We start from the raw sequence: 52,113 nt of genomic DNA on the forward strand, positions 1-52,113 counted from the left end.
TGGACAACGACATAAAGCCCGCCTTTGGAGCCGCCCAGGAAATGCTGGAGAACCTTCTGGCGCGTGGAATCATCAACTGGGGTCCACCGGTAAGTGGGATCCTGGAGGATGGCATGCTGTCCGTGCAGCAGGCGAAGGCCACCGAGAGCTCCGGCCTGGTGTCTGTTCTCATCGAGGGGGCTCCCAACTCCGGCAAATCAGCACTGGCCGCCAATCTGGCCAAGATGAGCGACTTCCCGTTTGTCAAGGTTTGTTCTCCGGAGGATATGGTGGGTTTCACCGAGTCCGCCAAGTGCCTGCACATCCGCAAGATCTTCGACGACGCCTACCGCTCCACGCTGAGCTGCATTGTGGTGGACAATGTGGAGAGGTTGCTGGACTACGGTCCGATCGGACCCAGATACTCGAATCTCACGCTGCAGGCGCTACTGGTGCTGCTGAAAAAGCAGCCGCCGAAGGGTCGCAAGCTGCTGATCCTGTGCACCACCAGCCGGCGAGATGTCCTCGAGGAGATGGAAATGCTGCCGGCATTTACGTCCGTACTGCATGTGTCCAATCTGTCAACGCCCGAGCATGTGCTCGCCGTGCTGGATGACTCGGATTTTTTCAGTCCCGAGGAACTGCAGAACATTGCAAGGAAAATGGCCGGCAAGCGAGTATGCATCGGCATCAAGAAGCTGTTGGCCCTCATCGACATGATCCGGCAGTCGGAGCCCCACCAGCGGGTCATCAAGTTCCTCAGCAAAATGGAGGAGGAGGGCGGCCTGGACCTGGTGGCCAGATCGCACTAGCTACCGCCCATTGCCGAGCTGCGGCTGTCTGTTGTGGAGCTAAACGACGCCTTCTAATTACTTTACATTCCATTTCCAAACACCTAGGGTGGGTCGATTTGATAGATTGGGAATTTCTGGGGCACATAAAAAGGTTCCAACACTATTTTTTAGACAAAATTATGAATGATCCCACTTCAAATCAACTTTAAATTCAGTTATTTCGTACGAAGATCTTTTAAATTGTTTAGTTTCAAACTTATTTAACTGAATCACTGATTCACTGAAATAAGGTATGAAACTAGCCCGTTTGATTTTTGTAAAAGTCGCTTATTTCTGCAAAATATTTTTTTAATTTTTCCGCCCTAAAAATTCTTTGACGCTACAAATCTACCCACCGTAGTGTAAATTTTTGAAAATCAATTTTGAGATGAAATGATGACTCCATTTTACCGCTTTATTAAGACGGAGTAACATTCATCTAAGTTTTATTAAACTATAATAAAGCGCACAACTAACCCCTAACTGAAGACCAACTTGTATGATAATATTCAGATACTTGTTTCAAACTTTAATGGAACCAACGAACTTTAAAAACTCGCATTAACCATTTTATACGAACACGATGTATTTTATAGATTTTTATAAAAAACATTAAACTTATAATGTTACTCGAAAGTTAAAAGAAATGCAAACATAAAATAATTGAAATACAGACAAAAAAACCAATCGAAAAGAGATGCCGCCAATTTTTTAAAGTTTCAAAAACGGGAAGAGAAATCTACAAACTCTGAAAAAATTAAAATCCGTCAGCCTGGTCCATATAGAGGCTTAAGAGTATAAAAACAAAAACAAAACAGTCAAATGTGTTTTGATACCGATATAAAATACGAGTTGTATGTGAACGGAAAAGGAATTATTATCTTATCCTAATAAGGGATGTGAATAATTTTGATATGAAAAAAGATAAAGTCCCAAACATTCAAATACATTTAATTTGAGTGTAATGTCGATTAATAATGAATCAATGGATTTTTTACATCCCTAAGTTGGATCAATTTAGGTTTCAGATCTAACTTAGAAGGTTTAGGTCTCGACTGAGACTTGTGAAATTCGATAGAAGCTTTTTCGAAAACCGATCCAGCGAAACCATAAAGTCATGGATTTGTTGTAAATGCCATTTTATGGATAAATGTGTTGTATTTTGAATAATAAAATAACATAAAATTATATATTTAACCCCATAGTTACAAATAAATGGAGTTTTCCCAAAAGATGTACCACGTTGCAAAACTTTTTGCTGGGTTGGAATTGCACAAAATGCCAGGCGATTTTTTTAAATTTGGATTAACCTAAGTGGATCAATTTGAAAAGTAGATACCTAGGTAAGGCATATTTTGCCTCAACACACTCATACACTCTAGTTTGGCTAAAAATAACTCTACTTTATTTTATTGTTTAATCTTTTAAGTAAATTAGCCGTTTGAAGAAATTGTTGCACTTCGGAATAGAGAATACCCAAGCTAAGGTAACAAACAAAACTAATTGCTTGCAAAAATTTTATAAGTAATACTGCTACCATACAGGAAATACTCCAAACTGGGAAGCCAATGAAAAGATGCCAATAGAAGCAGAACTTGTAGGCATTGACTGCCGACAAGAAAATCAAAAGTAACTCTCGTCCGCCTCCGAACCCAATATCTTTCCTAAAGGTCAATGATCTCACTTCATGAAAGAGATCAAAATATCTGTTTACCAACTTAATAACTTCTGGGCCATGGACTATTTGCAGGATTATCATCGATAAGTAGCTCGGTACCGTCAGTAATATGTTTATTGCAAACAGAATGTTGCCTGCCTTGTTCATCTCGTTCATCATCCACAAAGCGGACGCAAGGACAGTGACACAGAGGGGCACAAGTCGCAGGAATATGCTGAACCACTTCCACCAAGAACGATTCCAGTCGCTTTCTTGCAGGACCATGACTTTTTTCTTCGGGTTCTTAGTCCGAAGGAATACCAAGCCAATGCACCTGGCAAAGACAAACATTCCGCGCAGAATTTCTGCCGTTATTCTGGGTACACTCAATTTCGGAATATCGAACCTGACTGTCTGGCTTTGGTCTACGAATAGAATAAATTCGAAATTCAATTCAACAAACTATTGGCAACTTAACGGTTAAAAAGATCTTTAGTCTTTTTTTCACTGACAAGTAATGGCGATACTGAAGTCCCTTGGGTGAACCGCACTTAATGGCTATTATGCTATTATTCTTTTCAATTTAACTATTTTTATTAGTTTTTTGAAGGCTTCTTGTAAGGCAGACTATAGTGCTAGCTTAAATTTACCATGACTTACACTGAATTCCTTGAAAATTGCCACTAATTTGAATATTGTTTATGCTAGATGATCGCTGCCAGACAGCTGTCCGTTCGGGAGGCGACAAGTGGTTATCACTGCTATATGCGATTGCTATATATTCACCCGATCCATCGATCAGCTGTTCGCGACGCGACTTGACGCCGGAACGCAATCGGAGCAGCGCCGTGGAGCTGACCACAACCAGTCGCTCTAATATGCAATTTGAATAAATGATTTATAATGAAAACACTTTAGCCGCGCGTCGTCTGCGTATACGTAATGTGGAGTGCAGTGGAATGGAGCACTGTTCGGTAATTGATATATGGCGCTAATTGCGCTCGACGCCCATTTGTGGTCCAGTCCATTTTTATCAGCGGCGTCTGAGGAATCCTGGGTTACTGGCTACCCAGTAGCCACGGTAATAACCAAAGCCATGGCCATGTCGCGACGGTGTCAGCTGCGAGCCAGCGCCGCTTATTAACTAATTAAAACTGCATATTTCTTGAGATCTGAAAATAGATTTGCATTGCCAATTGCCCCTGGAATCGCTAAGCCGCAATAATAAACGGGCGGGGGAATTCTGGTCATCGAACAAAAGACGTTTTGAAAATATTTTTAAAACATTCAAATGTCTGTACTATTTAATAATATATTTTAAATTATACAAACCATTATACATCAAGGCATTACAATTTTTTTTTGTTTTTCTACAAACGAAACTGGTCAATTTATTATTTAAAGTGCTTATTATTCATGTGTCAAATATTTGTGGATAATCTCTAAAGTTTTGTGGTTTACAATTTTTTTAATAATTACTAATTATTAACCACTTAATTCCAATTTAAAAATAATATTTGAATTGCTTAGAGTCAAATTTTACAGCTTTCTTTTTAATTATGGTAAAGTATAACGAATAAGAATTTAAATTGAAACAAATAAACAAAATGGAAACCATACCTGAATGATGATGACCGAGTTAAGACCCTGTTCCTGTCCACAATTAGGCTCAAATGCGTCCGAATCGGAGGAAAAGCAGTCGACCCATTGTCGCCCACCCACCCGGCAATTGATGGGTAATTATAATTATCGGGTTAGGGCCCGGCCAACGCGTCACCAGCGGTCGCGCACGTATGCAAAACTTTTCATGACGAAAGTCCAGTCGGACAAAGTTCAGTGACCAGGCCGAAAATTAAGCAGCGCTGCCTGTGAGGAGCCAAAATTAAAACCGAAACGGATTTTCATTCAACGCCTGTAAAAATAAATGCGAAACTTTTACAAATTTGTATTTTTGTTATTATTAATTGAAGCCAACAGCTCATTCCCTCGGCACTCTCTGCACTTGTTCAAGAGCTGAATATCCGAAGCACAGTGTATTAAAATTAAATATTTTGTTATGTATTATCTGGGCTTCTACACAGTTTTGCAATTAAAATTAAAATTTGTAAAAAAATGTTTTCTGCTTTACAAATTAGCTGCCAAGAACATTTTAAACATAGTTTGAAACAGCAATATCTAGTATATCTGTTAAAAAATTAGACACTGAATTTATTTACTGTACTGTAATTATTCAGATTTTTTAATTTAACTCTTAGTTAAAGGGAATAAATGTTGTTAAGCAAAATGAGTTCTTATTAAAAATATCTACATAGATAACTCAAAGTTTAATGAATTGATCAATTTTTTTTCCAAAATGGTAACACATTAGTTTGTTTATTACAAAAATATATATGTTTTTACAATGTAAAAATTACTATATGTATGTAAAACTATGCATAGGCGATATATATTTTTAAGTGTTTGCAACTTATATTTTAATTATAATTTTAAAGCCAATTGTATAGCATTTGATTCACTGTGCACCGCAGTCGCGCCCCTCGTAAACTTTGAAACCGGCCCGGCTTCGATGTTTTTGTTGCTGCTTAAAAGCGCAAACGCCGGCAGAGAAGGTTCGATTTCACTTTCGCACGCTGTCCACTCCCTCTTTCGCCCACCCCGCCCCCTGCACCTTCCCCTCCGCCACCCCACCGCCACGCCCAAGGAGCGGGCGCATCTGGGGTGTCATGTATTCAGCTCTTTACGAGCGGTCGCCGCTCTCACCTGCTTTCTTTCAAGCGGACCTCGCTTGCTTTCGCTCTCCGATCTTCGATCTCGCTCCAAGAGAAATTAAGATCGATTTGGCGGTATTTTCCAGTCGATTCTTTAAAATTCCTTCAGGTGATTCACAATCGGGAGCCACAAGCAAATCTCACGGTTGATTTGCAATTATAAATTAAATTAAAATCACAGCAATAACTTTATTTTTCATCAACAATACAAAACACATATAATGTTTTGGTGTTGATAAGCTCTAAAGTTTTAACCATTTAATTTTTACTCTTTGTTGGTTGATTGGCAACTACTTTTAGAAATTCATTAAAAAAAGAAAACTTACGAAAACTTAACTTTTGGGTTTGCCAACTTGTTCCGTTTAAGTCTAGAATCTACAAAAATGTAGAAATTGTGATATTAATGTCAAATAAATACTTTCAAATTTTTTTAAAATAAGAAAATATAAATAAATATAAATATTAAATTTTAGAAACCTCTTTTTAGAAATGTACATAAGTGAGACTTGTAAACCAAACAAACAAACACGTACATCATTATATATATATATGTGCCCGCAGTCCGGGAAAAATTTAAAGCAAATACAAAAGCAAACATCATGCAAAATCTTCCTGCATTACACAAACGCGGAAGATTTTCCTCGTACTCGCACATTTCATGGGTTTTCCAGAGCTCAACCTGCATTTTCATGGCATTTCCATTGATGTTTTCCAGCTTTTCGGTCTGAGTGTGTGTGTGTTAGCATGCGAAACTAGCAGTTAAATTAGCAGTTTTTGCCGCTGCCTAAGCTACAATTTTACACTGCGACTCTTTCGGGCTTTTTTCTGAGTTTCTTTGGTCTCGGTTTCGCTTTTCGGTTTCTTTGCCTTTTCTTTTTATTTTCCTCTTTGCAATTTATAATTGAGTTGCAATTTGGCAGGTAACTATTTGTGGAATGCAGAGAGGCGCGGGGGTTGCGTTTTTCGCGGAACTTGCATGCGTATTAGTCATCAACTGGCTGGGGAAAAAACATGAAATATATGGAAAACAAAATGGAGGTTTAACCCTAAAAGTGGCACTAACGATGCTTTCTAAAGAATGTGATTTCTTTTTAAAAAGAATCATTGAAATTAAGCCAATTAATGAGTTAAGTTACAATGCGAAACTATCATGTCAAAAAATAATTCTTAAATATTTTTTAAGATTACAGTTTCATAATAGAGTAACAAAAATTCAATTAAATAATAAGGTTATTGGGAACTATTCTTAGAAGTATAGCTACTCATTAAAAAAACTTTATTTGAGCTAAAATTTTATTTATTGATAATGCTGACAAAAAAATCAATACAATGCACATTTATCCTGTCGAATTGTTTATTGGAAACAAGTTTTTAGATTTAATTAAATTAAGATAAATTAAAAAAAAATTATATATAAATTTTATAATTTTAAAAATATAAAGAAGTAACATGACTATAGCAAGATTATCCCCTACAACTTTCAAGGGTTAAACAGAAGTATGTATTAATATGCAATTTATAGCCTAAACAGAAGACACAACCCCCGATATTACACACAAACAGCCAAAAAAACGTGGCACGATCAAAAGGAGGCACAAATCAAAACGCAGAATCAGAATCCAGAGCAAAAAGCTTGAAACTCCAAATCTGAAATCTGTGAAAATGTTGCCGCACGCGATCGAGACATTCGCATTCGCATTTCATTTTATTTCATTTCGATTCATTGATACCGGGTCAGAAAAACAGGAACAAAAAAAGAACGGCCCAGTTCCAAATTAAATAATACGAGCTCTCTGTTCCCTTGCTCCTTGTTATGATTATATTGTATTCCACCCTTTTTTTGCGTGCTGGGTTTTTTGTGTGTGAGCCATTTTCTTAGGAATTTCTGGCAGCCTCATCTCATCCGCATCCCATGTCGCACGATCAATCAGAATTTCAGACTTCCACTGCTCTGATTTCGATCTAAATTTGGATCTGGATCGGTATCAAGTCATGTTGCGTTCACTTTCCTTTTAAAAGGCAGCTGAATCCTTTTTTGGGGGCGGCACGTGCCTAGAACTCCCGATTACTTCACTTTCCTTGGATATTCAGGTCACCTTTCACCCTCTTGCTCTTCACTGAACACGCCCTCAAGTCATTAAGACGCAAATTCACGAACTGTTTTCAAAACTGTTGTTATATATTTTAAACTTAACAAAATATAAAAACTAACTAAAACTAACATAAAATCTAACTAAAACAACTTTTCGTGTTCTAAATGAACTTGTAATCTGTGAACTAAGTAAGCCCAGTAAAAAAATGAATGATCAAATGATCATCCAGTTTAAGAAAAACGTTGAAAGGAATGAGGAATATTTTATTATTAAAAAAGATCTAGATTTTACTAATAAATTTAAAAGAATTCCGCATTATTCTGTATAAATGTATTATCTTATAAGCAAAGGGGCACGATATATCTTTCAGCCACTTTTTGATCTAGATCGCATTGGTTTGCGCTTCGCTTTTTTTATTAAGGAATCAGCTGCAATTTTTAGAGGGCGGCACGTGCTTTCTTCACTTTCGTCGGCTACTCGGGTTACCTCAACTCACTTTTTACCCTTTCTGCTCTTTCTCCACCTTTAGCTCCTAAATGCCACGCCCATAGTCATTAGGGAGCACACTTACGACAGGCGGATATTGATTTCGTTGGGTTGACTGGCACTATTCAGCGCTTTCCAGCAGATGATGACATCTGTGTGTGCCCATTGTGTTTCACTTTTCATCAAACTTATATTAATAAGTTGTGCGAGGGGCCATAATTAAAGCGAATACGATATTTCCGGCCGGAGGAAAGACATTTGGTTCACTGAACCCAATAAAAATCCTTGAACTCTCGTCGCCAGACGAAATAAAAATATTTGTATACATATGTATTGCCAATAATCTATTTCAAACAAAGACCAGGGCAAATATGAAAAAAAACTAAGTTAGAGCAGCGTCTGCTGCCCTTTTGGCGGCACCCTCGCAAAATTATTGACCAGAGTTTCATCCATCCCGAGCTAAAAAAAAATAAAAAGCAGAGATCCGCACAGAGAAAAAAGAATGCAAAGTTATTACACTTAGGATTTGTATATTTTCTGTATAAAATTGTTAAGTTTTTTGTTTTTTTAATATATATCGACAATTATCAACAAATAATATCCTTTAGAAATCTGCAATCATTTAAGAGAAATGGTAGTTCCATAAAATATTATACATTTTGACGGTATTTTTATGAAGCTATGAATGGGATTTGATGACACTAATAAAATGATTAATTATTTTAAGCAATACCTTACTTTGTTTTTTCTCCGTGCTGAAAAAGAACCGACTTTGAGTTGGACTTGTCCGTCTCATCGGATGTGAGATGCTACCCAAATATTTCTTCTAGAAGGGAGAGGACTTCTGTGCGGCTTGTCGACTTGGTTTTTTGCTTCTGCTGGCCGACCCGCCGCACACACATATTTCATTCTAATCAACATGCTGCAAAACATATAATTCGAATTTTTGATATTTCGGCCGACCATTTTGCGGAGAAAATTGCATTTAAACGCCTATTATGCGCTTTTTATTTGCAACCCATACTTTTCTGGCCGAATGCTCGGGCTGAGTCAGTCATGCACAAATACAAATCATTCTATAAGCATATACTTTGGTCAGGGTACACTATGTGGATATGGTTCCATAGGTGGACTGGTAGGTTGTCAACTAGGTGGCTTCCCGCTTTTTGAGAGTTAATTAACCGAAATCGTAAAATCGTTAGCAAATAAAATAAATTGCGCTCAATTACACGAGTGACATCCAAGGCGCAATCGCGACGCTGGTGATTGACCTCTTTCAATGCGACATTCTGGGCTCGATTCGGCTGGGGAACAACACGGCTCTTCAGTCAGATAATGAACTTTATATACACTTGCATATATACCCGCTCAGCCCCGATACCCGGAGTTGGTCGGCTATGCGCCATGCACTTAATCAAAAAGTACGACAAAATCAAGAGTAAACAAAACTGCAGCGCAGAACTCGACTTGAGGTCCGGCAGCGATTTCGAACTTCACCCGGGTGCAATGAACACATGATCCAGTCACAAAACAAAAATTTAAATCTCATGTACTTATTTTGTATGTTACAATGCACTGGCAAAATAGTTGACACTCGTTGTAAAATCGCTTTCATAACGCCATTTAGTTTTAAAACATCATCCAGCTGAGATTTGAACAGCATATTACCCCTTTTTTTTAGGTAACAGATTTAGTAAAATTGTACAACCGCTAGAAGGATTATGACAGATCCTCATGAAATATTAATTTAGCAGAACATATTAAATTATTTAATGAATAGTATACATCAGCCAGGTATTTTGTGTTTGATAAACAAAAAATTGTACAAAGCAACCTTAGCTTCGCCTGTCAAGCCTTTGTACCTCTATGATTTCCTTTTTGTATCATTCTCGTTCGTCTTTTCGGCCTTAACACATCTAAATCTTTTGTGTAGTCTCAAGTTATTTGCTTTTCTTCGGTTCAAAGTTAGTTAAATAATATACAATTTTATATCAAATTTATTCTCTTTTTTTTTTTTTTTAGAACTTTTTACGGATTAATCATGTGTTGCGGACCTTGTGGACCCTGCTGTGGTCCATGCGGACCGTGCTGTGGACCCTGCGGAGGAGGATGTGGACCCTGCTATGGACCCAATGTCTGCGGACCCTGCTACGCCTGTGGACCCTGTGGCGGCTGCTACTGTGGATATCCTTGTTGTTAGCAATCCTGATTGGGGAACCACTAGAAGCCTATCAAAAAGCCCCCATTTCATCTAGAATCCGTGAGCCTCGAAGAAGTAATTTGAGACAATATTAAAAATGAAGCAATGAATGCAACAAAAAATACGGGTTTCTCTATTTTTGTTTGCTTAAAAATTGCCCTTTAAAATGTAGTCATGTAATGGTTTCGGAATGTATACCAAGTGACTTGTACTTGTTTTTTTGCACTTCTGTGATTATTTATGACCCTCCAAAAGAGATGATCAGTTGTCAATTGTTGGGCAATTTGCATACTTAAAACAATCGAGTTGAGCTGAATTTAGAACCGAAATACAAATGTCTAAAGCGACCCGATTAAGAATCAATCGCAGACTTCTAATACGATGTGGTTGACCTTGACGTTTTGCCGAGAGTTTATTGTCCTTTCAATAGAACACGCTAAATAAAGCTCATTTTAGCAGTACATACAGTTTAAACCCACACACATACGTGCATTTTGTATACATTGTTTTTTTGGTTTTATTTTTTGTATATTTACTGCACTAATTCTGAGACGAACTAGTTTCGACACAGCGGATTCCGATTTGGATTCCTGAATTCCGAGCAATATTAAACAACGGCGAGGCGAAAAAAGTCAACAAAGTGCATATAAAAAATGTATTTAAATTTACCCGACTGCCGGTTCCAGTTGCCAGTCCCCCTGGAGCCTTTGTCCCCTTTTGGCCATGTTATTTCCAACCGACCAACTCCAGCCAATCCGAACCCATCATCAGCTGACTGGATCTACGCGCGCGCCTTTTTAATTGCATCTCCGTTTGTGAGACTTTATGCAAATTAAACAAGTTTGCTGCCAAAATATTGCTGGACGCGTTGATTTGCTGCTGCTGTATTTGCTTTTAATTATTTATTTGCATTTATGTGTGTTGTGTGGGACTTTGTAGTCAGTGTAAGTAGTTTGGCTAGTCGAGGCGCTTTGTTTTGGCTGCCCAAACTGAAGCAAAAAACAAACAAAACAATAAGAAACAAAAAACTAAATATAAACCCAAACTTAAACCAAACATGTTTCATGTTTTTTGGGCGTTAGCTGCTGGAGGGATTTTTCTATGTATGCTCGCTCGCTGTTATTATTGATGAGCTAAATTGTTGATAATTAGTTTGACTTTGAACTTGATTTAGAGCTTGTTTGAAGCCGAATCAGCAAATGTGTCAATAGTCGGCCGTTAGGGGGTTCATCGATAGGCGATCGGTGCAAAGAACGAAGCCCATCATCACGTGTTGGGCATAGCATGTCAGTTTGGGAACTTTACTCAGTCAATTGAACAAGATTTAGGTTCGTTAGCTTCTGTCAAGTCGTTGCGGGCTAAAATATTCTCTTTAAATCAACTTTGAAGTCACTCTGTCATCACTTTAACATTCCCATTATCCCTTATAGTTTACTTACCTTTCAAGATTTATAAGTATAGAAAGCACATCGAGTTAATACCATTTGTAAATTTTTTATATATAAATTTAGGAGGAGTCCTGCCTTCATATGAACTTTTATTAATAAATAAACTACAGCTATTATTTGAATTTAGGATAATGTATATATGAGACATGCAATCACCCTAATCTCCTGCTCTTGTTATCCAATTTCCAGCCTCTTTTATCTGTGGGTAACTGGCACTGAGTTCCCCATTCATGCCCTAATTACAGCCCAGTGGCTCAGTTCGGAGCATTTCATGATCATGACTAAGGTCAGATTCATAAAAAACCGCATAAACTAGACCCAATTTAGTTGACAAACACACACGAAAAACTGTGCGCGAAGAAATTAAAAGCGAAATGGAATTGTTTGTGCAAAAGCCGCCGATGGGAAGGTGAGGGGTAGCCAAGTGTTGGGGGTGCCGCATTTGCATAGACATTTGCACGTCGAGGTTTGCGGTTTTGGGTGTCCAGAGGCGTATCGGATGGATGATGGAGGCCCCCTACACGGTGGGAAATGAGGAACGATTTCAAATATAATCTTACACTTCGCTTAAAAAAAAGAGATCAAAATTGTTTGCTAAAATTTTCAATTAACATTAGTTTTGAACTTGTAATTGAAATTTGTAAGATATTAACTTAGAGATATATTTTCTTTTATCTTTTATTTTTAAAAACTAAGATAATTATTTTGTAGCTCTTTTAACTAGGAATAACAATACTTATAATAACAATAAATATGTTAAAAGAATGAAAAGAATAAATAGGTATTGTCTAACAAATTTGTTTGTTTGATTTTATTTTAACTTCGAACTGTTTATTCAGATTTAGTTAGCCTTGCAGATACTGATATCTATTAAATTAATTTTAGGTTAATACTATTAAAATCGTTGTAAGGTAAGATTATAGATTTTTTCACCATGTATTAGATAGCGAGTGAGGCGCTTCCATTTTCAAGGGTTCGCCTTGTCTGGCGGCTCGTATTAGCCGCTTCCACATTGAACTTGAGCTCTCTCTATAACTCCCGGGGCGGCGGTGCATAATCCAAGACAATCCAATCAGGTTCTGGCCGATTGTTGTTGCCGGATCTGGTGCAGTTGCGCATAAATCATGCGCGTCCGATGATATCACGTGTTATAATTAGACCGATGCCTTTTCACTTTCCACTGGCACCGGGCAGGCCAAAACCAAGCTCAGATGTCCGCATCCGCATCTAAGGCAACTCAGGGTGACAGCTGAAAATCGTGATATTTGATGTTTGTATCTGCGATTTGATTTGACCAGTAACGGAACCCCATTGAGCCATCAATGGAAAATGGAAATGGACTGCATTGCCCGTAAAGTGTTGTTCATTATGACCTGGTGTTGTTCTTGACTCTTGGCTATCGGCTACAATGTAATCGTCGGCGGGCTCTTTAAAATATGCAGCGGGGCGATAGTGTCGATACCGCTGGGCACTCCATCCCACAATCGGGTGGAATCCACTTGGCACTCCACCAGAGCAGCAGGTTGACCATGAGAACATGCTATTAAATTACCGTAATAGTGTATTAAGTATGTAAGAATGCTACAAATGTTAATATGTAATAATAATTGTAATGGCCAGGCGGCTATATGCCAATATGTCAGAGAGACCGATCTACTCGACTTTGGCCAACAGTCGGTCGACAATTTCTACGCACTCTGGGTCCAACGCCCATTTGACATTTCCATTTTCAATTTCATGAAAGTGCTAATAATGCATTTATGTATATGTATTGCCCGGGGTTTGATTTCGATATATCGGTGATATATATACAATTTATGGTGCCTTCATTTGCGTCAGTTGAAATGCGACTGGGCTGGGCTTGGATTTCTATTTTGGAACCACCTATAAGTTGCTTGTGCAGTGTATAAATATATATTTATAATCCAGAACTTTTGGAAAGTGTGCCGAATGACCAAACGACTTAGGCAAAAGAATTAATATCTGGGAATATTTTTAATCATTTTAAAATGCCTATTTTTAATTCTTTTTTTTTATGTTTTTCCTTTAACTTAAAGAAACAAAAGAAACGATTTCTTTGTTAGAAAATGTAAATCGCGTATAATTACTATTTTTCTTCAAATTGTATCGATAAATCTTCAAATACGTCTTATTCCAAAATGTAAATCTATGTATAATTACTATTTTTCTTCAAATTGTATCGATAAATCTTAAAATACGTCTTAGTATCAAAATTTTAAGAAACATGACGTTTCTTTTCAATTTATGGCTTCACGTACCATAGCCAAAAATAAGTTCTTTTAAATAGACTCTGTTATTATCTACGAATGTCAATGCTGTTGTGTGCATAAGTCCCTTAATTATATGCAAACGCTCGGATGGCTTTCGTCAAGACAACTTAATATAAAAATATGTTAATTAATTTTTTCCCCTTTATTATTCCTTTTTATTAAATGTTCCCGGGTGCGCATTTGTTTTCTTCTTCTTATGGCTGATGAATTCGGGGGTTATGCAATCAATACGATAATTTCAACATTTCTACAGTAATAAAAATCTGTATTGAAAAAAGTTAAGGATATGCATATCCAGTTTTAATCGCACGATTTTCTGGATTTGGGAATTCCATGGGCTTTTATTTATGTTCATTGGGCTTTGTTTTGATTTTTTATTTTTGTTTGTCGGCTGCTGCCAACAAGTTAAACTTGTAAATAAATCTAATTATTGTGTCGGCGTTTGTTCAATTAATTAATATTACCTATTTATAAATTGTCTGAAACGATGTCGAACAATTGCGTGTGTCTTGGGACCGGTGCATAAAGTGTTTTAATTTATGGCAGCTCCACTTGTGTGTTTAGTATTTTGATATCTGCATTAGCATGTTCTTTTTCGCTTTTTATATTTGTGTATTTGTACAATTGCAAATAGTAAACAATCTGCGTCTGGGCCTGATCACCAGCCGATCATTAAACATTTATAAACAAATTATGTCAATTTGTATGTAAACACGAAATCGAATCAAATCGCAGCGAGTGGCTGGCCATCGAACGCAGACGTGTTAAGAGTCGCCTTTCGGCTAGCCAGCTCACACATTTTACAAATATTGGATTTCAGCTGGCACTTTGCAGTTGATTCGGCTTACAGATCACAGAAAGAAAAAATTTAATGGTCACTATGATATGATTTATTTTTTTAAAGAGTCTCGTATAGTAACTAAGAATTAGAAAAGCATTTACAGATTATACAATGTACTAATCAAACATCAATAATAATATATATAATATTATTTTAAAGTCCATCTAACCAACCCATGACCAAAAAACTCTCTTTTTAGAAAAACCTGGTGCTGCGCTTAAAGAATGTTTAAATCATTTTCACGAGCTTTCATTGCAGAATATAGCAGGCACTTGAAATGATTTAAATTTTTTCAATTTAACTTTTATACTACTTTTTCTCTGTGCAATTTTCCGCTAAAGCTTCAGCGTCGTGTCGCGTCACCGTCAACATTTAGTTTGGCTTTGCATTTTGTTACTTGAGCTAAATTACAGCGCATGAAATACGGAAGTTGTTATTGCTGTTGTTGCTATTACGGCATTGATTGCAACCTGCATTTAGAGAAATAAATAGACATCGGGGCAGGGAGTCGGGGAGTTTTGGCCGCGGCCAAAGGGCGTGTGGCTTTGGCCCAAAGTTGTATGCTGCTAATTTTGATTTATTACAGATCGCTTTTTATGGCGTTCTTATCTTCGTAAAGCTTCCTGTTCTCCATCAGATCGGTGTACACGTATGAACATTTGTGTGTAACTATGACTAGGCGTCTTTTCCCAGCCGATCCGACTCGATGCGAACCGATCATTGAGCTGACTGATCTCAAGCTCGAGCATAGCGCGTGTTATTTGATATTGAACTTGGCTTTGAGTCGGTTGTGGCACGAGTTCTGTCGCGTAAACTGGCTCATGTGCGCGCTGTTCCTCGTCTTATTCTAATTTAATAATTATTTATTTATGTTGTCAGCGATCGGCGTTTCTCGCCGTAGGTGGTAAATGGGGCTTGGTGGGGGTGGATTGGGTTTGGGGGTGCAGGGTGCATGTCTGTGGCGCATTTTGTGCATTAAACGCCTTAGAGCCATTTGTATGGTTATCGATCTGATTTATGCAAAAGCCAAACTTTTAATGCGACACATGCGCCCACAAATGAGGTGAATGTCGTTCTACATTTTCATGTAGTCGTTGCGATCATGAACTTTTTTAATTTAAAATTGCTTCTGTTTGGGAAATAAAACATCATATTTTTTTTAAAATATCAATGTTCACCACTCTTTAGTTTTTGCTGGTACGGTTTTTTTTACAGAAATGGAAAATAATAATTGTTAAATAAAAAAGAAGTGCGTTAATATATTGCACGTGTTTTAATGCTTAAAGTGAAAAGTTAATATTTTAAGTTATTCAAAATGCTCTGTAATCCAATTTGTAGTTCCTAACTATTTCTCAATGGTGGCTCTGTATAGAATTGATTTTAAAATACATAAATTGTTTAGTCTTTAAACATATTTAATACTTATATGTTAATTGAAAGTAAATATTTATTTAAATGGTATTACAATTGGATCGCTAACTAGATCATTAAGCTTCAAATTATTCCCATGTAATGGGCTTCACCCCTCCTGCTAACGTCATATTCCGGTTTTGGGTGTATTTCTCTCAAAAAAGAATTGAGCAAAAAACAACAATAAACAAAGTAAAATACTTGTTTCGCTTCAAATACGATAAAGTAATTAATTGGTGCTAATCTGTGCAACAAAGAAATATAATAACAATAAGACTAATCGACAGCATCGTCTGGCATAGTCCCAAGACGGTTGGGATACTTACGTTGCTCAGATAAAATAAAAACACAATTGAAAAATTGTATTTGAAATTGAGTTAATTAACTGCAGTCTGTTTGCCAGCAAGCAGACAAGTTTTGCTCTGTTTAATGTGTGATAGGAATACTTCCAATCGTTATAATAGTCAGTGTATTGTTCCAAATTTAATTTAAATTTAAATTTATACAGCCAGAGGACTTGCTTTTTATGTGCTTCTCACTCAAGAAGGTGAAGGTCGCTCCCCTTTTTATGGGGAATTAAATGTAACGACTAAAGTGAGAATTGCAAATAATGGGTTAATCTGGGCTGGGCTTTCGGGCATTCCTGGATGGACAATGACTGGGCTAAGAATATGCAAAAAGGGCTTACTTCCCATGCCACTTATGATTAATCACAATTGTGTGTTGCTATCAATTTTAATTTCGTTATAAAAGTTTACATTACCATCGACTTCCAGCAAACAAAGGCCGAAATCCAAGACCAAAAGAAGCACATGACACCTCAAAAAAAAAAAAAAAAAAAGAAAAAAAAAAAAATGGTCAAGAAGAAGCAGACGAAAACCTTTCGAAGAAGAAGATATGTGCTATGATACCATAATCCACGAATAAAACTAAAGAAACACAGATACACACCTTTACAGACACACACACCAAAAAGCTCACAAATAGTTCAATGAACTTATTTTTGTTGTATGTTGCTATGCTGACTCTCTCTCCCTCTCTTTTCCTCTCCGCTGCGATTGTGTGTGCTTGTGTATTTATTTATGTTTTATTTTTATTTGTTTCGTCTATTTGAATTCATTTTTATGTGCCCACAAGGTGGGAAATATTTTTGGTTAAAGCCAGACGATAAATGCAATGCGAAGCTCACGTCACAAATACACCTGTCTCATTCTGGGACGAAGTATCTTTCAGATATATATATATTCGTGGTATACGATAGGCATATCTAACTCATAGATATATTTTTGAAGATCAAAAACACGTTTACGTTTACAACGACTCCTAAACGAAGACTTTATTAGTCTTCTTTGATCTACATTTAATTTGCTCCAGAGGTGTGTGTCATAAAATATTGTCACGTAGTCACCGGCTCTCGTTCTTCTGGATTGTAAATTTTGAATGAATTTTGATAGCTCTTCAGAATAAAAAAAAAACATTTTCACATGCCTCTAATCAAGTGTGAATAATCCCATTTTGGGGCCAGTCAGTAAGCAAAAAGTATTTTAGCTTAATTGTTATGCTGATAGAGGAGGCGCTAGATGGATTGGTTTCAGCTTGAGCCCCAAAAAAAAATTAAAGGGAAAAACAAAAAGCATACAAGAGCCTCACCTGACAGGTGTATAAACACACAGGTAGCCAGGTTTTTGTAAAAGTGTGTGTGTCGGCCAGCTCACGTTTCGTTTGCTGTCTGGGGAGCTCCAAACTTGAGAGCTCTTTCTGTCTGTTTTGGCCAAATACTTTGATATTTTTACATATAAAACAATTATGTTCGTTCCCGCATCATCAGAGCGTCGAATTTGTATTGCTCTTCACGGCTTGTAATAGCGTTATTTAGGATAAATTAACATTAAAACTTTGAAAGAAATTTAAATTGTCCTGGTAAATATAAGGTGCAAAATGAAAGGAATAAATAATGACAATAACAATAACAATAATTAAGACCCAATTAAATGTAGCTGGTGTGGATCACTTCTTAGAAACATCACCAAATTAAACTTCAAGAGTATTCTTATCTGGTTAAGTCTCTACATCCTGAATTACTATTTATTATAAGTTTCTGTGCATATTAATGATTTGTTACAAATCAATTTCCCTTAAGTTCAAACGGTTACCCTTAACATTAATTATGAAAAACTTACATTTATATTGTGACAATCATGTTAAGCTTGCAAACAATATATTATATACGATAATTGAAGAATTAAATATAGAGGCCCAGCTGAAATTGGATGTACCCCATTCAAGGGCTTCGCGTTGCCCAAAAACAATGTGTAATAGGTTTTTAATTGAATTGTCGCAAAACGCAAAAACGACGTACTTGGCTGCTTTCGAAGTTATTTTTGTTTGATTTTTGCGAGCCGTAGGCGCGTGCGTTCGGTTTTGGGTGCTATTAATTAATTGTCATGTGCTTATTACACAATCTAGCTGCTAGTGGGCGGATCGGGTAGCGTGAGCTGGTATCGTTGAGATGCTGAAACAGGGACTGACTGACTTGACTTACGCAACATCTGTGGAGTCGCCAAGTTTGCACAGGTGCTGCTCCCGTCGTTGACGTCACTGATAGCGGCTGCAAAGACAAATACAAACGGCCAGCAACTAAGTACACAAAACGACTTAGATATTATTTTCGCGATTGGCTGCGCAATTGGTTAACTTGGACTTGGCCAACAAGCCTAAAGTCAGTGCCAAGCAATGAAAATTGCAACGTGTTTTGGCACTAGACGTGAAAGTGGCTAAGTGAGTGGGTGAGTTGGCGCAAGGGGAATGGGCTATGGAAAGGAGAGGGTAAGGCGGCCCACACCAAACGTCAGTTGGTTGGCTTTTATGGCACGTAATTTGCAATTGGCAAAACCAAGTCCAAGACATTCAACGCGACTGCCTCTTTTGCTGCTGGCAAACTTTTCACTTTTCATTCTGCGCTTTTCCACCTTTTCCCATTTTTTGTTTTTTTTTTTTGTCATCCAACGTACGTGCCTCATGGTGCATATTTTGGCCTGTTGGCCTATTAAGTCCTGGGTTCTTGTTGGCCATGGGCCAAAGTCTGCGTTGAGTACTGGGAAAAACCTAAACCCCCATTCGCACTAATGCTTTATGTTGTTTTTAAAGATATGCGACCCATTTTGCCTGCATATTGCGTATACGCCCTGTGGTGAATCAAATACAATCCACTTGTGACTAATGCCAAATTAAGCCGAAATGTAAGATTTGGCACGTGAATCGTCGTTAAACTATGCGACAACAAGTTCAAAAATATTTAAACTATTTTTCTTCTCTCCTTTTTTTGTTGGTTTCGCCAAAATAGGAATCCAAGCAAAGAAAAAAATATTTGCAAATTAGGAGAAACTCTCATATTTTTGAAGGCACTAAGAGAGATGAAACTGAAACTGAATATATAACAAAAGGCACTTGTCTGGGTGAAATTTTCACTAGATATTCAAATGAACCAACAACAAATGTGGCTGCTGGCTAAACAAACAAACAACAACCAACACACAAAAAACGGAAACCGTTAAAGCCAAAATAGACAACAACAACAAACGTTAGTTTTGGAGTCGCTTTCAAATATTACACTGAAATTAGTTTAATTATTCTGCTATTATTAAAAAAAAGGTGTATCTGTTTTAAATAATTATACAGTAAAATACAATACCTTTTAAGGTAATAGAATATAAATATATAAGCTACTTAAATATAATGAAAGGATAAATATATTAAAATAAGTAAAGGATGGGTAACCTTAAACTAATATTTCTCTGGAAAGAATTTATAAATATAATAGGGGCATATTTTGCATATTTTGTCTTCAGTGTACGAATCGTTGTCGTTGATGTTGCTGCTGTTGATGAGGCGTGCTCCGTTGTTTACCCCACTTGAAAGCGACTGAAGATCAATGGATTGTATGACCAAGACCAAGACCAAAGTTGCTGGTGTTGGTCTACCACTTTCGTTGTTACTGTTTTTGATTTTTTGTGTGTTTTTTCCCGAGACGCCGCTAGAGCTTTGAGCGATTTTTCATTGGAATAGAAAGTGAATTGAATTTGTTTTCGCTATCGGACTGCGCGTTACATTGCTCTTGACGTTGTCGTCTTCATTGGGGTGCCGTTGTTTACACTGAAAACAACACACGATCGAACGGAAAGCAGATGCTCGCAGCGACAATCTTCTGGAAATTGGACCATGTCATTGACCTTTTCACATCGAGTTGCCCGAAAAGAAGTGAGAGTGCTGTTTGTTGTTTATCTTTCGGTTTCAGTTGTTGTTTTGCCCAGGGAAAAACGTTGGTGAAAGAGAAGCTTTTGTGGTGCAGCCCGTGGACTATACTCGAATGCAAATATTGTTGCTGTGTTGGGGATCTGTGAAGTTAACAATGTGTTACTGGAAAATTACTAGAGATTTTTTTCCAAGAAAAAAAATAATCAAAAAATTACCGACAGCAGGTTTAAAGACTAGTAAAAATATCTATAATAGGGGTATAAATGAACCTTTTTTCGATTCCTTCTAAAGGCTATTGCATAAAAATTGAATTGATAAATTTGTACGAGTTCATAAACATGAAAATAAACTATTAAAATGTTATATTAAATTAAAAGAAGCTTATATAAGTACTTAGAGATTTGAGGCCTTTTATTTCATGAAATTTTTATGTTTGATTTCGCTTTCATTGAGTGAAGTATATTTTTATACCCTTGCAGAGGGTATTATAATTTCAGTCAGAAGTTTGCAACGCAGTGAAGGAGACGTTTCCGACCGTATAAAGTATATATATTCTTGATCAGCATCACTAGTAGAGTCGATCTAGCCATGTCCGTCTGTCCGTCCGTCTGTCCGTCCGTCTGTCCGTCTGTCCGTCTGTCCGTCCGTTTATATGCAAACTAGTCTCTCAGTTTTAAAGCTATCTGCATGAAACTTTCCCAAAAGTTGTCTTTCTATTGCAGGTAGTATATAAGTCGGAACGAGCCGGATCGGACGACTATAGCAGATAGCTCCCATAGGAACAATCGGAAAAATAAATGAAAAAAAATTATAACTTTGCTGTTTTTTAATTTTTTGTTTAGTTCTTCGACATATAGTAATGGTTAAATATTTCCGATTTACGGTTTAAATTTCATCAAAATCGGTCGACTATAGCATATAGCTCCCATAGGAACAATCGGAAAAATAAATGAAAAAAAATTATAACTTTGCTGTTTTTTAATTTTTTGTTTAGTTCTTCGACATATAGCAATGTTTAATTATTTCAGAATTATGTTTTAAATTTTATCAAAATCGGACGTCTATAGCATATAGCTCCCATAGAAATAATAAAAATGTATAAAATAACTATCTAATAATTGAGCTGCAAATCATCATAGTTTCAATGTTTTTCAGCATATACTCAAGTAAATCATAATTTAAATGTTTTCAAAAGTATTTAATTCATGCAATAGCTGCAAGGGTATATGAACTTCGGCTTGCCGAAGTTTGCTTTCTTTCTTGTTTTAAGAGCAATATAATTTTTTTGTAGTCTGATTTTTTTTTTTTTAATATGAATGTATACTTTTGGGTTTTAGCAAGAACTTTTTTCGATAGGTATAAATAAACAAATCGTCTTTTTAATTAAATTAAATTTAACTTAACCCAGATGACCAGACAAACTAATCGAACCGTCCAGAGAGTTGTTTATGTCCCAGATTGATTTGACATCCACTGTCGCTTTCTATTTGTGGTGTCTTCTAGCGTTTTCCAATGCGGAACCGCCTGGCCACGGGCTGCAGTCTGCTGACTCGATTTCTTTTACCAAAATGTGTAAATTGAACACAGAGCGGCGGCATCGAGCCAATGAGTTTATTCACCTTTCGCCTTATTATCAAAATACATAAGCGGAGTGTACCAGAAAGCGATATACATATGTATGGGCAACCAGAGGCGTGCAAAAGCTTCGTCCAAACGAAACCAAACCAAAGCAATTCGATGACGAAGACTTCGACTTCCACGGCGACTCGACAACTTCAATGAAATCAATTTTACGATAATCATTTTTTGAACAGCCCAGAGAGCGACAGGCCCGTGTGAAGCCCTGCCGATTCCGATTCATATATAAACATTGAATCAGACCCGGCCAGCAGCTCATGTACCGTTGGAAATTTCTTGCCTTTTCTTTTTCTTTTCTCAGCGTTGTGTATAAATTGAGTTTTGTATGTGTATTTTGTTGCTTTTTTTTCGTTGTTATTGTCTTGCACAAATGTAGGTCAAGTTATACGTTCGCCACTGTGTGTGAATGGGTATCTGTGTGTGGGGCTTGTGGGACGGAGTTGCGGACCAGGAGGAAGGGAGGGACGGCGAGGGAAGGGTCGGATCCGGGGGCGGTGCGGGGACTGTCATCCCATCGCACTCTGAATGACTAACTAAAAGTCGGGCGAAGATTCGAAGGCACTGGCAGTATTTTCTAGTAGCTCCATCCCCAGCCAACTTTCACTTAGAAAGTTCTGCTTGCGGTTATGGGGATTCGGTTTTTGGCTGGCAATTCATTTCGGTTTATTTGGATACCCTTACCGAGGGTCTGAGCATTTCTTCCCAGAATTCACACGTCCCACGGAAGAAAGTATGGAACAAGGAAAGATCGAACACCATCTTTGCTTTGATATCGTGTTAACAGTTATATATAGTATAATCAAGAGAATTTTTAACAAACTTTGTTAGCCGTTACATGTTGTTATATAACAAAAACGTTAAAAATTAGATAATCTTATTCATTTATTTTACAACTCAAATTAAAATAAGATCTAAATTACCAACTTTTTCATAAAAAAAATGTTGTATTATGGTAACAATTAACATTTTCCGGGTGACATAAATTTTTATTATTCATAGATATTACATTATACTTAATAAAACCTTGTGGCTTAGTCAGCCTGTAACCCTTAGTCATAGATCATTGCATATGTTCTATAACAAGCCTTGAATTTATGACATCCTTAGAATTGTTTGCCTCTTAAGTTTGTTTAATAACAGATCGAATGGTACTTTGCAGTTTTCAAAATGGCTTACGAACTAAGAAAAAAACTCTTGTTTTTAAGGGTATCCAGATCATCGCTTAACTTTCTTTAGCCACTGACTTAACTTGTCTGCTTTTTCGGGGCGTTATGAGTGGGCTCACGGTGTGTGGCAGAAAGCGATATCCATTCACAAGTCAACTGGCCGACAACAAGTTAACTGGGTCAGCGCGTGTATGGGGGTGGGGGCCTGGGAAATCTTATTACACTAGAATCTGGACGAATCGGATCGAATCGAATGATGATCGCTTAATTGCATTTTCAATGCGAATCGCTAAATGTCTGGGAAAGCTTTCCGTTAGGCGACGTCATCATCGCCGGCGGCGCTGCAACCTTGGCGATCAGCTGTTTGCTCCGAGTGGATTTCCCTGAACTTCATACTGAAAAGCTAATGTGCGCGTGTCTATTAATAGACTCTCTTTCTCGCAGTTTTCCGCGCTCTCTGTGTTGCGAAGCTCAGCTCTCCGGGGACTTCCTGCTGGAAAAACCTGCTGGCAGAGAGCGGGAAAAGCTCGGGGCTCTCTTAAGTGGAAACGCGCTCTCTCAGAATCACAAGTTCTCGGCTGTTGTTGTGCTATTATTGACCTAATCACTTGTGGAGCACAAACGAACATTGAACTTTTACTTCCGCATTAGCATTGCCTGCGAGATTTGCTCTATCGACCGTCTGGGCAATGTTTTTGCTTTAGAAAAATGCGTTTTCCCCCCCCAAGTCCAGCTTTTCAATTTTTATTGATCATTTCCACGCCGCTTGGCCGCCGGCGGCCGCCCGCCCAGTGACATTAATTAATGCCCACAGATTCATCAAATATGCGCTGGCCGTTTGGAAAATCATATTTTATGCTCCCCCGGCAGCAATTTGTCCGCGGCAGAGCCCCCAGAGATTCTCAATGGTGTGAGTTTGTATCTGTGTATCTGGAAAATCTTGTAATTTAATGCGACAATTTTGTGCTGGGCGCTGGTCCATCTATATAAAAGGCGTATCGGAAAGCGAAGGGGGGTCCCTTGGAGAAGAAAAATGCACTCGAAATTTTCAGTTGTAAATATGGTTTTCTTTTAATATTATATTTTTATGGGTGTGAGAGGTGTGTATGGGTTGTCTGAATGTTGGTCGAAGGTGTAGACATATAAATAGCTTAATAGGCTTAATATCTAAACAAAATTTCTCGCTCCGAATGATTTGCCCTGCTCTCAACGAGAGAAAACATTGCAAATCGTTGGCAATAAATAAAATTATAATTTAAACAAACGAAGATTTGCTCGGGAAATATGACACTAAACGTAATACTCTTTGCGTAATCTTTTCCAACTTGAAGAAGCAATTACAAGTGTATGTATATATATATATAACATATATGGTGTATGTGTGATACGATATATAGGATATAGGATATGTGCGCATTTCGGTGTTTTGTGAACAGCAATGAACAATATTCAATTTAAATAGTATGATAATAATAAATAATTAATATAATAGGTATGGTAAGCTACGCAAAAACTACATAAATACAAAAGTTCGCATCGCAGGGTTGGGGGAATCCCCCAGCTTTCTCCTTCGCCGACAGCTGGAAGTCTCCTCGCGGCCACGAACGCGCAACCAGCGCGCTCCCCCAATCATGCCCAGAATTTTTGGATAAGGCAAAGGCGTTTTGGGGCTGTTGTAGTCAGGGATGGTCTCCTAGTACTGCCCGGTTGGATCCAGGCAGTCCTGTCGCCTTTTTTGGCGGGTTTCTTGCGAGTCGCGGGGTCGCCGATAGGTTCCTGTAGGATCCAGCATTTTGTAGGCTTGAATTTTGAGGGGTTTCTGCAGTGGAGTTTGTGCTTTTCTTTTGCAATATTTAGCCCTATTTGCTTGGCTAAGTTTGGTTCTTGAGTTAATGGCCTAGTAGGTGCCAGTGGGGTCCAAGTCGAGCAACATTTTAAGATTGTTTTTGATTACTTATTGCAGGTTACTCAAAATATATACTTCTGTCTGCTGCTCCTTCTTCAGTACTGACCAGTGGGATCCAGATAGGCGGCCATGGTTTAGATTTTCGATTTATGAAAAATGTTTTGAAGATTTTAAGCGACTTTTTCTTCGTTTCCAACAGCTTCTTTAGTACTGGCCAGTGGGGTCCAAGTAGGCTGCCATTTCGTATGTCGTGTATTGACCAAAAATACTTTAATGACAAAACCGAGTTGGTTTTTTGTTGCTGCTGCTACTGTCGATTCTCCTTTGTTTAATTTGAATCAACTCGATATTGAACTTTATACTGGTTCTCGGCGCTGTTGTTGTAAGTTCTTTTATTATCACCACCAGTTGTTGGGTTTCTTGGCTGATTATACAGTCACGTTTGTGTGTGTTTGGTTTTTTTTGTTCGTGTGTCCAAGAGTCACTGACACTTAAGAACGGTTTAATAAATGTATTGTTTATTAACAAACTGCCGATTTGTTTAGTTTTTGGGGAACCGCACGTGAAAATCTTTGAGTGGTTACGTGAAAATCTACGGACTTTGCGAGTTTACTACAGAGTAAAGTGTTGCTGCTTATTTAGCTCTGGTGATCTGCACTCGTCGAACGTTGTCGATCTTTTGATTTGATTTTCGTCAAGTCGTAAGCTTAAATGCTCGACCGGCTCGACGTCGCTGCCGGCGTCGCAGTCGAGAGTTGTGAGAGCGGGAGCGAGTGCAAAAGAGTACGATAGACGGCAGGTGCGCCGCTCTTAATGGGCCGATCTCTCTTAGGCCAGTGAGCGAGAAAGAGTGAGGAGATCGTATTTTCATTCATTTTGGCCCAGGTAGAGCGCATCTCTCTCTCACTCGCTCTCTTTGGCTCTCCCACTCTCTCGCTCTCACTGCTCACACCCACCTGGATTTCATTCACGAAACAGCTGTTTCTGATCGAGTGCCCTCGTTATGCTCCCATCCAGGTGTGTGTGTGTGTGAGGTGTCTGTATGCCTGACCTGCAAGTGTGTGTGTCAGAGGAACTCAGGTAGGAACCATCCTGGCATTCCATTGGTCCTCCGAATTCCGATCTGGGATCCTGAGACAGCAGACTCCACCTCTTTTTCGGGTCCTCATCTAATTAAGGTTCATCTCCTGGCAAAATATGTTTGACCCGGGCCAAGTACACTTGAAAAAAGAGATTGCTATATCATTATCGGGCTAGTAAGTTAAGAAAAGTTTGAAATAAGCTAGCTTGAAGTTTTTTTCTATATATGGTAGATCACGAAAGAACTTTTAAGACATCCCTACGCAGTTTAAAAATCAATCAATTGAAAGATCACTTCTTTTAATATTTACACTTTAAGCTGATTTAAGTGGAAAAAATCTTTCTAAAGGCTTCTTGCTTTCTCCTACTCAGCTATTTTCATATTCACTATTCATATTCAGCTATTCACGTTAATAATATTTACGTATACGCTTAAATTTCTTCGGCATTACATTAATAATTGAATTGACAATTGCTGGTTTCAGTTTAAGTCTTTCTTATATAAAATAAAAGGTATAACGCTAGTTTGTATTTGTACGAAATAGTTTTCATTATATTTTAATCGGAGGACTATATCCACTGCAACGAATTTTTAATAAATAATAAACAAAATAAGTTTGAGATTTAGCAAAAATGTATTTATATTTATCACATCACCTTTAGAAGATCAGCAGATTTTTCTATTATATTCACACAAACATATATCAATAGATCTATAAAATTCTTTAAACTTCTGTCTCAAAAAGAAAAAAATTCTTGTAGTCATTAACTTGTTTGTAAAGTGCAAAAGGGAAAATGTAGATGTTAACCCATGATTGTAGCTGTCGCCGCTTGGTCAAACAGAGACGCAGAGGATCCTTGCCAAAATGCTAATATCCTTATGTGGCATAAGTCCTAAATTAATGGTCTTTGAGCCGGCGGCGCGACGGCCACTGCCCACTTTACGTGACATTTGTGGTAGCCTAAGCCGGGCCAACTCAAAGGGCTTAGGCCGCAACTGCCGACTCATAAAAAGGATAAACGCTCGGCATGAGTCAGCAGGCCGAATTTAACCCACCGACGGGTGCTTCCGCGAAATGCGACACCGGAGGCAGGTCCACTCACAAAAGGCAACAAAGATGCGACAAAAAATAAGACACTACTGCTCCGAAGTGTTGCAGAATTTGTCGATTTTCTCATATTTTTAACCCAAAAATTGATCTGTGTCCAAGTCAGCTGGTGATTCCAACAGCAGGCGACAGAGCAGATTACAAGATGTGTCATCTGCCGCACAATAGGAAATATAAATCCTTTCGTTTTATTACAACGACGTAAAAAACTCAAAACTAAGAGAGGCAGCCGGGAGTGTCGGTGGTACTTCCGGCAGGGGCGGCTGCTCGGCACGAGGGGGGGATGCAACCCTTTGGCACGGGCCCAAATCGGGACCTTGAGATGATGATGATGATGCCCGACTCTTGTAAGATGATCGCTACTGCCTTTGGCACGGGCTTGCAAAAAAAAAGATTGGACTTAACCCTCTTAAACTGAATTGATTGTTTTATAGGAAATTGATTATTTTTATTATTTTAAGTGATCTTTGTGATATGAAGATAAATAAGATATGTAAGTCTTCTTATGGTTTTTTAACTCAAAAACAAGGAAGTAAAGCCATTTGACTTTCCTAAGCGAAAACTCTTGGAGGTCCATTAACCTTAGGTCATCCGGAGTTTTCCGTTAGTCTATTTGACTTACCTGGCGTGGGAGCCCCAATCGAAATTTACCTTTCGAGAGTTGCTCCGGATGCGCATCATCCTCAGTGCATTTTGGCGCTTCCGCTTCTGGGTTTTTACTTTCCAAACAGTTTTTGCTTTTTCGTTATGCATCGTTTGGGTTTTCGTTTTCCTTTCCGTTTTGCACCTTTTGTTTTCCTAAAACGCGCCACGTGCCATATCCAACATTTGTTGGCACAACTGTCAGTCGGTCGGTGAGTTTTCCCCCTCGTTCACTTTCCCTGCCGCATTTGCCTTGTAATTCGATCAATTTAATATATTTTTGGGGGACCCAGGACGGCTGCTGCCGCTGCGGTTTTCTAGCTTAACGCAGCAGACTTATGCAATGTTTGCCGAGGGCCCAGACTCAAAGAAAAACCTCCAAACGGTCTTGAAGATTTTTTCAAAATTTGGGTCAATGTTCGTTGTTGATTTCGGTTTGTGCACATTTAACAGTATTTTCCGCTGACTTTTCTTGCTCTTGGACTTGGCCATGCAATGCTGCAGTTTTTTTCTTTTGTCGGTTTGTTTGGATTTCATAAATTTCCATTGCAATGGCAGTAACTTGTTATTGTTGCCGTTGGCGTTGTTTGTTGCTGCCGCGTTGACAGTTTCGAGCATTCGTGCTTTTGGGCTGGGACTTGCTCTTGGTAAATGATAAATGGTAGATGGTAACTGCCCCGCCTGAAGAGCTCTTGGCCATTCCACCTAATTGTCTCCAATTGCTTGACACTTTTAATTAGCCGTGAGACAAACTGGCCAAATGTAACTGTAACCAATTGACCCAAATTGGCAATAAGATTGAAATTGGAGGCCTGCTCTTGGGAAACCAATATCTTTGGATTTCTGAGATGCAGTTGGGTGTGTAAATGGATGCCGCCTTTCAGTTTGGGATGTTGGTGCCTGGTAAGGCTAATATTTTGACCATTTCATCTGCTAAGCCAAAATCTTTACTTCCCTTTGGAAAATTTCTCATTCTTGATAATCAAATAAATGTGTATCCAGCCAATGTATCATAGCTATAATTTGTGTGTTAGTTAGTTAGTTCTAAATTCAAGTAGTTCTGATCTAACATGCCCTTGTAGATATTCCGTATCGTAGATTTTTCTTTAGCGAATCCTGACCAGGGCAACGACTTGTCCAAGTTTGTTGTGATCCACGTGCCCGCCGGCACCAGTATAAATTACATTGTGAACTTTTACTCCAGATTTGGTCAACGGATTAAATCAAGTAAACGTGACTGTGATGGAACTTTTCCTCGATTTCCAAACACCTAACTCGCCGCACAGCCACCGAATTGCGATCCCAGTCGTCGCATTTCGTTTGTAATGACTGGCGAATATGTTAAAGACTCGGCGGAATCGGGGAATTGAATATGCTAAACCGATCTATCGATCGGTTCATAACAGACGCACTGACGCAGTGACGCCGAATGCAAATGGGCCGGCCATTTCATTTGTCTTTCGGCCAACGTCACCAGCCGAAACTCAATGAAAGAACGGGCTCAGGATATTAGGTAAGTCGCTTTCCGTTAATGGCACCAATATGACCGGAATGCCCGCGCGCGGTGCATAAGAATCAGCATATGGATGGGATGTGGCCTATACGGACCATCGATCATTACGCAGCGGTCAAACGGTCATTGGCCTGCTTGCGCATCAGCCGCCCATCATGCAGATAGATAGATACTCCTCCTGATCCGCGGCTCTCGATGTTGCCACCAACCGAATGCTGCTCGCCGGCACGTAAGCTGTCTTGGCATCTTTCACCATGTGTTGGCGCAGCTTACGCAAAATTATTTATGAAAACAGAGCCCGGCAACGAGAAAAACAAGCAGATGGAAAGGCCATCGAAGTGGGGAATACTCTAGCAGGTCTTTGGTAATCGGAATTTCGGATCTTATTTGTTTTCTTGATAAGAAAATATATATTCTTTCCTTGGAGAAACAGAAGGTGCCGAAAGCTCTTCTGGAATCGAGTTATGGTTACAAGTGCTTAATTCAAGTATCAAATTAAAAATGTTCACATAATTGTTATTTAACCAAACATTTTCCTCAAAGTTAAGACTAAGCTTCAAATATTTTTAAAAAGTAAGCCCACTTCTGTCACCAGTTAGCCATCAAAACTAGCTTATAAACGGTTCTAATTTTAATTAACAGTCTTAAAAACACTATTGATAATAATACAAAAAAAAATACACTCTGACACTCTGACAATGTAGATGTAAAAGCTATCGAATTAAATATGTTGTTGCTGTTCCGCATTTCATAGTAAATTTGAATTAACTAATTTTTGCTATATAGTATAGTAAGACTAAGATTTATTTGACCAAATATTTAATACCTCGTCCTAGAGTACGAAGAGAATAACTGCCTTTGAGCTCCGGGCTATCAATCTACGACAGCGCCTTCGCTATGGAAATTTCCGGGCGGAGTTCTATGGAAATTCCGCATCGATTTGCATATGTGACAACCGGCGGCAGATTGCAATTATCGTGCAGTGTATCTGGTAGCTGGGAGGTAGTGCGTGCGCGTATCTTTTGCATGCCAACTATGAACCTTGTTCGCGCTCTTGTTACAGCTCTGTTATTGATTTCATAATTTATCAGTTGCGCCTGTCAATGGCCATTAGATCAATGCATCGAATTGCCTGCATTATAGTACAAAGGCGCCGCCATCTGAATGGGGATTACGAAGGCCGGAGGGCGGTGGCATTCTGAGGGGGTGGCAGCTGGGGAGGGCAGGGAAAAAAATGACAAATCAATCTGTTGGCAATCAAAATCGACTTCCCCACGGCTTCGTCGCGATTTTCACCAAATAAGGAAGCAAAGCAGCCAGCAGCCAGCAGCACATGCAACATCAACAACAACCAGAAACTGCAGTCAAGCAAAACATAAAATTAGCAAAGGCCTCCATACACTGGGAAAAAATCATTCACCTGCCCAGCCGAACAGGTCGCAGAAATCAAAAATCAGGAACATGGTGGATTTCATTTTGAATGGTAATTGCTCCAAGACTACTGCATTTTTTCTAGAACAATCTGATGAATAGATCTTTATTTTAAGCCTGAAGCCATCAGGTTAGAACTAAATAAATAATACATTTTTACAGAGTTGCTGAATTTCACTTATCAATCGTTTAACATGATATCACAAAATGATGTAACGGCTAAGCACCTAATACATTTTCTTTGCTAATTTATAGTACAGTCATAGTCAGGAAAATACTAATTTTTGGTTTTTTTATATTTGTTATTTTAAAAATATAAAATACTCCTTAACTTTTATAAATAAGTTGTGTTGCCAATTCGGTAAACAAGTTCAAGCTAATCTCTCTTAATTGATATCGGTGGCTTACACTTGGAGATTTCATTTTGTTTTATTAGCACAAAAAGAAAAATATGTATTAACAAAATAAGATGAGTAAATGTGATGTGTGGGAATCAAACACCAATATATAAATCTATCATATCACATCTTATATTGTTCTCTGCCCATTTAATACCGATTTTAATTTAAACAAATTACAAGTTCGTTTTTAATTAGCTGCTTTTTTGTGAATGCCCTTTTTTCTGCAGTGCATCCGCCGCGGGCCCTATATATCTGGTGTGCTTCGGGAGACCGAAGACTTTGGTCTCCATCCAACCAGCCAAGTTTCGCCCGAGCAACAGACCAGACCAGTTGCTCTGGCTGCGACCAGTTGGCCTGGCCTAGGTGGCTTTTCCGGGGAGGAGGAGTGGGCTGTTGGTTGGGAGTAAAAATAACCTCAGCTAAGTTCACTGGGGCGAGGTTGAATGAACTCGCAGCGAAATGTGATTTGCCTCCCCGGTCGCTCTCGCCATCTCCATCGTCATCGCCATCGTCATCGTCATCTCCATCTGCAACTTGTTTGCGGCTGGCAGTCCGGATATATCAATAAGTGGCCTTTTGCCTATGGCTTGAGCCGCGATTGCAGTCTCAATTTCACTCAATTAAACCTTGTATTTGGCGAGCAATTCGCGACAGCAACTGCAGACGACAGATACAATTAACTTATCGCGAAAAAGTTTCCGGAAACTGACTGACTGCCCACACAATCGCTACTGGGGAATCTGGGGAGCTGCACAGAGGGGTTTTCCGACGGGGGAAATTCGCTAGTGGCGAGTACCGGGAAAGCAAATGCAATAATACACTCGTATCACAGACGCTCGCGGCTCTCGTTTAATATGTTTGTTGACATCCAATTAGAGCGATTTCCTTCCTCATTAACAATCGCAGCAAATGCGGTAAATCTTTGCAAAAGATTCGACTACTAAATGCGCTTTGAAATTTGAAAAGGAAAAAAAGGGGAAATGAATTCGGTTGAAAATGATTAAAATTAATACAAATTTCTAGATAATAAGATATCAAAATTCTTCCAATAACAAATAAATATTTGCAGGAATGGTGCATTTAGATTTTAGGTGCATGTGAATGGTAACTTATGATTTATTTTATTCAGTTATTACAGTGCTCTGATTTGTGTAATAAGCTAGTTTGTATATAAAATTAATTGGTGGCAATCTGAGATTATTTTTACTAATCGTAAGCCTCTGTAGCACTCCCAATATACCCTTCACACCCTGCATATAACTTATGGAAACGGAGAGTGCTGTGAGCTGGAACGCAGACGTGGATGTTTTGAAATTTAACTCAAGCGTCAAAAAATTATGGCAAACATGAACGAGATACGCATACAAGCACTGGTTCCGGCTGAGCCTCACAGATATAGTACGTATACACACATATATGGGTACGGGCACGACAAACAATTAGAGCTGCGGTGGACAATGTGGCGGTGCACTTTCCTAGACATCATGGGCACATCATGGGCACATCATGGGCACATCATGCCACCTCACGGGCGAGTATCTGGCAGATACTCAGATACCCAGATACTCTCGTACTAGCTAACGCACACACTTGCCGCAATTAGAGCTGCTGGCAACTCTGCACGCTTAAAGTACAATAAACCCAGATACAGCAGCACTCAGCACAGTGATAGTCGCCGAGTCGTGGGGTTTTTGAACTTGCTCGGAGAGCCATGATACCACCTATACCTATTCCAACCCATATGTACCGCCCCAAGTCCCCCCGACGACGCTGCCACTGCCCCGCATTACTATTCTCTCACCATTGCCGCCACTAGTTGGCTTGGTATCTGCCTGGCTTTTATGACGTTGGCGCCGCTTTATGGCAAACATTTAGCGGATCGTTTAGCAGCCAAATGGCTTTATTATTGATGCCGGCGAGCGAACGAAAGTGAAAGCCCGCGCATTTGGCTCCAACGATTTGGGCCACTGACGTGAATTCCGGTGCAGCGGAGGATCCACGGAGATGCTTTTATACGTTGGGATGCATTTCCGGGCTATTCTGCATTTTTCATTGTAATGGTTGTGGTGCAAATACCACGGAGGTTTTGAAGCCACCAACTATCACTAATAAAGAGTGTTGCATGAAAGGATTGCTTATAACTTAAATTTTTTATATTTTTGAACATTATCTTGTCCCCTTCACTATTTATATTCACCATATAAACTATTTTTTGTGTGGCCAGTTTTTCGTATGCAGTTTTTTTTGAGGAAGCTAAAAAAACTGTCGCTCTTAAACTAAATATTATAATTAAAATCTTTACAAATGTTTATTACCTAAGTATTGTTTCTCAAGTTTAAAATATTATACAAAAACTTTGTGCAAGAAATCAATAAATTTTGCTATCAGTGCGAATTTAAATATCTAGAAATTGAAAACTATATTTTTATTAGTACTTTGTACTTTGCTAATCTATTCCAATAGAACAAAACATACCAATTTTATATTTGTTTAATTTTAATTTTCCTTGTTTTTTTTTGTAACATTTTTTAGGTATACCCTATTACTTAGAGCATACTCTATATTTCATATTTCGTGCTGTTGTCACCCACCTAGGGAACATAAAAATTATTTTGCTTCAAATAAATCATTACCAACTTGGCAGGCCACACCGAAACTGACTGTCCCACTCCCAGTGACCACTTCAGGAGCCCAGCATAACAATCGGTATCTATGGAAGCTCTGCTCCTGCGATGGCAAACTGGTAAACTGGCAAACTGGCAACTGCTAAACTGGCAAACACAGGCAAGTAGGATACATAAGAGGACATTTGGGTTTTGGGCACGGCTGGGTAATCCAGATTCAGAGGCCCGGCCCCGTGCTCATGTACAGAGCACATAATACCATCTACCCGCAGGGTGGGAGATAGAGAGCTCAGCTGTCTCCATTACATGGCATGAATAACAAATCTAAACATATGTACTACACATAAATATGTGTACCCCTGCCAAGCACAAAGGGAAAAAAGCGAGAAAAAATACAAAGTGGGGCCTGTACAGGGCGCACACATTCGGACAGACACGGGGCAAAACAATGTGGAACAGCAGGGGCGAATGTGTCGACATGGGGTGGCTACCCCTCCTCGGACTCTCGCTGCCGGCGACGATGATGATGATGACGATGATAGCTGCTACCCTCTGAGCCCCCTTCAACCCCTGAACCCCCTCCACCCCGCCTGGCAAAGCCCACACCCCTGGCAACTCCACAACGGCACTTGTGCTCACATCCTGCGAACCTATTCACATTTCATATACTTACATCAGTGCACTGGTGTTGGTGGCGACCCCTTGCCCCACTGCACCCACTGTGTGGGTGTCGGGGAGGGGGCGTGGCACCAGGGCCATCGGCGGAGCAGGGCGGAGGGGCGGCACAAAGAATTGCATTTAAATACATTAAATTGTGTAAATAATATGCTACACATGTTGCCAGTTGCCAGTTCATTAAATACATGCCACAGATATACATGCCTAGGCACATGTATCTGCCAGATACAGGCGGCCACGGCCACTCACACAGATACTCTGCAGTGTGCAGGATACAGGATACAGTTACAGGATTGGCTTACACACCCCATGTTTTCGCTTGTGTGTGCTTACTTGACCAGCAATTTATTTATGGCATTTTATCAATTTTATTTTCACTCCTCTTCCATTTCGGTTCTGGATTTTTGTATGTCTTTTTTTTCTGCCCTTTTAATTTTCTTGCCACATTCAGTTTGACATCCACCAACTACACTTTGCTGCTCTCCTGTTGGCGTATCCTTTAAATGCAACTTGTGCGGCACTCGTCCGCCGGGCGTTTTGGCCACGGTAACCACTTCAAGCCCGCTTTGATCCTCTTAAGCTAATTAAACCTCGAGAGCTCTGGCTTGAGTATGCTCACCGAGACACCGACATCAAAGCGTCTCCCGAGTGAGTCCATAATCTTCAAAGCTCCAGAAATTCATTTCGAACAGGCTGCCAGCGGTGAGGAGCAGGACTCCGGAATGCTGCTCCCCCAGCGGAGCAGTAGGTGTAGGTGTTCCCGGTGTTTATGTGACTACGACTCGCTTTTTTTGGTTTTTCCTTTCTGTTGAATATTATTTACCGTACGGTTAAGCGCACTCAATTGCCAGGTCATGACACCTTCACTGCAACAAAAATTTTGTTTCATAATTCCTCTATATTAAAAATGCGTTTTAACCTTTAAAGTATAGATGAATGTCAAGGAAGTACAAGCAAAAGATATTTACTTTTGAAATTTAAAAATGATAAATCATAAAACTAGTGTATGGCTGAAACCATTTTGAATTCAGTCAACTGATTTCTCACCATTTAAATTCATTTTTACGTAAGGGTCTTTATAATTATATCATAAAAAAAAATATATAAAAAATTATATATGAAGTTTTTCCTTATGGAAGTCTGTTTAACAGCTTATTGATTGGTTTTATTTTAAAATATATTGTAGCACTGGTAGTTTTTTTGAATGTTTAATTTTTCTACGTTTTTGCTAAGGCAAAGGTTATTTTGCTATATATGGATATAAAAATGTAATTGGTTATCAGTTTTATACTAATTTGTATAATTATTTTTAACTATTTCTGAAACGAGTAAATGAATTAGTATGATCTTTTCTAAATTCATTACAAGCTTTTCTGCGGGTGCAGCATGTATGCATAGAACCACCTCTTCCAAGGGCGGAAGTTTGAGATTTTTTAGCCTGCTTGGTCGGTGGGTGGTGGTTTGTGGCCGGTTTTATTTGTCATGCGCATAGCTGGCGCCACTCGAACATCTAACTGTGCTAATGCATACCAACGCCTGCTGAGATTCCTCGGCGCCGGATAGCTTCTAATATTGAAATTCTCGCTTAGAATTTTCTAACGCGCACGCAACCCTAGGCAATGCCGTTTCTGCTTTGGCACCCCAAAGGTATTAGAATTTGTTACCTTTTTCAATGGTTCGTTTTGTTTTGTTTTCTTTTTTTCCCTTTTTTTCCAAAGGTTGCGCCCTGTGACACCTGCGGGTGGAGATGGAATGTGCCAACAGGCTGTATTTCCTGGTTGCCTGTTGGGGCCAGGTAAATTATGCAATCTTTGGCAACGACAACTGCGACAGGTGCGCGACAGGAGCCAATCGACTCCTGCCTCGGGAGTTGGCGCTCATAATAATGGATTTTTTCGTATATTCCAACAAGGCGAACAGCAATTGTGCGGAATCTCAGTTAAATACCCCCATACCCCGCGTTAGATAAAACTACACACACGTGTGGACGGGGGGTGGCGATTACTGTTATAACTAAAACTATAGTGTTTCAAAACTAACAGTATTACCATACCAGGTTATCAGGCCAGCAGCACTTTGCAGCAGGACAAGCAACTATCTCAGTTGGCTTTCACTACCGGAAAATAGTTGGGAAAACCCCTCTCTCTCCCAATCAACTCGCTCTCGCATGTGTGTGGAAAGCGAAAGTGTCCTGCGCTCTTGGCATTTGAAAACTACACATGTGGGGCGTCTAAGCAAAGCTAAGAAGCCGCCCAAACCGCTGGCGAAGAAATCTAAGCAGCCCCCACACACAAATAACAACCAGTTTTTTTCGCCACACATATAGCATACATTCGAGCGTGTAAACTACCCCGAAAGCAGAAAAAGTTAAGGGTCGCAAATCGGCAGTCACAGTAAGTGAAAGTAACCCTCGCTGCCGTCGAGAGTCGGGAGCTGAGAACAGGCCAATAGGTGGACGAATTCCACAATTTCCACAATGGCACCCGGGCGAAAGTCGAAAGAATTTTCGGAGCCGGCGGAGGAATACCGTCATTAGGCCAGCAGATGCCACCAAAAGTGGCAGCGACGCATTCCGATCCGATGACGTTGGCCCCAAAAATGTGGCTCAAAGCGTTGCCGAAAAAATTCGAAATATTTGGTGAGCACTCATATTTTTTGTGTGCGCATTGGAGCCCATGGCCAAGGCCCCATGGCAACATTGGCCAGGGCGACAGCTAGGACGCCTGAATCACAGGGCATCAGGATGCCAGGGCAGCGGCTCAAAACGTTCCAGCTAAAAGCCAAAGCGGAAGTGGGCTTAGGAATTTACTTCCGGTTTCGAGGCCCTGTTCGCCTGGTAAATGAAAATGCATCAGTTCCGCATGTGTGGCATGTTTGGCCCGCTCTGGCATCGAATCCCCGATATCCGTCTGTATATCGCACATTCCATTCGGCGGGCGTGGCCGACCGGGCTATTGATCCGTTGCATGTGCGGCACACGGCGACCAGGAACCGTGGAACAGGCGATATCCCGCAGGAAACCTGCGTTGTCCCGGATTGCCAGCGGAAAGTTGCGCATACGCCGCGTGAGCCATGTTTAAAATGCCAGCAAATGTTTCAAAATGGCGCCGCATCTTAAAGTGCCAACTTGTGGCTCTGTACGAACAGGTGCCCAGTTGTTCCCAACAGGCAGCCCATAAAAATCCAGCAGCATGTGTGTGCGGTGTGTATATATAATATATTATATAAATATGCCTTATAATCAAGCGACATGCCAGTGAACTTGAGGCCATCAAGAGGGGCACTTAAGCCCTCTAAAGTAGGCAATACATTCCTGCAAAACGATGGAGAAATGAGTCCTTTCTGCCAACCCCTTCCTCATGTGTGTGAGTGCTCGGCCACTGAGTTGAGTGGCTTTAAAAAAATATTTTCGAGCCGAAACGAGCAGGCTAGCAGGCCCAAAGACATGTGTTTCCAGATAAAAAATGAGTTCTCCCCTCTGGCAAAAAGAAAATCGAACAGATCCAAAAAAATGCCAGAACTGTCGTTGACTTTTATGGGCATTTAGCACGTCATTAAAACGTCAAGTCATCAATCTTCTGGCCCATTCGAACAGGGTCGCAGCCTGGCCAAGAACTAAGAACTCCGATCCGATCCGGGCAGGGCCGGAAGGCATTTTTCGGCAACCAAAAGGCGGGCGTGGGCGGCCATTAGAAAATTTCCATTTTCGTCACACGTTGTCAGGCCAACAGGAGGAGCTAGAGCCCGAATACTTTCACCCAAAAGTCGCCGCATTCCAATCTTGCTCTAGAAATGCTCACCTCCTGTTAGCCAGATATTTCGCACAGAAATGTTAGAAAAAGAAAATGCCCCAGCGAGTGTGCTTAGAGGTGGAATTAGAAGGGCTCTCGCTCTGGGGGCAATAAATCTGGCATTTTAATGCGAAAACAGTCAACTTGTCGGCGTCGATTTCTAGCAGGAAAACAGGAGTCTCGAGAGGTGGTTCTAATCCCTGCCAGGACATGCGCACTGCTCGGTAATTTGAGCAGAGGGTCTGGCACCAGACCAAGTTATGAATGCCAGCGATGCCGGGAAATCTCACGTTCGCTTTTTTATTTCGCCCACTCCCACTAATGCCCCCGACTTACTGGCCAACTTTGGTTGCCTATTACCCTTACGATAATGATAAGAAATTTTTATGTCCCTGCCACGTGAGGGAGCGTCTGCATATATTATCAATGCACACGCTGCGTGACAAACTTGGCGCCTAAATTAACGTTTGCGTGGGCGTCGCATTCCGATGGAGAAAAAGAAATATTGTAGATTCTGGTAGCGGGCCAACAGCAGCGGCCAGTAGGGCGATAAATTCCAAGGCAGGACTCCCCGTCGAAGGACTCGCAATCTGCGCAAACGCCAAAAGAGTGTAGAAGAGGAGAAAGTGATGGGAGCGTCGAGTGGAGCAGGATTCTCACTGCGCTTTGGAGTACAGTGGGTAGAGTATTTTTAAAAAATGTATAAAAATATTTATATTGATAATTCTAAAACTAAAATAATAAATACAAATCAGAAATATATATATATATATTACAACAAGTGCTTATAACAGGTCTAGAAGAATTATGAAATACAATTAAATGTTGTATGAGTAAATTGAATAATATAAAAACATTAGCTTACATGTAATTTTCGTTCAGTTGTTGATTTATATGTTCATTAGAAAATAACAACATCTTTACACCAAATATCGTATTTAGCTAAGCTATAATTTATTTTTACTTTGAGTTTATTTCCTCATAATCTCAACCATCTAATAATATGGATATAAGTTATTAGCAAACTATTTTAGTTAAAGTTAATAATGTTTTTATTTATTTTAGAAAATTTATAAAGTTTCCGGATTGCTCCACTGTGAATAACACCCCCTAAGAGTTTTTTTTTATCAGAGTGTTGGTGAGTACTGTGTAATAAAAAAATCAGATTGCTACATAGTGTAAACGAGCGCCACGGGGGTTGTTTGTAGTCAGTACCCCTACCACGATTTCTGAGATTGTTAAGGCCTCTGTAAGTCGGGGTACAATGTTGCTGGGCTGCCGATGGCTGCTAGCCTAGTACCTTTTACAGGAATTCGTACTACAAATCTACCAAAAATTTACATGTCACCCCTTACGGCAACTTAGTTGCTGTGCTTAGCGGGCAACCCTTACAGCCATCGCATGTAATGTGTGTGCGGGAAGCCGAGAAGCTCGCAAGACGCCTTCCACGCTCCCAAATCGCTGGGGCCCTGATACAAGTTTGCATATTTCTAAATTCTAAGCGCATCTGCTTGAGGGACTCGGAATCGGAATCGGACTCTGTCTCCCCGCCTGTTCTCCAAACGAAAACGAGAGTGGAAGGCTCTGCAGACGCACCCTCATCAGAACTTGCTTAGCATACACAAAAAAAAGGACCAAAACAACACTTAATGCTCCTGTTTTTTCTGTGTGTGCACTGCAGAAAAAACTTATTTGTAGGTATCTATTTTATTATTTTATTTTATTACTTTAATGAAAACTACGCCAAACCAACTGCTTTTCTGTGTTCTACAATTGGTTTAATGAACAGTTTTTTCACCGAATGGTTGAACTATTTTACTTTAAATTCTCTATATATTTAAAACTTAATATTAAATTTGAACTTTTAAACATTTTAAATTAAAAATGTAAATTCTTTTAAATAATATCACAATAATCCTGCTGTTAAATGTTCCTAAATTTGTGTTTTTGTCTGGATGTATAATAGAAAAAAGAAAAATAGGCAGAATATATTCTCTAAAAGATGCGATTTATTTCTGTTAGTGCACCAGGGTAACAAAGATAGAAGAAAACGATTTCCTTGATAGGCAGGCAGCCGCATAAAAAACCTGAGCCTACGCTATAGACAATTGGCACCCCGACCGCAGGCTCAAAAGGATCTTTTCACTTTTTTTTGAGCTCTCTTGTTCTCGACTCGAGGTTTTTTTTCGCGGCTGCCACACTTCCTGGCTGCTGCATTTTGAGGGTGCCTTGTTCCATCTTTCACTTTCAATAAAAAAAAATAACAATGAAATTATAGAAAAAACCCGAGCCTCTCAGTTTTTTCTTAGGTTTTTTTATGCAAAAGACACCGAGGGGCGCCATGTGGTGCGTGCCAGTTGCCATGGAGCATTTGGTTTTTTATGCCAAACGGATATGCGATATTCTGGGGCGAAGGCCGGGGCAATCTCTCCATTCGATTCCCTTTCAGGCCGAGTCAATGGCTTTTGTGGTCGCCTAGCACGCGTCCTCCACTTGGCAGCTGTTGTTGGACACCGCCGGAACGAGATGAGATTCAATTCCGGCCCAGATTCTTTGCATATTAGTTTGTGCCTCTGTGTTTTGCAGCTGCCGGGATGAATCTATCATCACGCCCCCAATCGGTTGTCCACTTGAAGGTGTTCCTACCTGGGCGATCAGCTTCTCTAGCTCTTAATTGTTGTCAGCGCATTCGTCACACTTTTGCTTTATCCGGGAATGGACCGTATCAGTCAACTGGACAATGGTCCTCTGTTCTTATTTCTTGGCCAAGGTCCAATGTGTCAATGGCTGCGTTAATAATGCGATTTGCATTTTCCCTTATCACTTTTCCCTGCTATGGCCTTGTGCCGTTTTGCCTGCTGTTTGATTGAGTCGTCGTGCCCATTATGCAGCTTAATCCGCACCTTTCATCCTGGCCATCCTGACCATCCTGGCCATTCATTGTCCCGCTGGCCAGGTCGCCATTGGCTGCGCCGGCTTAGTTTAATTTTGCGAACACCGCTTGATTGACAGCCACATGCCACTGGACATGAATGACCATAGACAAGGCCAAATCATGCATTTAAATGCTATTTAAATGTGTGTTGAATGGATCTGCAGAGCAGATGAGTTTTGAGTTAATAAAAAGTCACTTTATTAGTCATAAAATTTTACAGACTAACAGATATATTTTACTTATTTAGCTTAAAAGTTATCTCCTATTATATGATGTAGCTGTTGTCTTTATCGATTATAAACACAAATAAATAAAAAAAAATATTTGTTACATGATGGTATTTGCTAAAATATTTTAATTAATATGCTCCATATTATATAGGCCCCGCAGCAACAGCAGAATCGACAAGTTGTGAAAAGGGGATGGAGCATAGCTTGCCGGACTACACGGCACTTGGGGCCTCCACCCTCATGGCGCCGAAATAGCTCAGTTGGGAGAGCGTTAGACTGAAGATCTAAAGGTCCCCGGTTCAATCCCGGGTTTCGGCAAAACATACTTTTTTGTTTTTTTGTATCGTATAACTTTTATTTTTTTAATTTTTTCAAATAAATTTTGTGAACACGCAATTTTTAATACATTTTTTTTAGCAAATAAAAATTTTGAAATAAATACTATTTAAGAACATTTCCTTTTTCTTAGGTTGTGTACTTTACCGAGATTTATTTATAGTGCTAAAAAATTATATATATAATTTTTAAGAATATAATATTTAATTCTTCTGTTTAACTAAAACATTACTTTAATAACATAAAAAGGAAGTTCATCTGTATATCCCAAAGTTTTTTTTCAGAAACGTCTGTTTAATAAATTTGCTATAAACATTTATGATGCTAACAAAAATCGTAATATAACAAAAAAATAAATATGTATTGCCGAAACCCGGGATTGAACCGGGGACCTTTAGATCTTCAGTCTAACGCTCTCCCAACTGAGCTATTTCGGCACTGTGACGGTGGAGGCGCCAATTGCTGTGTAGTCCGGCCTGCTATGTTCTGTCCCTTTCACCCGGTTCGTTTCGTTTCGTGTTGCTGTTGCCACCGCTCTTTGTTGTTGTTGCTGCTGCTGTGTTTTTGACGCTGTTGCTGGGGGGCTTATCTAATCGCGGGCATATTAAAAATAGAACCTTTTGCCCGGAACACCCGTGCAGAAGTTCCAGAAAATGTGGCTTGGTCGGGACCAAAGAGCTCCAGCGCCTGCGCCATCAAAGCCATCAAAGTCAAATGCATTTCAAATACAAAAAGCCGGTACTCGGATTTTACTTAAAAGTCTCCCGTGGCTGCACAGAAATAAATTTAGGATTGAAAAATACAAATCACTTATAATTTTGTTTTTGTGGAGGAATATCGACTTAAAATCTTAATGAAGATTAAAATGCTTTTTGACTAGCCTAGCTAAGGTAGCATAACATAGCATATCTGCTTTTAATCAGCAATCTATTTAAATAATTTGAACACATATTAGTTAAATGTTAAAGGTACACGACTGGATCCAATATTCATTACAAAATAAAAGGTAAATAAATAAATAGACAATATTAGCAACATTAAAAATGAATATTAATAAATAGCGTTTTAAATAATAAGTTCCTTCAAATCGAAACTTTAAAAAAATATTTGTTTAATGTTCAGCAATTGACACATTCCGTTGGATCTATTTATTTTTCTCCATGTCCAACTGCTGCTGCTTCTTCGTCTGCAGCCAAATCATGTTGGTTCCGCCACGATGGCACATGGCATCTAATGAACTATTGTGAGCGGGGGAGGCGTGGCACATGGAGGGGCGGGACGGGGGCTGGTGTCACACACACATACTCATACAACAGACACACACACACACAACTTTGCTCGCTGGGCAACAAATCAGGCAGCGGAGAAAACCAGAAATGAAGCTGGGCTCCAAGCCCCAAGTTGTCGTTGTAAAAATGTTTGCCTGCACGCTTTCCAATGGGTGCTTGGATTTCTTGTGGTTGTTGCTGTTGGCATGTTGTTGTTGTACCTAGTTGCTGCTGTTGTTGGAGCTGGTCGTGCTTTGCGGTCGTTGCCCCGCTGTGACGTCACCGGTTCAATGGCAAAATGTGACCCAGATTGTCTGAGCTGCACAACTAAGCTATATGGGATGTACCTGTGTGAGTTTGTTGGCCGTCTGTGCTGGCCACATTTCCCCGACTCTTTAGAACCAAGAGCGGGCCAAAAGAGAGCCGCTCTCTTAGCCAATTTGTACGTCTGAGCTTCGACGGAGCCCCTTCCCTTCGCTGTAAACTCTTGTGGATTTTCTTTCTTGTTTGGCCACGGCAACAGCAACAGCAGCATCAGCAGCAGCAGCATCAGCTTTCTATGCCCCAGGTTAAGTTATCCCTTTCCGATTCCGATCCCGATCCCCCTTTCCCTGGCTCTTTCTTCGAAATGGGGACACACGATTCTCAGCACCAGCGGCTTCTCCTTCTGCCAAGTTTTCAGTGAGTCGGCTCGATTGCCTTTGTTGCCGTGTCTCCGTAATTATCGCTTGCTGGCCAAGTCCCAAACCTCAAGTCGAACTCAAATTCAAGTCGAAATGCACAGAGATAAAAGGTAGTAGTTACTTAAAATAGTATAAAAAGTGGTAGATAAGTCAACAAGAAATTGAAAGTAGTTTGCATATTGTTTTTGTGTTACTAATACGTTTTTGGAAACAAGTTCATCAAATTAAAAGTAACTTTACCAAATTAAAAATTTATCTCTAACCCTTAGACTATTCTAATATTCTTGTATTCAAACAAATCTTTAATAAGTTATTGAATAAGTAACTTTATGTTGGAGTAATCTAACTATAAATGACTATTTAAATTAATAGGCATTGACAAAAGAAAAAACAATGAATTATATACTCTACTTTAAAAATGTTCTATGGTTTTTTCTCAGTGCAGGCCAAGTCGGTCCAAGTCAAGAGTCCCAGGCCGAGGCAGTGTTGCGTGTAATTTGTTATTTTATTTTATTGTTATTATTACCGCATGCGACGTGCACTTTATTTTCATTACCAGTTGGGATTCTTTTCATGCATATGTAACTTCGTGTATGGGAGAGCGCATCTAATGTCATGCATCGGAATTGGAAAATGCTTTCATAGTTGCAGCAGTTGTTGCTTTTGCTGTTGCTGTTGTTGCTGCCGCTTTTGTTGCACGTGTGAATGTTGTAGTTGTGCCCAACTGGGCGGAGTCCCCGGGTTTTGTGGAGCTGGCCCAGCACCTACTACCAGGCTAATTGGAAATGCATAAATGGTAATTGATGGCTATAAATAAAATGATGATATACCCAATTTGTTGTAAGCGCATACTCTCCAGTGATATGGATTCTTACTATGTTAGATAATCGATTAGCTTGAATGGTGTAGGTATGGGACTAGGTGAGTCCCCCTGAAACTTATTATTAATATCTCAAAACTAATGCTTTCATTGTTGTAAGCCATGATTCTGGGAACCTTTCCTATTTCCTAAGGTTTGTGAATTGCTAGAAAATCAATTTTTGAGATCCAAATATTTATTTTTAAATTTGTGTAATTTGTACTATTTTGTAGCAAACTTTTATCCTTAATAAAGCGATTTTTCCATTATCTTAAATTAGTTTGCTTACAGTATTTCATTAGTTTATTTAGTTTATATTTTATTATTAGTTTTGATTTTTTTTATTTAACTTATTTTCTCTAATCCATTCTGTCAATATCATTAAATCGTTATTTTACTTTTCTCTGGCGTTTCCATGTGGATTTCTTAAAATAATTATTTGTAATAATTAATGTTCTCACTATATTAACGTGTTTTTCCAAGAACCTAACCCATTTCCTGACACTATTACATTTTTGCACTACTGAATCACTGTGACATTTATGTATTTTTAATTTAAACCTCGACCCATCAACTCAGTTTGTTTACTTCCCCTTTTTCAACTCGCGACAAATCAGCGGCAGTCTTTACAAATTTGTGCAATTCATTAAAACGCTGTTGATTTGATATTGGCTGTGAGCAATTAATTGCGCTTTTAACGAATCTCGCTCCCTGTCTCGCCCACCCATTGCATTCTCTCCCTCTCGCACGCACAAATGGGGCTCTCTATTATACGGAAGAGAGAGAGAGGGAAGAGAGCGATGCCGGCTGGGGGCCAGTTTGCAGGCCTCGCACGAAATTAACAATATTTATATAAACAAGTTATAAACAATGTTTGCCTAAACAGTGACAAACACACCAACACAAACAGCCGCAAACCAGTTGATCTCTTAATATCGCCCCCTCTCTTTCTGTTCACTGAGCTCCATCTCTTTCGCACATTACATGAACGACGGATGCATACACTTCCGCATTTCTGAGGCCAGTTGCATTGCATTCTCTTATTCTCTTCTCTTATTGCCGTCTTTTTCGAATGGCATATACCCATTTCTTTCTTTCCTTTTTGTTCACTCTCTTACAAGCCAGTAGTCAATATGGGGCTCTCTTACAGACCCATTACTACTCTTTGGGTGTCAGCTGATTTTGTTTTGCTTGAACTTTTGCCGGTTTAAAGCCGTGATTTGTTCGTCCGTATCTTTCTGACCGCATACCTCCTTCTCTTTTCCCCCAGCATGTTTGTTTTGGAGCGGCAAGCTCCTTCATACTCAAACATTAGCATGTCAGTCGAGGGGGCTGTTGGCGACCCTGCCCAATGTCAATCATTTCTTGGCCCTGTCGAGAGAAGCAGGCCAAAAAGGCGGAACTTGTTTCTTCAGCGCCGTTCTCAGACCCTCAAAATCCATTACAAGCAGCCGTATGTGTGTTGCCCTGTAATCTTCTGTGGCACGGTCACTCTGACAATGAAAGCCAAAAAGAACTTACATACGCTGCCAAACACAAGCCGCCAAAAAGCAGTGCACTGAGGAAAAATATCAATACTGTTAAGCTTTACTTACCTTGACTTCCCTGCAGCAATATTTTTGGAATTTGCCAGTAAACTATTTGACAACTCGACTAACATTTTCTTAACTTTTTTATTACAGTGTGCTTACTAATTACTTCATGGAAGGTAATTTAAAAGTTAAGAAGTCCATATCTTGTAAATTAGGCAATTAATCCCTAATTCCGGAATATTATTTTTCCTGTGTAAAAGTTTGGTACCATACTTAGGCCCAAAACGCACTCACACGGACCGGCCATGAACGTGGGTCTGCACAGGTATGGGTGTGGGCCTAGCGAGCTTGGCTTAACTTGGTTACACCGCGGATGGGATGGCCTGGTCATTTCATTCTTTGGGGCCCGACTTACACACTTTGTTTGCTGCATATGTGTGCCACTCGCTCTCACACACGGACGGATATATTTGGTTTTTTGGGAGGTGAATGGCCGCAACTGTCGTTGCCACTTTGGTAACACCGTGGCGCATTAAACGTAGCAGCGGTGGCGGTGGCGGCGGCGGACCAAAAACCAAAAGCCAAAAGCCAAAGCCACAACCTCGTCATCATCATCATTATGAACACCATGGCGGATGGATCCCAGTGCTTTTGGCACACACACAAACGGAGATTGGGGTGGGTTGGGTGAGGAACAGGGGGATGAACACACGGCAAAAAAATATAAATGGTCAATATTTAATATAAAATCATATGCATTGTGGTGATCATTAAAGCCCTAAACATCAAATCCAAACAGCAAATCCAATTTTAATATTGAAACCAATACCAGTGGAATAATGCCAACCTTTTGTAATTTCATTAACAAAATTATTTTTTTTGTAATTTCTTCTAATCTTTTTATGTCGTTTTTGTTATACCACAATTATTACAATGTTTAAGCAATATTTTTGACTTTTTCTCTGTGCACGTAAAAGTTGGAGGGCAGGTCAGCCGGAGCAATGTTTAATTTGCTTTGCATTTTGTTTGGCCAAACTCCAGCAGAGTCAATGGTTCAGTCCGAAAACCTTGCAGTGGGAAAGGCTGACTGCCTGACGGACTGAGTGACGTCTCCGCTGCTTCTGGCTTTCATTTCTGCTCTTGGCCCGAACGTAACTCACGCATTTTTATGGCCACACAAAAGTCTGGCCCGATATTTTAGTGTTTTCAATGGCTCTTCGTTTTGTTTAATTTCGTTGGTGCGCTTTCTTCCCACACTCTGATTCTTGGTGATCCTCCAGCGAAGAGTATGAGTAGTAATACCTATGTGGGCAAAGTTGGACAGTGAGGAAGTTCTATCCGTATCGTATCTAAGCAGCTTTTGCTTTTTAAGTGGAACAAAATTGGAACAAACTTTTCGAGGGGGCGTGGTGTACGCGTGATAAATGGGTTTTCAGTGGCAATTAGGCAAAAGCCAATCTAGATAAAAATAAACTAGTTTTAGGCGATACATTTTTCTGTAGGATTGTGAAGGATGGTCATTAAATACACTATTATCCTCAGCCCAAAATACAAATGCATGCTAAAAAATATTTTTTCTTTTATTTTAGTAATTAATGATCAAAATATTAAAGCTTAAAAAGATAAACAAATTTTCAGTAATTTAAGTAATCCAATATATGCACCTTTTATGCTCCCTCTTTCAAACTTTGCTCTATTTTGCGTTCGTTGTCTAGGTGGTCAGCGTGTAAAACTAATTTGGTTTTAATTTCTCCTTTCAACACATGTTCGTGTGTAATTTTTAGCCCGCCACGAGGTATTTGACCCTTTGGCTCACAGCTGATTTATGGGAATTTATACGTATTCGTATACCTATCCCTGTCTATGGTCTGCTGGTGCTTTTGGATCTGATTCTGATTCTGATTCTGCTTCTGATTCTGATTCTGATTTTACTTCTGATTCTTTTTCTATTTCAGCCCGGAGTTGAATGGACGTTTTGCGTGAAAGTTTGTGTGCTGTGTGTGATACCGTGTTGTGTTTGTTTGTTGCCTTGTTTCTGGAATAGGTAGCCAAGTGGCAGAAGCCGAAGAAGTCTAAAGTTGGAGCGCAGCTATAGGAAGAAAGCTAATTCATGACATGCTGACCATATTAATTTATCTTCTTTCTGCAAAAGCTCGTGCATGATTTGGCCATTACCACCAATGGAGTTGCCCCTTTCTGCCCTTCCCAACTCTCTATCGCCTACAGTCGAACTTCTGTAACTCAAACCAATTTAAAATGTTAGAAAAAAAATTACTTAATGGTAATGGTAATGGTTTTATGATTGATATAAAAAAAACCGTATTAAAAAAAAAAGTAATTTGCAAACTGGGAAATGATATAGAACCACGAAGTTTAAAATAAGCTTTTAGCTTTTAATCGTTTTATGCTATATGCCATAAATAATGTAATAAATATTGACTTAAGAATTTAAATCAATTAAATTTTAATATCAAAATTATATAGATTTAAACGTCAATTTTAAATTATATTTTATTTAAAAAAGCAAGTTATGGAAAGCTAGGACGTTAGATCTATTATATACATAAGTTATAGGTTAGGCAATTTATACTGTATCTACGATGGACTCTGCCATATGGTGGCCATGTTTCGGTGGGCCTCCATCCAATTCTGTGGTACAATGAACTCCGGTGCGTGAAATGTTTGAAGCTCTTCGTTCATTTTCGGTAACGAGATCATTGACACTTTAACGCGGAATGCATTAAGTTTGTTACCATGGCGAACGATCGCGAGCCCGTGATTTCTTTCTTTTATTGGCATGATCGTGCACTCCTAATGATAAAGAAGTTCGTAGAAAGATAGCTGAGCCAGGTCGGTTGAAGAAAGTTGATGGATGGTTGGCCACAAAGTGTTAAAATGATGGATTCGTTGTCATCCATTTGAGTTTGGAAAATTTAGAAAGGCCGATAGCAGTCAATCTACTAGCAAGGATAAAGATGTAAGAAAAACGGCATACAAAATCAAAATAGTTTAAATTTAGTAACAGGTTCTAGTCAAAAAAAAACGTATTAACAACAAAGAAAGTAACCATTCTATTCAACCGAAATTCTAATGTAGCGTGTGCCTAACATTTAAATCAACCCAAATCTGATACAGCATGGGCTTAGCATTAAAATGCTCCTCGCAGAGCTGGATTTAAATAATTTTCCCATTCCGATGGGGCTTTAAGAATTCAGCATGAATATTCGGAGATAATGCAAATGATTGAGACTGCCCGGGAGAGTGGTAAGCAAAGTCGATCCCCATGGGGTTCAGTGACATTTTATCAGGGGAGCTGGGCGAGATAAGCCCGTATCATGACCAAAGGGAATGCTTTGGCATTGAAGTCCAGTGCAGAAAATTCTTGACTCTCGAACACGCCATAATAACTCCATTATAATGGAGCGGCAACAACTGAACTGAACTGAACTGAACTGAGCTGATTGAGAGGCCGCAGAAGGCTGCAGGCAGCAGATAATGATTATGGTTTCAATTACCCAGAGATGGAGCTAACGAACGCCCCACAACAAAAGAGTAAACAAACATATGTATATGTATATGTTTTTGTTTTTTTTTGTTGTTCTTATTTTTTTCTTTCCAATTTTTTTGCCTCCTCCTTTTTGGACTTTTTAGTGGTGTAAAATATGCGGAAATGCATTTCTATGGACTGACTTACACACAAGTCAAACACCACAAGTCATGCCAGCCAGCCGGCGAAACTTGCATGTGAACGAAACGGAGCTCTGCCAATCGCTCCGTCTCTGTCTGGCTGATTTTCCGTCCCGGTCGCACAGTTGGCCCGAAGATGACGATATTAATGTGGCTGCGGATGGTAATGATGATCATGATAATCATGTGAAAACCAAGCCAAACCAAGCCAAACCAAAGCCAAAGCCAAAGCCCAAGAAAAGAGCCTCCCATGGACCTGTTTGGGGCATAATAAGAACACCAAGCAATGCAGCTGCAGCCTCATCTTGGCAATGCAACCAAAATGGCAACAAATACGGTCGGGCCAGCAGGATGCAACTGAGCGGGGGATTCCAGGGGGGAGGTGGAGGGGGATGTTGACGATCAACCTATAGCCCAAGTAAATTACGACTGCAAGTCAACCAGTCAAGTCAGTCAAGACGAGAGTCATCTCTCTGGCCGCCGTGTGCTTGTGTCTGTGTTTGTGTGAGAAAAGTTAAGAAAGAAAGCAAGTTGCTGGCCGGGCTTTTTCTTTTGTTGTATTTACAAGCGGCCAAAGGTTCGTTGACCGTACAAATAGTGACCCACTAACATCCGCGAGTACGTTCACCCTAGTGACGTATTGCCGTCATGGAGCTGGAGCTGGAGCCGAAGCAAACCCCAACCAGGCCGAAGCGAACCTGGCTCAAACCTTTTGGGCCCCTGCCTGGGCTGGCCACTCTGAGTAAGCCAGTTTGAAGCGAACCTCGAAAATCGGTTGGGGCTTAAGAGTGAGGTCTCTGCTGAGCTTAAGAGCACCGCTTTTCTCTCTCTTTTTGCCAAAACGCGGAAATGTTGCAGGCTATCCCATAGAGATCGCCACTGTGTAGGTATGATGTTCACATTCCCTGGGCGTATCTTTTGTGGTCTGCTAATCCCATCGCGTCGGACATCTTCATCAGGCTAGATTAAAAGCAAATTGGTTGGCCACTTCGCTCTCGCTTCGCCAAAGTGATTTCGGCCCAATCAATTATGATCTGGCTGCAACTGTGTAAGCCTGGTTCAACTGCATCCGTGTGCAGCACACTGGAGAAAATCCATTTAAAACTTATTTTAATAACAATCAAAGAGCTTATGGTAAAAAAAAACAATAGGAGTCCATATATACATTATTAGTTTTTATTTTATTTTTAAAGTTATCTTTTGATCCCTGATAATAATAAATTATAAAATTTCCATTATTTCTTAATTAATTTCATTCACACTTCTTTACAAACTATCATTAAATTAGTTATAATTATTCCAATTTGTTATTATTTCAAAATAATTCGATTTCATTTATTACTGTGTACCTATACACGCTTTAGCTTGCACATTAATGACTTTAATAATGGCTTAATGAGACCAATAATCATTTAAATTTTATTTCCACACGTTAAATTGTATTACAAGCTGTAAAAAATATTAGCACTGTTTTTTGAAATAAAAAACTATATTGATAAAAAATAAAAACGCACTTTAAAAGGTTATGTAGTAATCTCTTTAAGCTATTATTGAAATAGAAAACAACGATACCTTTTATCTTAAGGGTATCTACGTGTAGCATCTCGTGGTGTTGCAGCTCTCTTATCGAGTCGACCACACCTTTCGTTTTGACTGGGTCTTGTGACCTTTGGCAGCCTTGACAATTGCCGCCGCCTTTGCCTTTGCAGTTGCCTATGCATTTGCCTCAAGTTCAAGCCCGCTGGCAAACCTGAAATCGCCACATGCGGTGAAAGTAAAAATTCATAATTTAACACCCCTCCCCGGGCAGTTGCTAACATTTTACCCAAAGAGGCCATAAAAATGGCAAACCAACTGCGCTCGACTCGGAGGTGGCAATGGCAACAACAAACGGTGTTGGTGCATTGGCATGCAGTTTTCCAAGCCCCTTTTTACCACTTCATTAGCCGGCGAGCGGGTCGAATTCGGTTGTCGGTTTTCGGTTTTCAGTTTTTGGCTGTGGCTGTGACTGTGGCTTTGGTTTTCGGGCCTTTCTTTTACTTTCGTTCGCTCGGCGAGGAGTTTTCCGAATAATTTTGCCACCAAGGTGTGGGCCGGCCACACATTTTCTCGCCAAGGCTGAGGCCGCGTTGATCATGAACATGACACAATATTATGGATTATGAGGCGCCTTTTCTACACACTGAGAAAATCTTCGGATATTTTTAGTCTTCTTAGGGAGATTCAAAATTATACCATCTTAAATTCTTACGGTTTTTCAAAAATGTAGTTCTAACGAAAGACATTTTTATTAAAAAAGGTTGAAAAGCTAGACTTTATTATTTACATTATTTTTAACTTTTTT

General features: G+C 39.5%; 2 protein-coding genes, 1 long non-coding RNA gene and 2 other non-coding genes across 5 annotated transcripts in view; 3 read left to right on the forward strand and 2 right to left on the reverse strand.

The window, feature by feature from the left end:
* The window catches only part of LOC108139320 (vesicle-fusing ATPase 2), a 4,018-nt gene extending 2,723 nt beyond the window's left edge, over positions 1 to 1,295 (forward strand). The window contains exon 4 of the mRNA XM_017262027.2: positions 1 to 1,295. This exon is cut by the window's left edge and continues 64 nt beyond it. Within this exon, the coding sequence (XP_017117516.1) occupies positions 1 to 791 (791 nt within the window). The 3' untranslated portion in view covers positions 792 to 1,295.
* Positions 1,296 to 9,651: 8,356 nt separating this feature from the next.
* On the forward strand, positions 9,652 to 10,138 carry LOC108139161. The gene is made up of 2 exons (XR_001774157.2): positions 9,652 to 9,780; positions 9,839 to 10,138. It is a non-coding gene; the product is annotated as an uncharacterized LOC108139161 (long non-coding RNA).
* Positions 10,139 to 24,109: 13,971 nt separating this feature from the next.
* LOC108139125 (peptide tarsal-less AA) lies at positions 24,110 to 25,653 on the reverse strand. Its single transcript, XM_017261737.2, has one exon. The coding sequence runs from the start codon at positions 24,854 to 24,856 to the stop codon at positions 24,758 to 24,760; it is 99 nt and encodes a 32-aa protein (XP_017117226.1). The 5' UTR covers positions 24,857 to 25,653; the 3' UTR covers positions 24,110 to 24,757.
* Positions 25,654 to 41,649: 15,996 nt separating this feature from the next.
* On the forward strand, positions 41,650 to 41,722 carry Trnaf-gaa. The gene has a single exon. It is a non-coding gene; the product is annotated as a tRNA-Phe (tRNA).
* A 382-nt stretch (positions 41,723 to 42,104) lies between these two features.
* Positions 42,105 to 42,177, reverse strand: Trnaf-gaa. Its single transcript has one exon. It is a non-coding gene; the product is annotated as a tRNA-Phe (tRNA).
* Positions 42,178 to 52,113: the final 9,936 nt, after the last annotated feature.

Source organism: Drosophila elegans, unplaced genomic scaffold (assembly GCF_018152505.1).
Source record: "Drosophila elegans isolate 14027-0461.03 unplaced genomic scaffold, ASM1815250v1 contig_476, whole genome shotgun sequence".
NCBI classification, from domain to species: Eukaryota; Metazoa; Arthropoda; class Insecta; order Diptera; family Drosophilidae; genus Drosophila; species Drosophila elegans.

Coding starts and splice junctions, on each gene's coding strand:
- LOC108139125 (XM_017261737.2), bottom strand. CDS start 24,856: ATGCTGGATCCTACAGGAACCTATCGGCGACCCCGCGACTCGCAAGAA.